The sequence below is a fragment of the Myotis daubentonii genome, chromosome 9 (assembly GCF_963259705.1).
Source record: "Myotis daubentonii chromosome 9, mMyoDau2.1, whole genome shotgun sequence".
NCBI lineage: Eukaryota > Metazoa > Chordata > Mammalia > Chiroptera > Vespertilionidae > Myotis > Myotis daubentonii.
This window is the reverse complement of record NC_081848.1, coordinates 61194506-61266594: the sequence shown is the minus strand read 5'-3', so window position 1 is coordinate 61266594 and position 72089 is coordinate 61194506. Positions and strand designations below refer to the sequence as shown.

Genomic DNA, 72089 nt, shown 5'->3' with positions numbered 1-72089 from the left:
AATGCAGAATGCAATTGTTCACATGGACAGCCATGTGAAAACGCGGATGTGTTACCAGGCATGTGGTTATACCAAGATTTCTTCTAATACAAGGCTATCCTTTTTTGGTGAGTGGAAAACAGACAGAGAAGGTAGATTCTGGCTTTCTGGCAAATAAATATCTACAGGCATGATGGAGAGCCCAGAGGCCAAATAGAAACAAGAAAAATTATTTACATGTATCCTATTTTGCTTATCTGGGTATTCTTTTTGGTACTTAACCTATTTGTAAACTGATGGATTAATCACTTGCTAAAATTACTTGCCAAGAACCAAAGGCAAAAACATATCTTAAAATGTCAACACATGCGGAAAAACCTTTGTAGCTTCAAAGCACACTTTCTTTACCCGGAGACCATATTTAATTTTTAAGGTACATTTTACAAAATAGCCAAGGGAGGTGTGAAGTACAGCGTAGGGGATACAGTCAATAATATTGTAATAACTGCGTATAGTGCCAGGTGGGTATTTAAAATATTGGGGGGACTACTCTGCAAAACATCTGATTGTCTAACCACTATGCGGCACAATTGAAATGAATACAAAACAGTTTTGAATGTGAACTGTAATTGAAAAATAAAATATTAAAAAATACATTTACAAATTGGTCCTGGCCTGTTAGTTCAGTTTTTGTAGACTATAATCATGCCCCCTCCATCCTCTCTCTTCTCTAAATCCACTCAGTTTTTAAGGCAATTTTTCATAAGATGTGATATCTAGATTCTGCACCTTTTCAGTCTATACATGTTTTTCAAAAATGGTTTACAAGATACCATAGATGAAATATTTCTAGTACAGAAAAACATGAAAACTAGTACTTTCTATGTAGGAAGAGTAAAGACTATCTAGAAGTTTTTATTTTTATTTTTTTTTACCTTTGAGTTTTAAAGAATAGTGGTAACTGCTTATGGGCAACTCGTTTGGTTCTAAAATAAGAATATTTGTTTTAATTATATTGATATTAAGGTTACAATAATAGTAGCAGTAGAAGTTTACTTTATTGAATGCCTTTTCATGCCACTCATTGTTCTAAGTGCTTCATGTATATTAACTCATGGGATCTTCACTACAACCCAATGAGAAATCTACTGCAATTACCCAAATAAGCAGCAAAAAAAGAGGTTAAGAGATATTAGCATATAGATAATAACAAAAGCCATCTTAAGCTCTTCAAGGGAGTAAGACTATTAAGAAAAATCTTGCTCATTTTTTTTTTATCATCCAAGTTCCATGTGTGCTGATCTATATTCTAAATTCAACTAATTTTCAGTCATTAATGGGTTTGAAAATGTTTTGGCTGGGAAGGATTTTTATAAAACTTAAAGTCAGATACATTGATTCTTAATGGATACATTGTTTGAAGGGTGCATTTTTCACCACAGTAAATGTTTTTCTTGTACTTAAAGATGGCACTGTGCCCATGTCCTAATTATTGTTGAAGTGATCACACCTACAGACATCTGTACCAACAACACTAATTATAACCCAAACTTCTACTTCAAGCTTTCTGTCTCTCTATTTCCTCCTCCTTTGTTTTTTCTCCTCTTCCTACCGAGCATGTTTGAAATGGAGAGAGAAAAGCACTTTTCCAGATATTAGGGGAACCTGAGACTCTTCCCCCAACCCACTTGACCAGTAGATATCCTTAGGAGGGTATTTCAAGAGAGGTTGCACCATCTGGACTTGGCTGATGGGAGGTTGCCTGAGGCACATGAGAGTGTGAAAGAACTGGAAAGACATGGGTGTTGCTGAAGTTAATTGTTTGAGTGTCTATGAAGGAGTTGGCGGGTCATTTCTACTCTTGATAATCCCTTTCTCAGCTCTAGGACAGATGTGCATGGCAATCCAAACCAAAGCACGGAGGAACGAACGGGAAACAGTTTCCCCCTTTAATGTTCCTTGGCTTATGTAAAGGTTTGTTGGGGCAAATGTGGTGAACATTAAAAAAGAAAAAAGTTAAGGATCACCAGTATTTGAAAGCAAATTATAAAAATTTATAAGCTGTATATGAGTGTAATATTTTTAAAACCTATTTTTCGATTTCATCCACTTGACTTGTTAAAAGCGAGCCTATTTGAAGCATCATGGACATTTACATATTTGATAAACTATTGTGTTTCTCTGGAGGAAAGAAGTAGAAAAAAGCACCCTAACTGGTTTGGCTCAGTGGATAGAGCATCAGCTTGCAGAATGAAGGGTCCCAGGTTTGATTCCGGTTAAGGGCACGTACCTCGGTTGCAGGCACATCCCCAGTAGGGGGTGTGCAGGAGGCAGCTGATTGATGTTTCTAACTATCTCTCCCCCTTCTTCTCTGTAAAAAAATCAATAAAATATATTATTAAAAAAGAAAATAGAAAAAAAGTAGATAACTCCATATATATATTTCTACTTACTCCATGATTATAATTTAATTTATGAAATATCACATTAGTTTTGGAGGGGAGGAAGTAGTTTTTCCTTGCCTGAGAATCAGAGCTTGGATTGGTGGAGATTCCTATCTGATGTGATAGAGTTCTTTTAATTTCTTGGTGTGTGTGTATGTGTGTGTGTGCAAAAATTTCTCCACTCCCCACTCCCTTACCCTATTTTTTCCCTTCAGAGTTATGGAAGTTTGCTTGAAACTCCTGTTTGGCACAACCAAGTTTGTTTTAGAGATTATCTTACTGCAGCAATGGGTGTGGTTTCTGTCTTTCTTTTTTTATCTTTTTAAAAATTTGATGAATTCACATTTTGTAAGCTGGTTTCTCCAGCACTTTTTGGAAAGTCAAGAAAGTGGCTCTGAAAATTATTTTATGCGTTGACATTAGAAATGAAATAAAAAATAAACTTAGAACTAGAACTCTCAAACCAGAGAGAAACAACCTGGGATATCACTGGGTTTGGTGCAAGGAAAAGGGAAGCTCAGAGATGTTGGGTGTGACTTGTCCGAGCCCGCACTGCTGGTTAGTGGAAGAGAGTGTCCCAAAACAGGTTGGCCAGCCCATTGTGCACAAATAAAGTGAGTATTTTCTAATTCTAATAAAAGAGAGTGCAAAAATTTTTTGAATGTGAATTACAACTAATTTGAATCATAGGTTTCAGATGGGATTCTCAGGAAGTTGATGTAGAAACTTCATAGTAACTATACATAAAATTAAAATTGAGGGAGACTAATAATATACACTTGAGGAGGCTGATTCATCTACTAGATTACTCATCACCCCAAATAAAAAGTAATTATTTCTTGACTGTTTTTTTTATTGGAAGACAAGTATAGAGTGAACTCATGTTACCAAATGTCAGTTAAGATTCATCTTCTCTTCCTTCGGTAAGTCAGCAGACCTGCTATTGTACTAGCAGGATCCCATGTATTTGACCTCCTGCTTCTACTAGTAGGTAGTAGGATCAGAAAACGATCAAAATACAAGAAACATGCATACTGTAGGGGTGTATGGGTATAAGGTGTATATATAAAACCATTTATTCAGCACTTACTATGTTCTGGCTACTCTGATAGTGCTTTCTATGTGTCAACCTTATTTAATCCTCCTGACACTCCTATGAAATCAGTACTATCACTTCCATTTTATATATAATCTCTTTTAAAAACGTGTTTTTACTGATTTCAGAGAGGAAGGGAGAGGGAGAGAGCGATAGAAACATCAATGATGAGAAGGAATCATTGATCGGCTATCCTCTGCATGTCCCACACTGGAGACTGAGCCTGCAATCCAGGCATATGCCCTGATCAGGAATCAAATAGTGACCTCCTAAGTCATAGGTCGACCCTCAACCATTCCAGTGGGCTATAGATGATCTTGAGCTTGGATAGGTGAAGTAGCTGACTTGAAAGCAGAGGAAATAGGAATTTTTGACCACTGCCTAGTACTATATCATGGAGAACCTATGGCTGAATAATTTTCCAGGCAATAAATTCAATTCACCAAAAATATACTGTTAAAATAGTAGCTAAAATCTCAATACGATTGGTTGTTAGTTGACCTCACCATGCTACATTTCATCCTTGGAGGGAGAAGACCAAAAGTTGTTTCCCAAATAATTGGATGCTCCCCCGACCCCCGCCACATTCCCAAACATTACATATTGCTCTTCCTTTATATTTCAACTTTTAATCATAAAACTCAATTAACTTCCACTTGGTAAGGTTGAGGTTGACCGGATTTTATTAGCAGTGTCTGAACTTTAATATCATTGGAATATATACACGCCCTAATCATTATACTTGCTGCATAAGGCCCTTCAACTTAGATATTATTTTATTTTTTAAAGTTGATTTAATAAGTGGCTGAGTTACTTAATAATTTATGAATATATGTTCAGCTGAATAACAAATTCTATAAAGCCATCAGAAGAACCAGTTCATTATCTTGACCAGGTTCACTATTCTGCTTGCTATTTTGTTTAAAGCCTTAAATTGTATGCACTCACTTGTTCCTAAATTATAAAAGGGGAAACTTTAGCTTTGCTCTGGTAGAATCGCCACATTCAGATTGGAACTCCAGTGACCAAGGCATCCCTTTACTGATGTAATGCAGAGTATTGATGCTACACTTAAGAAGATTTCTAAAGCTCTGAACCAGAACATACATTCATTATGAGAAATTTTATATTCCAATGAAATTGATGCAAAATACCTGTCATATCTCCTCCTGAGCTACATTTAGGGAGCAAAACACTTGAAAGGGTGCACAATATCCTTCCTAAAGACGCTTGGTACATCTAGCTTTTTGGGTTTAACAAAGGGCCAAGGTTTAATATGCAGTCACCTTTCTTTGGGTTGGTTTGTGAATTATTCAATGAGGAACATTCCCAACCAGAACACTCCTCCCCCACTCCCCCACCACCCAGTCTGCTTTTTAGACAGTCTTCTCTCTGTCCCCTCTGTATGCTTTCTGGATCAACTTAGGGATTGCAAAGTAAATTGACTGCTAGACTAAGCCAAACATAATTAGGAAAGAGAAGCTGCCAAGAAGTAATCAGATCCACTGCATTCCAAAATCAAGCCTATTCCAAATGCCTGTTGGACCATCCTCATTGCAGCCCACGTGGCCATGAGATCCATGCACCTGGATTTCCAATAGGATGCTCCCCCCGCCCCCGCACCCCGCCACAACGCATAGACCTGAATCCACAGACTCCTCAAAGAAAGGAAAGTTCAGCTCCATCATACCTGTTCTCAGATGTGCTTTAGACGCCAAACCATGCAAAATATACCAACGAAAGAAAATATCTCTTAAATGTCCTTTGAGGAGGGAGCCTCCTGGTGTCTGTCACCCCCAGATTGATCTGTCCCCAGTTTCCGATGTCTGATGTAGGGCTAATAGCTGGGAACCTTTCTCTCTGCTCCTGGCAGCTCCACCGCAGCCCTGCCCCCAGACACAACCAAGGTTTGCAAATGAGGAGCGATGTCTCAATCAGAAGGTGTAGCAACTCCTGAGAGGAGCTTGGAGATTTTAAAGAAGAAAAGAAAAGAAAAAAAAAAGAGCTTTTATGGCCTAGAGGGAAAGCAGTTAGAAAGAAAAGAATACTTTCACTATTGCAAGTGCCTGAAACCACAAAGCCCCAGGTTTCAATGAAAAGCATTACCTTAGTTCCGAACCTTCCCTGACAGAAGGAGGCGCAGGTCTCACCTGTCTTGTCTCCTGTCCCAGCGCCAGCAGCAGCAACAGCAGCAAGTGAAGGAGCTGTCACTCCTGTCCCACCTGTTCACAGTGACAGCTCTTTTATTGCAAAACTCGCTTGGAGAAAAGGCATTGAGATGCACATTGAACAGGGAGGAGCTACCAGCTCTCACCTGAGCAAGAGGTGAGGTGGTATCTACCCAGCCACCATAGAATATTCCATATGAATATTCTATGGGAGCTTGATCAGTTGTCCAGGGCTGGTATAAGGCGGGAATGGGTCCCCCTGAGCCCTATGCCCTGCTTTCTCTGCTGCTTTGGCTGGAATGAACAGTAGCTGCCAGAGAGGACTTTTCTGAAGGCACCTGGTTGCCCAGTGACTTGACTCATAACACACAGCCCTTAGGGCAACAAAAGGGAAAGGCCAGGATGGGCAGACGGCCAGGGACCCAGAGCCTGGCTGCTGGGCATTCAGATGGGAAGTGCTCAGTGCAGGGGGAGGGCTGGTGGACACGGCTAAACTCCTAGCTCCTAACAGGGTCCAGATTCCATTAAAAGAAAGTCTGCAGGTGGCAACAAATATCCAGGAAAGAGGGGACTGAGCCCTCTGCCTTCCTCTCACCACCATCAGAAGCAGCATCAGCCTGCTACTTGTTGCTTCTTGCCTGAAGGGCATTCACAGCTGGGAGACTCAGGAACAAAAGAGCTAGACATAGAGAAAGCCCAACTCTCCATGGCCTCCTCCATGGTTGGCTGCCCAGGACAACTCCCCTTCCAGGGCTGCAGCATCCCCTCCTCCCCTCCCTCAATGATGCCCTGACAGCTCCTTTCACAGCAACATTTAAATTGTGTCCCTTCCTGGGCTCCCCTCCTCCATCTTCTCCTTCCTTCCTCCAAATCCAGGTCAAGTTACTGACACCCAGTGCCCAGTGACAATACCAGCAGGTTTTGTTTCCCATGCAGGGCAGGACAGTGTGTGAATCTGGAATGCTCTTGTAAATACCCCGAGCCATTGAAACCCCTGGTAACTGAGTTTACGGCCAGTAGTAATCACTTAATTATCTTCTAAAATTTCTGATGATATAATAAAAATACACTCAACTATTTTTATTTCACACCTGGTGATTAGTAACAATTATTGGAATATATTTGGTAAATTCTGTTTAAGCTTTGAAAATGTTGCTGAAAAAAGGGTGTTGCATGTACATGGTTTCTAAAAGAGGAGTAAAACAAAAATAGCAAACAACAAACAAACCTGTCAATAGTTAAAGTTTAAAAACCTGCACAAATTGCCCTAGCGGGTTTTGCCCAGTGGCTAGAGAGTGGGCCAGTTGACTGAAGCGTCCTGGGTTCGATTCTGGCCAAGGGCATATACCTCAGTTGCAGGCTCAATCCCCAGCACTGGTCGGGGTATGTGTCAGAGGCAACCAATCAGATGTGTTCCCTTCACTTCGAGGTTTCTTTCTCTCTTTGTCTCTCTCCCCCTTCCTTTTCACTCTCTCTAAAAATCAATGAAAAAATATCCTTGAGTGAAGATGAACAACAACAAAAATTACCCCCCACATTGAAAACAAACAACAAAACAAACAACTCCTAACCTTGAGTGTGAGAAGCCCCTTTAAGATTTACAAAAAAAAAAAAAGGAGCATTTCCCTGAAGGTTCTCTCTCCCCTGTGCTAACCCTTTAGTCTCTAGCTTGCTTTCACATATGGCTTCTCAGTCTAATATCCTGGAAGTCACAAGCACTATTACCTTTCTGAAATCCAGATGGAGAAAATGAGACCATAGAGGTTCATGAACTACAAAAAGTGACAAAGGTGCATTGGTACCAGAGCAAGAAAGGTTGAAACTTTGCCCAGGCATTCTTCTTGTCTTCTTCTTTTTTTTCAGATTTAAGAAAAGTTTGTTCTTAAAATTAATTCCATGTTAAGGTCAGCTAATTGAACTACACTGTAGCCAATGCATTAGACATTAGAAACACGTTGAAACTCAGTGTTCATTTTAAACAGAAATATACCAATGCTCTCATTATTAGGAGCACAGATGAATGAAAGACACTCTGGATTGCTTGAAAGACTTCTTCAGTAATGTCCAAATAGCAGGGTTTTATGACATTGAGCAGGATCTCAGAGATTTTTATTATTATTATTATTATTTAATTCCTAGAGGCCCAGTGCATGAAATTCGTGCACGGGGGTGGGGAGGGGACGGTGTGGGAACTCAGCCCGGCCTACACCTTCTTGCAATCCGGGACCCTTCAGTGGATGTCTGATCACCAGTTTAGACCTGATCCCACAGGACTGCTGGCTCCTAACCACTTGCCTGCCTGCCTGCCTGCCTGGTCACCCCTAACCACTCTGCTTGCCTGCCTCATCGCTCTTAACCACTCTGCCTGCCCGATAACCCCTAACCACTTGCCTGCCTGCCTCATCTCTCCTAACTGCTTTCCTGCCTGCCTGATTGTCTCTAACCCCTCTGCCTGCCTGCCTGGTCATCCCTAACCACTCGCCTGCCTGCCTGATTTCCCCTAACCACCTCTGCTTTGGCCCCTGCCATGGCAGCTTCATCCAAAAGGACGTCTGGGATGACATCTGGAAGGCCATTCAGCTGTCCGGTCTAATTAGCACATTACGCTTTTATTATTATAGATGTGACATACAATATTATATTAGTTTCATGTATACAACATAGTGATCAAATATTTATATACCTCATGAAGTGATCACTATGATAAATCTAGTAACCATCAGTCACCACACATAGTTATGATTTTATTGACTATATTTTCTATGACGTACATTACTAATTTTATGACCGGCAGTTTGTACCTCTTAATCCCCTTCGCCTATTTTGCATACCCCTCCTGACCCCCTTGCCATTAGCAACCATTAATTTGTTGTCTGTATCTATGAGTTTATTTCTGTGTTGTTTTATTTCAGTTTTTAGATTTCACATGTAACTGAAATCATACGGAATTTATTCTTCTCTATCTGACTTATTTCACTGAGCAGGGTATCCTCTAGGTCTGTCCATTACTCAGAGATTTGATGGCAGGTGGTGTTTCTTGAGGATGTAGCCATGGGAGTCTGGTGACTCCAGTGGCAGCGGACTTGTATTATTTTTAGCATATGCCGGTGCTCAGGGAGCGGGAATAAGAAGATATTATAGATGGCAGGACTAATTAGCTTCAGCGAAATCTAGTACCTACAGAAAGATTCCGCAGCTCACACCATTTCCTATTTTGAAGAAGGAAAAATGGGATTTGCCAAGGATACTTCTCATACAAACAGTTGATAGCAGCATTCTTTTTATTTATTTATTAAATTGTGGTAATTGTCTAAAGCAGTGGTTCTCAACCTGTGGGTCGCGATCCCTTTGGCAGTCGAACGACCCTTTCACAGGGGTCGCCTAAGATCATCTTGCATATCAGATATTTACATTACGATTCATAACAGTAGCAACATTACAGTTATGAAGTAGCAACAGAAACAATTTTATGGTTGGGTCACAACATGAGGAACTGTATTTAAAGGGCCAGAAGGTTGAGAACCACTGGTAAAGGTTTAAAAAATTTCATATCATTTAAGCACAAAAATGCGTTTTAATGATACTAAAGACAATTTTATATATCCTATCTAATAATAGACAAACATGGTAATTGACCATACCTTTGCTATGCCTCCCATTGGCTAATCAGTGCAATATGCAAATTAACCACCAACAAAGATGGCGGCTAATTTGCATACTGTAGGCAGGGTGGGACAGCGCCATCCTGCCCGCCCTGCTGCCATTTGGGCCTGCTATCTGCAACCCAGGGCAGCGGGCATCCCGTGTTCGACCCTGCCCGGGGCGGCCAGGTGGAGCAGCGAAGACTTGAAGGCGGTTCTGGCCAGAGCGAAGGTCTGGTTCCCGGGTGCCGGAGGAAAACCAGTGCCGGCAGCCAGGGGAAGGGAAAGCCTTTTGCACAAATCTTTTCGTGCAACAGGCCTCTAGTATTAATATAAAAAGAAGAAAACCAAAATGGCCCATAATCCCACAGCCCTCATATTATTAAGAAAGATATTAAATGACATGTACTTCTCTTTTCTCCTTCTTTGAAATTCCTTTTCCTCAAAGGTAATTACTGTTAATAATTTTTTGGCATGTACTGAAGTATTTATTATGCATATGTGTAACACAGTGGTATGCTGGTAAATACTGAACAATCTGCTCTCTGTGCCCATGTGTTTTTAATTCCCAGGTAATAATGAAAGTGTTTTTATTACCCAGGCTGACAGGACCCATGAGCAAGGAGAGAGCCCAGTTCAGAATTTGCAAAAGGATTCAGCTGGGTATGCACTGAATAGGAAGCTGTCTTGAGTCTTTCCAATAACAAAAACTATTATGATAAATAAATGTTAGTACTCATTTTGCTAACTCAAATCAATAGCTAAGTTCTGAAGTTTTAGTTTCTAAGAACTTAGTAATTTTTGAGTAAATAATAAGCTGTCATGTTATTTTTCTTGGGCTGAAAAGAAGGGTGGTAATAAGCCAATTTAATCTTGAAAATAATTTATCTTAGGTATTTAAATATTTAATATTTAAACTGTTATACCTTCTTGTAGTAGAACACACCCTCCATGAAAGCTTCTGGACTTCCATATTTAGTCCCATTCTTAAAACAGGAAATGGAAGCCTCGACCCTGCTACCTGTGTTTTAGGGGCTCTACTCTGGCCCTCTTCCATTGGTACCACTCTCCATAGTGATATATCTATGGTACCAAGGGACCACCCAGCGCCTGCACCATCTCCCAACTCTAGATAATGCTCTGCCAGCCAGACCCTGAAATTTCTGACTTTCAAAGACTTGTGTCTACTTCCAGGGCCTGTGAATTTTCCCTTCCCTTCCTCCAGGTTGCTCTGCTCTGCTGGTCTGTACACGCTCATCCCAGGAGGTGGTTTAGGGGCAGCTCTCTATGTGTGTGCTGTATAGATAGATGTCGCTTAGTTGTATGTTCTGGAGTGCCCACATGATCTCCCTCCCACTGCAGGATAAAACTTGAAATGCGACGGGAAGTGGAGGTAGCTGTGGGCCATGGGCTGCAGGATTGGAGCTAGAGTCTAGGGACTGGTTCTTCCTTCTCTACCAAATTTTAATGTGGAACAACAAGGAATATGGGAATTCTAAATTCAAGCTTGATTTTCTAGGCTATGAAGGTATATTTTTTAAGGTTAGTTTATATAACACATTTTATTCAACAGGTTGTTACAAGCAGTGGTGTGTTGCTGGTAGCTGTTTAACAAGAGGCTCTCTGAGAAAACAATGAGTTAATTGCAGTGTTTGCCATTGTGATGGTGTAAATGATCCTGCCATGGTCAGTTTCAAGCTCCCAATGCAATGTTATTGAATGTGAATTTAGGAAAGGTGCATAGAGTTGGCTCTCCTGAGCCGATAACAGCTGGCACACCACTGTTTTAATTTTAAATACAGTCATGTGCCACTTAACAACTGGGGTATGTTCTGAGAAATTATTGTTAGGTGGTTGTGGGAGCATCATAGATTGCATTTTCACAAACCTAGATGACATAGCCTACTGCACACCTAGGCTACATGGTGTAGCATATTGCTCCTCTGCTACAAGACTATAAGGCATGTTATTGTACAAAACAACATGGAATTAAATAAAGCACAAGAGAGAATGATGCAATCAAGAGACAGTAAACAGGAGATGTATGAGGCTACTGCCGACATAACTGGCTTAGTTTTACAGCAAACTTTTTTAATAAGGAGAAATGGTACATTTTAAAATAACAATAAAGGTATAGTATACATAGTAAATACATAAGCCAGTACCACAGTCATTTATTATAATTATCAAGTATGTACTGTACACAATTGTATGTGCTATACTTTTATATGACTGGCAGTGCAGTAAGTTTGTTTACACTAGCATTGCCATTGCATTATGAGTAATACATTGCATTATGACATTAGGGCAGCTATGATGTCACTAGGAGAAATAGGAATTTTTCATTTCCATTATTATTTTACGGGACCACTGTGGTATATGCAGTCCATCACTGACTGAAACATTGTTATGTAGTGTGTGACTGACTATATTGAGGCATGGTATGGGAGCCTCAATTTGTACCCTCATCCTTGGACCCCCAAATGTTAATATTTCATTCTAGTGCATGGAAAAGTGCTGACATGTAATGGATCCTTAATAAATGCCTCTTGAATAAAAGGCCCTATTAGTTGTATGACTTTAGGTAAGCCATTCATCTATAAATTAATCTGCACTTTACAGAGTTATTGACCAAATGATACAGTTCATGTGAAAGCATCTAGCACAGTTCTTGGCACCTCATATACAATCAATAAATATTGAAACAATAATTTCCATTCAATCAATCTTATCTTTTTTATTATCATATTTGGGAAAATTCAAGTTTTTTAGTTTAAACTACTTTTAGGTGTTTTTAATTTTCTGCATTTGTCTCTAGGTCAAGACACACGCCCATAGCTTTTAGGGTTTTCCATGGAGAACCTTTTGTGATAGACATCTCATTTTCATACAGTTCCCAAGGGAACAGTGCTTACATAATGTTACTCATTTTAGAAAGTTTGGTAAAATTCCATTTGGCTGCAAGTCTGTTGTCTGAGCCTAGGGGAGGAAAGGCAGTGTTGTATGCTCTAATTTTGTTCTCACTTGTATTTTATATTCTGAGATGCTAGAGAGAAAAAATGGTTTTGAATTAATACTTAAAATTTTATCATTCCATATGTTACCCTGAGTGAGGAATGTATTAATTTTTTAAGACAAACTCATAAGAAATAGGAAATACAAATGATTCAACAGTGCACCCTTCCTTTCATTTGCTTGGCTAATTTAGTAAAGCTTGATGAGTGATAATTTCTACTTGGAATAGTTGTCACTCATGAACAAAATCCATTGGTTGGTGATTGATACACTTAATATAAACATTATTTTTTCTTCAGTAATTCCTAAAAGAAGATATTTTCCTTCTCATGGGAATGTTTTCTTTCTCCCAAAGTATTTCAGTGTTGCTACCATGAGCTCGATGAGCCATTGTTTTTCCTCCTCAATATTGCTCCTGCAGTTAGATAGACATTTTTTTTCTCTTTTCAGTGCCACAAATTGCTTTTAGTTTCTCCTATGAGTTCCTAAAAACAGTTGTTTGACTGAGCTCTGTTTGTATAAATTTAAAAACCTTAGGAAATAAATCTCTGGTAAACATAGTAGAGACTTTGGGAATCTTCCTTTATATTATAAAAAAATACTTCTTTCTCTAAAAGATCTCCTTAAAGGAGTATCCCCTATCAGATTACTCAAGTGTTGAAAACTCATCTGAACAGGATGCTGAATGAAAACACAGATTCATCAAAATGGAGATTAAGTTAAAGGCAGAGCTCAGGAAAATCATCAGCAAATATAGATATATAACTTACAGTTTGGAAGAAACTTAGATATCTTCTGATCCAACAATCTTATTCTATAGATAGTGAATCTGGAATACTTCCAATCTAAAGGAAAACCAAATATCAACAAGGGACACTCAGATTTTCATGTATATATTAGTGAGAATGGGCTGGTTATGTTATATAAATATATAACTGTAGAAGCTCAGCACCTTAAGACAACTAAGGGGTATTTCTCACACACAGGGCATGCCAATCACGTGTAGGCAGTGGGATCTGCTCCATGAGGTTGGGGATCAAGACTGATAAAGTCTCTGCTGCCTGGTCCACCACCAGATGCTGTGAAGAGGGAAAGTAAGTCCAGTGGTCACTTGTCCCTTCAAGGACGTAGGGAACTACAGTCCAACTATGTTATTGAAAGGGGGAAACCGGAATATTATTTTAACAGTCCCAATATCTGGAAATCCTTATGACTTCTCTTGTCATTGACAATTTTCAAATGTATGAACTAATAGATACAAATAGTAAATATGAAATATACTAAGACTTAATAAGACCTTAAAATAATGTTTTGAGAATGCGATTCTAGACAATTTATTCTAGAAAATTATTACAGTATTAAGCAGGTGAAAAGTTTCTTCCATCTCTCACCTGGCTGCATTAGTAAGACCCAAGCACTCGTAGGATAAATAATATTAACATATCTAAGGAAAGGATCAGTAGGAAAGTGAGGAAACATTGAAAAACAAGTGTTAGAATAGGAAATCATATGTCACCCCTCCAGCACCATCCAAGGATTTGGCAAAACAGATGGATGCATTAATGACTGATAGCATGTATTATGCAGTAACATCGGAGACCCAAAGATAGTTCTTGCTCACAGAGACATTTTTATGTCAATTTTGGCCTCCACAGATTTTTTTTTTCTTAGAGGGAGAAAATGGACTGCTCAGGCTAATAGGAATATTTGACATTTGAAAGCTGTATTCTTATTCTAATCCAACAAATTAGTCTTTGCATTATATGCTGAAGTTTGGACATTGTAAGGAAGTCTCACCAAGTGTTATCAACTCTGGAGACTGACATTTTCAGGGTCTGCACGGCCAATACTTGATTGTGATAAATTCATCCAAGAAATGCTACTAAATAAGGCCTTCTACTCATCGGTCAGGTAACCTTCTGGCAATATCTGAACTCTTGTTTCAACCATCTAACCCTCCAAAAGACAGTTCTTGCCTTTTCACATTGATAATATCTTCAAAGTGTGTTGTGAAGGGTGCTAGTTAACCTCCCTCCTTAATAGGGTCTATTCTCTGCCCAAAGAAAGTACACTAGTGGTAGGTGTCCCATTGATTGCAAGGCACAGCATCTCCTCATTAAGATTTAATCTTTTCCTGAGCTCTTTTTAAACACAAATGTCCTTTGAGAGAAGCACTACTTTGTCACTACTATTTACTGAGCACTTCTTATGGAGCAGATACTTTAATCAGTGTTTTATGCTTTATTTTGTTTACTCTTCACAAAACCCAGTGAGGTAGCTAGGATTATTTCCTACTTTACCAATGAGGAAACTGAAGCCCAGAGGTTTGGTTATGCCTTTGAGTTTACTAAGCTAGTAATTAGTAAGGCTGGGGTTCAAATGCAGTGCTGACTTCAAAACCCAAACTCCTTATCGCTGTGTAGCAATGATGAGACCAAACATGACTGCAGTATTCATTTATCCAACAAGCATGTTTAAGAGCCTACTATGAACTCTTCAAACAACAAGCAAATGAATGAATGAGATAATTTCAATGAGTGGTAAGTCCTGTAAAATATACTAAGCAGCGTAATAAGATCTAGAGAAATTTGAGCGAAAAGATAGTAATCATGCTGGTTTGGGGAAAGTTTAAAACACACACACACAATTTTATGGAGAAAATGCTCGGGCTGAGCCCTGAATGATGAGACAGAGCCAGTCTTTGGGAGAGGGTGGAAGACCTGCCAGGCAGAGAGAGCAGCAGGCTGGAGAGAGGATGAGGACATCCCAGGCAGGCAGAAGAGCACTGCAGAAATGCTTGAGTTGAGGGTCAGCCTGGTGCCCTTGAGGCCCAGACAGGTCACTGCAGATGCACCTAGTGATAAGGGGGAGGGCAGGAGGAGGTGACATGAGACAGATGGGCAGGAACCAAATCATTTAAAGCAGAACATGAAAAGAGCAACGTCTGCTCTAGCCATTTTGTCTCAGTGGATAGATCATCAGCTTGTGGACTGAAGGGTCCTGGGTTCGATTCCAGTCAAGGGCATGTACCTCGGTTACAGGCTCCAGGGTGAGTGCAGGAAGCAACCAATCGATGTTTCTCTCACATCCATATTTCTCTCTGTCTTTCCCTCTCTCTTCCACTCTCTCTAAAAATCAATGGAAAATACCCTCAGGTGAGGATTAAAAAATGTTGAAAAACAAACAGATAAATAATAAAATAATTTTTTTTTTTTTTAAAAAAAGGAGCAACATCTGCTCTTGGATAAAAGGTACAAGAGGGGAAAGTTTAGGAGTCTCAGAAGATAAGCATTTTTCTTAATATTTCTTTCTAGGATCAGCCATGCTCCCAGTCATTCTCAACTTTAACCCCCTACCTCAGACCTGGTAATATGTACTACAGATTTGGTTTTAGATATGCAAACCATTGCATTCCTTCAACCACCCTTTGAACACAAGACATGGGATTGTCTATAGCATTGACTTCAGTTAGGTCATGCACTCATTATTACAAAATTAGTGTTTAGAATTTTACATTTGGAAGGATGTGTAACAAAATGGTGGTGGCTGAAATGAGCTCCAACAGCTAGAAGTGGTACTAAATGAATGTTACCTGTGGATTTGAGGACATACATCGATAAACCGATGCTTTCCTAAGATTATCAAATAGTTCCCAAATCAAAACTGTAACATTTGTCAGAATCCCATAGGTCCACCTTGAAATTAAGAGGCTTCCTCCGAGTCTCATGGCAAAAATTCAAGTGATCTGGAAGATGGAATATGTCTTTTATTCTTTGGCTAAATTCTAGGAGACTCAGTGGGATCCCAGGGAGCTTTCCTTGCTATTTTCTTTTTTTCTTCTTCTATTTTTTTTAAAAGCTGAGATATAATTGACATATAACATTCGTTTCAGATGTACAACATAATGATTTGATATTTGTATATATTGTGCAGCAATCACCAAAGTAAGTCTAGTTAGCATCCATCACCACACATCGTTACAAATTTTCATTTTAGGACTTACTCTCTTAGCAGCTTTCAGATGTCCTTGCTGTTTTCTTGTGAGTGTACCTCCTGTGTGAATCCTGTCCACAAGTCAGCTCTGAAGTTATTTCAGCAAAGTAACACATACTTCTGTTTGCTGACTTTGTTCAACAAACAAAGTATTCTCCAGGCTGTTGGGACACCTCAACAAAGGACTTAAACAGATGCCTGGGCAAAGAGATTTAGGATTTGATAATATGCTGTGAAAGATGAATTTAGAATGTGTCTGGAAGAAAATATATGCTACACTGGAACCTCTTCACCAACATGGCCCAGTGTGTGTGATTCGTGGGCTAACCTGCCTTTGGGAATGTATGTTAATAGCTTTTGCTCACTTGAAACCAGACCCGAAGTCTCACATTCTTTTCCTTTTTAGGTGCGTTTACAATGCTTTTTATTTGTCCTCACTTTTATATGGTTCTATAGCATCCTTTGTTTTCCTTTCACGACCATTTTTTCCAATTAGCTCACAAGGCTCTGACTGCATTTTTGGCAGAAAGAAGTCAGTCGCTCCTCCCTCACTGCCTGTTTTGAGCAGTGGGTGAGGAGAGAGAGTTCACACACCCTTTACACAAAGCATTTGGAAAACAATGATTTGTGAGTTTATTATGTGTCTAGCCAAATCTGAATTCCTCAAAATACTCTATTTTTTTTCCTACTTAGGGAACTATGTCATCTTGAATATCAAAAGCCACTATTAAAGGCTTCACCCAGACATGTGTGCTTAATTTGCCAATGCAGGAGTGAATTTTAAAATGCTTTTAGATAGATAAGTTGAAGATATAAAAACATCTCAATGGAAAAGTTGTTTTACTCCTCTAATAAATTACTTGAAAGGGTTAGGCAGGCCCATTAATGGATTTAAACAAAAATTAATAAACACAGAGCTCTGAAGCTGAAAGTCTTCTAAAAGCAATACAAATGGGAATCTGGAACTCATTTGTGTTATAGTACATTAGCATGACTCTGTTACTTTCATGAGCCCAGTCACATGCATGTATAGCATGAGATTTTCCTTGTGTTTCATCCCTTTTAATTGATAAGAGGATTATCATTACTGACTGCCTTATCAATAAATGATGTTTAAAATATTTATGTATAACTTATAATATTTAATATATTATTAAGTTAAATAATATTAGTGATAAATGCCAGGCACATAAGAATTATGACACATCATGTAAATATACTAATTTATTTCTCAGTGAGATTATAAGAAATCATTAAGTGGAGATTATGGCTGCAGAATTCTGAGTAATGAAGTTTTTTTATATTTAGAGAAACAATTATATCTGTATCAGTCTCTTTTATTATAAAATCTTACATGATCATGAAATTTTAAACAATAGAGAACTATGTAAACTTCAGCATTAAAGTTCTCCTCTTACTCCTCTGTCCCCAAATTAATTTGTCAGGGAGAATCATGGTAATGGTTTGGAGAATATCTTTCAAGATTTTTAATGTTTATGTAGACTTACATAAAGGTATGTCTACAAACACACCCACATACATACATACATCTACATATATAAAACACATGTTTAAGCTCATATGTATATATAAGAAATGAGATTATATTTCTAATTGCTTTTTCACTTATATTGTGAAAACCTTTCTATGTGTGCATATATAGTAATACCTTATTATTTTCAACCGTTGATATTGAAACAATGATATTCTATTTTTTACTGGTTTGGTAAAATTGGAAAAGATTAAGGCTTGTTTTTAGGTGGGCATGGAGGAACTGGTCCTCTTATATCCTGTAGGTGGGGATGTAAATAGGCAGTATATGACAAAGTTTTAATAAAGATGGACCAGAAATGCTAATTCTAGTTTTCCAGCTTATAGAAATACTTTCTCAAATGAATAACGATTTGTGCAAAGAGATGTTCATTGCAGCTCTTTCTTCTTCTTTTTTTTTTTTTAAAATTGAGACTAAAAACAGTCATCCTGAGGGTTTTAGAGATTGCTTCTATTCCCTCCAATCTCACCCTGAAGCATTTTTTTTTTGTCTCTCTATCGTTTTTTTTTTATTCCCACCCCTCAACCCCTCTACTTTGGTAACCATCAGCTTATTCTCTCTATATGTGTGTTTCTATTTTATTTTATTTATTCATTTGCTTTCTGTGGTTTTCTTTTTTTAGATTTCACATATGAGTGAAATTAAGACATTTGCCTTTCTCTGTCTGATTTATTTCACTTAGCATGAGCACTCTCTGAGTTAAAAAAAACTTGAAAAGGTAAACAAACTAATGCTTATTAATATGGTGGACTGGCTGAATCAACTCAAATCTATTTATTTCTCACATTATGCCAGTTATGAGAAATAAATAGATTTGAATTAATTTAGCCAGTCCATTGTTCTAGACAGGGTTGCCTGCGGTTTGTGAGTTGGGTTCATTTCTGCTCCATGTGTCTTCCATTCTTTCTGGACCAGTGAAGCGGTCCACCCAAATTCACTCTTTCCACATATCTCAGCCTCCCTCAGTTCAGTGTGCTTATGTGACTTAGTTTCCGCTAATGCAATTTGAGTAGTCATTATCCCAAACCTCAGTGTGTTCTTCCATGTTCTCTCCCACACATAAAAATGAGGATTCAGAGGGTCATGGAGCCACAAGATGGAAAGAGTTTAGGCCACTGGATGACCACATAGGAGAGCCACTCCATTGACTCAAATGATGCTCCTGGGCCCCTATTGTGTTAAAACACTGGATGTTTGGAGGCTACTTGTCATATAAGTTTAATCAAGCTAATACATGATCAGGTAGACATAGGTTCAACTCTGATATTTATTTTTTTAAATATATTTTTTTAAATTGATTTCAGAGAGGAAGGAAGAGGGAGAGAGAGACAGAAGCATCAGTGTTGAGAATCATTGATTGGCTGCCTCCTGCACACTCCTACTGGGGATCAAGCCCCCAACCCAGACACATGCCATGACTGGAAATTTAACTATGACTCCTGGGTTCCTGGGTTGCCACTCAACCACTTGATTTTTTTTATTAGATAAGTATTATTGGGCTATTCACTTATCCTCTCTGTGATTGTTATTTTGTGTGTAATATGAATATAAAAATAGCTTCATCACATATTATAATTAGGTTTTTGGTTAGGTTTGTAAACCACCAAAGTTAAAACTATAAGATCATTTCCCCCACTTCTGTTTTGAACCCAGGAGCCCAGGGTTAGATTAATCAATCTTTAGTCATGAAGTACTCCCATCACTGGATCATGATTGGTTGTACTTGTTTCATTGTTTATAATTATTTAAAATTCTAGAGGCTTGGTGCTTGACATTCATGCACTGGGGCTGGGGGAGGGGGGTGGTCCCCACAGCCTGGCCTGTGCCCTTTAGCAGTCTGGGAGTCCTCGGGGGATGTCTGACTGACAGCTTAGGCCCTCTCCCTGTCAGCTGTCAGCCTAACTTATGGCTGAGCGGCACTCCCCCTGTGGGAGCACACTGACCACCAGGGGGCAGCTCCTGTGTTGAGCATCATAGTGACCGGATGTTCCCCAGTTTGGTCAATTTGCATATTACCCTTTTATTATATAGGATTTTAATAATACATCAAACTCTTGAGGAATCACCACTTAATATAAGAAATAGAATATTTCTTGAAATTTCCTTTTGCCCACCATATTATGGGGTAGGTCACAGTTATCTAGCATAGCTAGATATCAAACGATAGAAAACCCTTGCTCTTTGGTTACAGGGCTTTTCATCTGTCTGGTGAAGGATGCTCAAGCTCCTCTGCCTGTGTGATTAGAGTCCAGAGTAAAATATCAACATAACATAGCAGAACTTTTAGTCCAGCCTTATTCTGCTAGTTAAGTCTTCTTGGAGAGTAGCACCAACTTCTCCCTTGCAGTAAGGAGAAGGTCAGGTTCCCAATCTCACAGCTGTGTGATGATGTGAGTGAGTGGCAGAATTTGCTACATGACATGCATCACATGTTTGTGGAAGCACCATTCCATCTTGGGGCATAATCAGGGGACTGGGGTCTAAGCCTCTTGGCTAACTACGTAGTTTGATGGCCTTAAGTATTTGACCAAGACTGGTTTCCATGGAGCTTTGCAGCTCCTTTTCTTAGAGGTAAGCTTGCAGTGGCTTGGCCTGGGAAAATTAATCTTTATTTCTCAATCCTGTTCATTTGAATTCTTTCCCACACTTGGTATTGACAAACAGCAGTAGTATCATTTTTATTACTTTGCCAGTCTAAAAGAGTATCTTATGTTGTAATTTGTATTCTTCAGATAACTGCTCAAACTAAATCTTATTGTTTCACATGTGTTTTCTTTACCTGAAGTGCTGGCTCATTCCTCTGACCATTTGTTATTGCTTTACTAATCCTTTCCCTATGATTTTAAAAAAGTTCTTTAGATATTATTAATCTTTTATTGATTATGCATGTTGAAAATATCTTCTTCCAGTTCATAACAGGTGTTTTCATTTGCTTTAATATTTCTTCTGATTAGCATGTGGTCTTAATTTTAACATAGTTAAATTCATTCATGTTTTTTTTTAAATAAATTTTATCTCTTAAAGTATTACAAAGAGTATTACATATGTCTCCTTTATTTCCCCTCATTGACATTCCCCCAGCCCCTACCCCCCCCCCGCCCCCCGCTGGTGTCTTGTGTCCATTGGTTAATCTTATATGCATGAATATAAGTCCTTCTGTTGATCTCTTAATCCCCCCCCGCCGCAGGCTTCCCACTGTAGTTTGACAGTCTGTTCAATGTTGCTCTGCCTCTGCATCTATCCCTGTTCATCAGTCTATACTAGTCCCCATTATCTGTCCCAACCTCACTGGAGCAGTCCCAACCTCACCAGGGCCGTCCCTACCTCAGCGGGGCCGTTTCAATCTCACCGGGGCCGTCCCTACCTCAGTGGGGCTGTTTCAATCTCACCGGGGCCGTCCTGACCTCACCGGGGCTGTTTCAGCCTCACCGGGGCCGTCCCAACCTCACTGAGGCCATTTCAACCTCATCGGGGCTGTCCTGACCTCACTGGGGCCGTCCCAACCTCACCGGGGCCGTCCCGACCTCACCGGGGCCATCCCGACCTCACCGGGGCAGTCTTGACCTCACCAGGGCCATCTCGATCTTTCTGGGGCATCCCAACCTCACCGGGGCCGTCCCAGCCTCACCGGGGAAACACGAAGTTTGGCCCTCTGTCCCCTGCCGAGTGGCTCCCTGCCAGACAAAATCTCCAGATGTTCCTGGTGGCTGAACATCCAGCACACCTGCTCGGACCACGCCCTCCACCAAGTGCACAGACTGCCCGTCTGCTGTCCCCCAGCGCCCCACGCGAGACTGGAACCAGTGGGCATGTTTGTGCACCTGCTGGTACAGCGGTTCCACAATGCCGGCCCAGCCGGGCCCAGCCCCAGCCTGCCTCGAACCCGACTCCGCCCCCCGATTGCGTCCCTCCCCGATGCAAGGAGCTGAAATCTGCAGCCTGCTGGGTTGGGCTCTGTACTTGGTGCCTCTGCACATCCTACTCAGTCTCAATGCTCTTCTTTCTATGCGAGGAGCTGAAATCTGCAGTTTGTTGGGCTGGGCTCTGTACTTGGTGTCTCCACACATCCTACTCAGTCTCAGTGCTCTTCTTTCTATGCGAGGAGTTGAAATCTGCAGTTTGTTGGGTTGGGCTCTGTACTTGGTGTCTCTGCACATCCTACTCAGTCTCAATGTTCTTTCTTTCCTTCCAGTTGTAGAGCTTCCACTGGGCCAGCTTTCCCATGGTTCCGTATGATCGCTGTTTGTCCTATAGTTGGTAGTTTCGATGTTGTTGTGTGAGGCAGCACGCACCGGTCTCTTCCTTATGCCGCCATCTTGGTTCTCCTGGGTCTACTTCTTGAGTGTGTCTCCCATGGCTGCGAGCAGTTGAAGTCTGCAATTTGTTGGGTTAGGCTGAAAAAGCACAAGTGGGTCTTTTTGTGCACCTGGCACAGCTTGGATGGGGATGTAAATTGATTAGGGCTGGGTCTCAGGGAGTCGCCGTGGCAGAGCAAATAGCACTGGCTGCACCTCCGTGACCCCTCGCCTCTCCGGGACACCGGGGTTTCGCGTCCCCCAGTGCTGGTGAGCAGCCGCGTGTCAGAGCTTCCCTCGCTTTCTGACCGCTGCAAGGCAGTGCTGTGGGATCTGGGGCCTCAGAGACCCGCCCTAACCAGCTCAGTGGATTTGAGAGTTTGTAAAAGCACAGACATTTCCTCTTGTGTCTCTGGCACAGCCCGGATGGGGATGTAAATTGAGTAGGGCGGGGTCTCAGAGAGTCGCCAGCTTGGAGGAAATAGCAATGGCAGCGTCTCCGTGCCCCTCGCCTCCCTGGGACACCAGGACTTCACGTCCCTCAGTGCCGATGAGCAGCCTCCCGTCAGAGCTTTTTTTGGCGCCTCCGTAGCTCCCACTCAGTCTCACTGCGCTTCTTTCTTTTCTTCCAGTTGTAGATCTCCCACTGGGCCAACTTCCCCATGGTTCTGAGTGGTGGTTGTTTGCCTCATAGTTGGTAGTTTCAATGATGCTGTGAGAGAGCAGCATGCACAGGTCCACTCCCTACGCCACCATCTTGGTTTCTCCTCATTCATGTTTTAATTTACGTTGGCATATTTTGTGTTTTAGCAAATCCTTCTCTACCTGAAGTTCAGACAGAAATTCACCAACATTTTTCACTAAAATATTTACTTTTGCCATTTAGGTCTTTAATCCATCTGGAATTGATTTTTGTAGGGCAGGCAGAAATCCAATTTTATTTTTTCCTGTATGGATAAACAATTTATGATGGTTTTTCTATTACATCATTTGTATTTTCTGGGATTGAATTGGACATTCTACCTTGGTTAAAATCATGCACAGTACATAATGGGCCACATTTCTTAGAGTCTTTCCATCATTACTCTAACTGAGGGGGATAGGAGAGAGGTTTTCTCTTCACCAATATGCTTTTTTTTTTTTTGAAGCTGTAAGCTTTGTTTCTTACATTTTCTTAGTGACATAATTATTTGATTTACTTTGCTCTTGATAATTTCTCAGAGAGGTTCTTCCAGGGTAATTTAGACTGGGCTATATATTATTGGCCCCCGAGCCTCCTTCCCTCGTCACTATCAATGACTGGCGAAATGTGTGACTTGAGTGTTTCATCTTCCTCAGTGGAGGTTCCATCCAGATCACTCAAGGGTCACTTTTAAGAAAGTTTAGATTTGAATGTTCTATACATTTGGGGAAGGACACACTGGATCAGGAGCTGCTGAGATGGTATTGTCTGCACAGCATATGTGTACCCAGAACAAGTCTGGGGTGGTGTGTAGCAAGCACTGTGGCCTCATTGAGGAAATCCAGATCTCTGTGGCTAGCAAGAGCTAGTGGCTTCCAATTATGGTTCTCCAGGAAGAGAGGTTTATTCTCAGGGTCAAGGAGAAATACTACTTGACAAAGTTAGCATATATTATTTTTTTTGGTAAACTTTTGAGCCATCTACTAGTAAATACTGGCCACTTAAAAAAAAAACCCCAGCCTATTCTTATTATTTTAAAACTAGAGGCCGATGCACGAAGATTCGTGCAAGAATAGGCCTTCCTTCCCCTTGCTGCTGGCACTGGCTTCCCTCTGGCACTCAGGACCCAGGCCTTCACTCTGGCTGCCACCTTCCACCTTCACTCTGGCCCTGCTGCCCTCCTGTAGCTCCCTCCATCCCCCACCCCCCTCTCATAGCAGGCGTCCTGCCCTGCCCCGGCTGCTCTGCACCTGTGCGTGCATGCTACCCAGAGGCCTGGAGCGGCCGGGGCCAGGTGGAATGCCTGCATCATTGCCACGGTGACAACACAAGAGTTCTGGCCTGGCCACCTTCATCTTTGTCACGTCAATTTGCATATTCCCTCCTTATTGGCTGTGGGTGCCGCCATCTTTGTTGTGGAGTGACAGTCAATTTGCATAGCCCATCTTTATTAGATAGGATGTTATCTTATTAAATAAATTGCGTGAGAAGAGTTCCCAGGAACACAACAGCAATATCTCATTTTTATTTAACAAGGGTTTCGCACAGTTGACACATGGAATGGATCTAATGCTAAAGAAGGGAGGTATTATAGAAACCTAGTAACACAGAGAGAAAACATTGTTTTCCCTGAACTTCAGAAGGAAAACCCAACCCAGCTATTATCTGCAATTCTTATCCAGCATACATTCCTTCCTCTGATTCTGCAAACCGATGTTGCTGTTGAGTCAGTCTGTGGTTAAACCAGAGGCCCACACGATACTGCTGTCCATTACAACCACCTCACAATGACACACCATGTACAAACATAGGCAATTGCTTTGAAAAAACATTTCTCTTGCAAACTCTTGACAGAACTCCTCGTAACATAGTGAGACACATAATTTGTCTAAGAAGTGTTTAAATAAGGAGTTGCTGAAATCTTATCTGTCAAGATTCCAGAATGTAATCTTGTGAACACAATTTTCTGAATGGCGATGAAATAGTCTAGTTTTATAGTTGCTATGGGTCTGAGAAAAGCCTGCTTAATTCATTTCAATTCAATTCCATTCAATTATAGTTGCTGAATATCTAACACACAATAGGTCCATTATACAGACTTTACTGAGTATCTATTATATACAAAATACTGTGCTGGGGAGAGGTGATGAAAAGCCATTTTTACTGCTTTCATGAGGAGACTAAAAACATCTTGGCAGCAAACAATAAGAATTCCTCTGGCAACTTGAAACAAATGGATTTAGTGGAAATATTTCAGGGGATCTTAGAATTCTAGAATTATGTTGTTCTGTCATTTACAACACCCATACAAGCAAATAGCCATATCAGCAACATTTATAGCACCAGTAATGATTTAAATGTATACTTGTCATTGTACATTTGTCCTTATTGCCATATATTGAGTTTTTGTAAGATGCATGACAAAATAAACATTACAAGCGTATGAAAACAGTTCTGACTAGATGCATCCTTGTTTATGCCTTTTAGAAGCTAGTTAAAAAAATTGAGGAAACATGGATAAAGGTGGATAAATGTTATAATCCTTGAAATACCTTAAGAAATATTGTTGAAGAATTAATGAATATGTTATAGAAATTACTCTTTTATTGTTTTCATCTGTGAAGAATATGTTGAAATTTACCATATATTAAGCATTTACATTTGGTTTGTCATCTAACTAATGAGATAGCTAGATATGGACAACTGAATGATGTTGAAATATTCAATATGCCATACTTGTAGTTTTAATGAATCCCATAGTTAGCAATGAAGTTGTGTTGGAGAAATTTGATTTCTACTGCAAAAGGACTACCCAGACAAGGCTTCAAATTTGACATTTATTAAAAATGTCCTCAATTGCAATAAAAGCATTATAACATAAAAACAAAGATAGTTGGGAGAGAAGGCTTAGGAATAATAGAAACTAATATGTAATATTTAATAACATAATATTTAATAATGTATTTAACAAGGTAATATATTACAATTATATGTAATAAATTATTGCATAATATAATATGTAATAATTTAATACATAATGTGTTATATAGTATAGACTTTATTACATATATATAATGATTCTATTAATCCACATATATTAGTTCAGGGGCCCAAAAAGCAGGAAGCTTGGACCATTTGGCAAATATCTCTAGCAGGAACTAACATTCTGTATGTTGGTGGTAAGAAGGACTCCTCCTCAAAGTCCCAAAAGCATCTGATTGCTTGAGATTTGGTCACAGACCTACCTTGGCTAAACCAGAGTCTGATCCATAATTGGAGGTAGACATGTGCAAGCCAGGAATTTCCCTTTCCCAAATTTCCAATACAATGAGGGAAAGGTAATTCTCACCCCCCTTAAATTGGAGACTACTGAGAAGAGGAATAATGCTGGAAACTGTTTACTGCAGGCAAGGTGGGCATTGTTCTGCTACATAGAGATGAAGGAGAATGAGGGCCAGGTAGGGCACCCTGAATTCGAAGATGAATTAAAAGGCCATTATGTTGATGATAGGTAGAGTAACAAGAAATACCTCTGAGAACACATCAAGTGAAAGAACACAAACGGTACAGTAAGGTGACCACATAAAAGTTAAACTATCAAATGAACACTTTAGGTTTGATTGGCCAGAGATAGGCAAAATTACATAAAAGAGACAGAGTGCAGTTCAGGAAGTAAGACAGAACCGAAACCTGATGAAAGGCATTGCCTTATCAAAAGAAAGAATGTGTCATTCAGAAGGGATGTTGGCCAGCAAAGGTGAAACAGAGAAACACAAGCCAGAGAAGGGAGTGCCCTTATTAGATGGTATAAACATCTGTTTCTCACAGGCAGATGCATCATTAACCTGGAAGCAAGCTCACTGGAGTCATTAAACATCCACTCACCAGAGTTGACTCCAAAAGCCATTTTTTTTTGCTTACCAAGGTACTTAGTGATAAATTGGCTTTTATACAGGGAGAGAAAGTGCAACAGAAAGGGATTGCCCAACAGTTCTATCTCTCTGGTTTATATATCTTGGTTTATCTATAAAAATCTGCATGCATTTTCATCCCAAATATAATCAACTCTGAAAAACTGCTAAGGCCAATTACGAATAATATGATTTTTGAGCTATAAGTCCCAATGAAGAGAGTAACTGAAGCCAGATGGCAGGGGGTTTAAGCATGAAAGTGTCTTAATAATAACACTCCTTTATTCGTGTGTAATGTCTTACGATTTTCAGAGCACTTTTACTTACATTATCTCATTTGACTATTATGTGAAGGAAAGCAAGAAATTGAAAACCCTCTTGAAAGTAGGGATACTAGCCTGTGATTTACAGGTGAAAAGTGGCAGAGAGAGCATTTCTTCTGCCATTCTAGTGTTTGCCATTGATCTACACTTTCTATAATTTCCTCAGCGTTGTGCTGATCGCCATTGGATTGCAAATGGGGAGTGGGGCACTATTCTGGCCCTACAAGAGCAGGATTGCTGCAAAGCTGTACACTTACGTAATTTATCCAGTATTTAAGCTGTAAGAGAGATCAATTCAGTCATTCACTAATCCAATATAAGCACTATAAAACCAACATTTATAAAATACATGAAAGCACAAGAAAGAAAGTAGTATTATTTAATTCTACTACAAACCCCATGTATATTTTACACATACATCAAAACTGATATCTGCTCCATTATTTCCCAATTGTTTTCATTTTTATTATTTTCTCTTTCTCATCTTCCTTTTATTTTCTTCATTTTTTGGCTTTAAAGAAAGGTCTTGGCTGCTTACGCACCAAATCACTCATAGCCTTGGAACAAACAACTTGTCTTCAGCACTCCAGCTCTGGGAGTCACTCAACTCTAGCTCTCTTCTGCTTTCCTTTCTCTCAGCAAGATCTTCCCATGTTTCTCTCTTGCCTCCTTTAAGAACACTTTCTGGTTTTCCCTCTGTGTACAGACATTTCAAATGAACTCTGTGCTTAGGAAACACAAAACACTCTTTTAAAAGTTGTCCTCACATTTTGAAAGAGGTATTTCTTCAAATTGAGGATGACTTTCCCTTTAATGCTGATTTTCTAGCAGAGGGATAGGACAGATTCCACATCTTATTTTTCTTGATCAATTTTTGTAAAATTAATTCTCTTATTATTCAGGGGATTCCTTGCCTACTTAATTAATTAGTAGTTGTGGTCTCAGAAAGTTGCTCTAAAATATTTTGAAACAAATTCTATTCTCTGACACCAAGGAAAGTTTAAAGTGATGATGTCACTTTTAAGAGAATGGTTAATTGAATAGTAACTAGAAAGAAAATAGTCCCTTACTTACTTTCCTCCTGTACATAACATGTAAAGATTTGTTTAAAATAAAAAAGTATTTTCTTCCCTGAATTCCACTCACCAGATATAATACCCTTAATACAAACTGTTATAAAAAGATATACTCCTCAGTTATTTCAATTATACTTACAACTATCCATCTATTCATTTTTTTAAAAAAACTTCTTTATTGATTAAGGTATTACATATGTGTCCTTATCCCCCCATCTATTCATTTTATCCACAAATATTTATTGGGCATTCTGTTCTGTGTCAGGCAATGTTCTAGGCTCAGGGGTCACAGTAGGAAACAATACAGACAAGGTCCCTGCTCTGAGTCTTTCTCCTATTGGGTGAGACCGACAGCAGGAAACTAAGTAAAATAATTTTAGGTACTGATAAGAGTTATAAAGAAAATGAAACAGGGGTAATGTGATAGAAAAAGAATATAGTGGCAATCTACCTTAGGTATTATGTGTTTTTGCTATCCATTACTGAAAAATAAATGACCTCCATACTTGGTGGCTTAAAAAAATAGCAACTTAGATTTCTCACAGTTCTTTGGTTGGCTGGGCTCAGCTGGGTGGTTTTTCTGTTTCATGTTGTGAGGTAAGGTCACTCATGGGGCTGCATTCAACTGGGAGCTTGGTTAGCCCTAACATGTCAAATGTGGCTTCTCACCTTCTTGGTCTCTCTCCACATGGTTTCCTTCATTTAGTAGTCTAGTCCATATTCTTTAGTCCTTGGTTGCTAGAAAGAGTGGAAGCTGTTAAGTCTTACGAAGTTTGGGCCCAGAACTGGCAGTGTAACTTCCATCATAGTTTATTGGTCAAAGCAAGTCACAAGGCCATCAGATGCAAGGGAAGGGAAGTAAATGCCACCTCCTGATGAATGAATCAGCAGAGATTTTGTGGCTGTCATTCATTCACCAAATTGTAGACAATTATTTGATTGCTGACATTTTTTTCACTGTACTTTAAGCTCTAAAAAGGCAGGGATAACTATTGTTGCTCACTCTTGTTAACACTAGTGTCTAGTACTGGTACCAAAAATAAAAACAATGTCCATAAATTCCAGGAAAGGCTCAGGAAAATAAATACTTGATTCATCTATTACCTCCTCCCCATCTTGTAATCACAGAAGGCATTGCTAATGGATCATAGAACTCTTTCTCCTTATACTCTGATAAGAACTCAATATTCTGCTTGACACAGTGATCCAGATAGTAGTTAACAAAGTTGTAATACATTATTATATTACACGTTAACAGGAGCTCCAGAGAAGGCTTTAGGGAGGTAGAATGAGCTGGAATTGGAAAGTTACATAACATTTTGGGGGGAAAAAAAGGAAAACAGGGATAGGGTGTCTACTAGCCTATATTGCTTCTTTCGATGAATCTTAACAAAATGGCAGGTGAATAAAAAAAAATAAATAAACATTCTCCTTTTGTATGAATGCTTCTCCTTGGGTTTGTGAACAGATTGTAACTTGTGTTTGAAGACTAAGGAGCCCCTTTCTCCAGGCAGATAGAATCCTGGTCCAGTGAATGTGGCTTCATCTATTGCTTTGATGGATTGCACAGACTTCCCAGGAGTAAAAGTTACTTTGAGAGGGTTTTGGATATGAACAATTGCAGTGAAGCATAAATTAAGGTTATTCTTGAGGTTTTTTTTTCTTTTTGAATTTTTCATTTTTAACTTAAGAGCTCCTTTTCCTTATGAGCAATGGTCTTTCAGGTTGAAGATTCATACCTACAATTTTTTATTTTAGGACCAGTTTTTCTACCCTGAAATCAGCTGGATTTACAATGAGGACTAGCACGCATCCAACAATGATTATGTTTCCTTCATGTCAAACCACCATACGATAAAATGAAAGCACCAATCAACCAAATGTTTTGTCTACATTATGCTAAACTATTAGTTAGACTAAACCAACACTTCTCATCCCCTTTAATTGTCTTGCCAGAGTGTAAGGGAATCCCTAATCAATGGAAAGACCAGAACTCCAACTATTTGCCTGTCAAAGCCAAGGAGATAAATTTAGTCTGTTGACAGATGCTTTCACTTTTCAATCAGATGTTGGAGCATTATAACCATAATAATATATAAAAATATATGAGTTTGTATCAGGATGCCTCAACTCTTTAGTATCTGTATAATCTTACAGGTTAGACAAAATTTCATAATGTCAATCTTCCTGAAGTTCTATTTTTTTATGCATTGAATGCTATATTACACCCATTACCTTTGAGAGGAATCTAAGCCTAATATTCAAGTTCTCCAACCAAATTATCATCTCCCTCTTATCCAACTACTTTATGTTTTTAATATTCTAGACCAGGGTTTATCAACCTAGGCACTGTTGACATTGTGGGTCAGATAATTCTTTGTTATGAGGCCTGCCCTCTGCACTATAGGATGCTTAAGCACAAAGCTGGATTATCTCATTTAGTGCTCCTCAAAGTCCTATGAAATAAGGTCCATTATATTCATTTTACAGAGAAGAAAACTGAGGAAGTGTCATTCATTTATCACAGATAACCAAGATAACAAAGGGAGAAGCCATGATTCAGTGCCAGGCAGTTGTGTCCAAGGGTTTTAATACCATTTCAAAGTGTTAAATGATTTAGGAGACATTATCCTTGAGGTGGTTTGCTTTGGTTTCATCTTCCTGTTATTAAAAGATGGATCATCTGAGAGAAAAAGCCAATTGAATTCCCATTTATCCATGTATTTCTATTCCAGGGCTTTCATTTGCCTTTAATGACTTTCTCAGGCCTTCCTCTTGAGAGTGAGGCCTTCCAGGGCTGAGCTCAGTTCAAACATGAAACTTTCGGGAAAGCGTTAGGAAAGTCTGTTCAGCTGTTTTTGTAAAGGGAGAAAAAAAATAGACATAAAGTACCTCTTCTCCTCTTCCCCAAAATAACTTAGTGTTTAGACTTTCAAATTAGCATGTTGTCAGACTTTTATGAGAAAGTCCAGAATTGATTACAAAAAACTTGAAGACTCTTCCTCCTCTTCCTTTGCTGAGCAGAGCTGTGAGCATGAAGCAAACTTTCTTCAGATGGTTGGTGAACTTGTGATGGGAAGGGCTGCACAGAAAGCTGGTCAGCCATGGAAGCTTTTGGTTCTCATTTGGGCCTTTCCTATTCATTCTTCCTTTGACCCTCTCCCCAACAGAATCTTCTCCAGGATTGCTAATAGATTGATAAGTCTCGTTAGTGCTGAGTCTAGCACTCAACCAGGGGTTCATTCATTCATCCATTCAAATATATTTGTTGAATTCCCACACAATGCTAGACGTGATACTTGAAATTTTATGTACATTATTTTACTCATTTACCTCAATAAGCCTATGAGTGTATGTCATCATCACCAATTTACATAAAAGGAATCCAAGGTATGGTCAGAATATGTTGACCTTAGACATTAATATTGTTAAGTGTAGAACTGAAATTTAGCCCACAGATTTTTCTGTTTGCAAAGCCCATTCTTTTAACCACCGCAAATCATTGCTTCCTGGTAGTCAAGTACAGCTGGGAGATCTTGCTTATTGTTTATGTTACAGAAGAAAGGGTTGGAGGAATTGGGGATATTGAGTGTGGCCAAAGAAGCTGTCAGGTCTTCAATTAACTTGAAGTAGACAATGGATACATGGGGACTGTGGTCCCTCAATAGTGGAAGCCACATTATGAGAGATTTCAGTTCAAATTATGGAAGGGTGTGCTAAGAGTTAGAACCCCCCCCAACAAATGAATTCACTCACTGAGAGTGAAGGGAGAACCCTGTAATTTGAGGAGCATGTGTGGCCTATCACTTGGTAGGACTGTGATGTTATAGACAAGGTTCAGGCAGGTGTTGAACAGGTGACTAAGATGAGCTTGGCCCTTTAGGTTGCGATTCTGTGACTCCCTGGCCTTAATACCATGAATTAATATGACCCAGAATAAATTACTTCACCTATTTAGACCTCAGATTCACCATTTTTGAAGGTTATTTCTAGCCCTACTGTTCTCAGACTCTGTAGCTCTCAGATCCAAACTATATATAGGGATGTAACTTAAAGTACAATTTTATTACTATTTCAGCCTGAGAGAGGTTAACATAATGTTGATATCTTAGGTTTCATTATCAGGTTGGCTAGCTCAATCCTGGAAACTTGAGCCTGGAATCAAGGTCTTCTTTTGTTAATTCTCTCTTGTTGTTTTTCTTCCTTCAGTTAAATCTGAAGTTTTCTTTATTTAGCTCCCTGGGTCACTGTTGAATAACTCTCTCCAAAATGTTCCCGAACTCTTGATTTATAGACTTCCTGGTCCTTTCAGAATTAGGGTCCCATTAGAGGGTGGGATGGGCCATATCAAGAGAGAGTGGTAGCCAGAGATGGGACTGTGGCAAGGCTGGAGATGAAGGAGATGGTAATAGAGGACTGGCATAGCTACCAGGTGGCATTCCAGAAAGGTAGGCGAACAGTTTACAAGTAACCCTTATGAAGGTTTGTTGCCAGGATTAGTTGTGTTAAATAGATATGACATTCTTATAATAGTGTGATAACAACATAATTAGTATAAAAATATTGTCAATTATATTATTATTATTACTATTATTATTATTATCCTATGAGTCTACTACAGTGATTGCACATAATAAGTACTCAATACATGTTGAATGAACAGAAAAATCAGTGAATAGCTCCTTTGAAAATTTTTTTTAACAATAATTAAAAGGTAAAGTGGTGGCTGCATGTTTGGGTAATGGTAAGATTTTTACAGAGGAAATGGGAAAACCCTGTAAATGCTGACATCCTGTTAATATTATGTTGTTATTTTAACTGTCGGTCCAGATATTTCACTGCTATTCTTTTTTATGATGAAACTCTTGGAAATTTAGAGGGTCTGTGGAAAATGTGATTATGGGATAAGTATTTATCATTAGCATGGCCTTTGCCAACTTCTAAGCCTGAATGAGTTTTTGTTTGAGCCAAACAGTTAGAAATTGTTTTCTATTTCTGAAGTTTCCCAAGTGACCAAAATGCCTCTAATTAGAAAAGAAATACTGCTTATTCATTCCGTATGTTTATTGCTAAGTATATGCACATATTAGTGTTCACTGGGCCAAATTGTCTGCTTTTCTATTGAAGGGGGTGGAGAGCCAACTCTTTTCTGGGCATGTGTTTGTAGGGGTCACCATGCCCTATCCTGAATCCTTGTTCAACCGACCGAAGGCCTCTTTCCTTGCAGCTCATGTTAAGGCTGCATGGGAGAAATGGGCAAGCAGAGAATTACCTAACTGTTTCTCACTTTGGGAAGTCTGCCAAGCTCCACACCAATATCTGCAGGTATTCTCATGAGGCCCAACAACATCGAAGCTGAGACTGAGCTGGGATCAGTCCAGTCTACCAGTCCTGGCAAGCTCATGACCAGGAGAGGATTTCCAGGCAGTTAGGGTTGGCAGATCACACAGTGAGAGTCTGAGGTTAGATAAAGAAGGGGCTCATGCTGTTACCCTAATGCTTTCCATATTGAGATCACCACAAATGGGTCTAGCCTTCAGTCTTTTAGCCCTAAAAACTAGACTTTTCCAGGCTTCTCAGGACCAAATAGTATTTAGTGCTCAATAAATATCAGAAATTAATATTCCTATTTTCTCTCACTTGATAGCCTGGTTGCCAAGTTTTGAAAGCTCTCTCGATGTAGCTACTTAGGTACTAAAATTCCTGCATTCTGTCATGTGCATCATCTCCATGCTCAAGGAAATAAAGGGTAAGCAACTTTGCTAACTGTTATTTCCTGCTGCAGCATCCATTCTCTTGGTCCAAGTAGGGAGGCTTGTTGCAGTGTAAATACACACATAGGAGTTGCTCTGTTATGAATGGGAACAAATGTTTTTTTGGTTTCTGAGGGGTCTGTCTAGAATGGGGAGATCAACACTAGTTCATAGACATACATAGAATGTCTCAGGCTAATTTTAAACCTATCCATTCATTTCAACCTAAGAACACACAAGGTATCCCTTCTTAGAAGGAGATCTTTAATGCTTGGTTTTATAGTAACTCTTTTCCATACATTGGCTTATCAGATCCTCACAAAATCCATGTATACTATGCCACAATTCCCGCTGTACAGTGGAGGAAACTGAGACTCTAAAACAGTGGTTCTCAACCTTCCTAATGCCTCGACCCTTTAGTACAGTTCCTCATATTGTGGTGACCCCCAATTTCATTGTTACAAATTGAACATAATCAAGGTATAGTGATTAATCACAAAAACAATATGTAATTATATATGCGTTTTCCGATGGTCTTAGGTGACCCCTGTGAAAGGGTCCTTCGACCCCCAAAGAGGTTGTGACCCACAGGTTGAGAACTGCTGCTCTAAGAGGTAGCACAATTTGCTTAGGTTCTGCAGCTCATTAATTGTAGAGGCATGATGAGAATCCGAATCCTGCCTCTACTTCCCATGCTCCTAACAGCGAGAGAAGAGAGAGAGAGAGAGAGAGAGAGAGAGAGAGAGAGAGAGACAGGAAAGAGGAGAAAAAGAGCTTGGCTAAGGTGTGAGGGAGGGGACAACCAGGACAGGAATTAACTGACACTTGAAGGGTAGGAAAAAATATACCTCAGAGCAAAGTGAACCCACTAGGTTTGCTGCTCTTTATAATTTAATCCATAGTAGAATCATGTGGAAAATGTTAGTGGTTGACTCAGTGGAACTGCCAGCAAAGCATACATTTAAAAAGTTGAAGGGAGCACCCGTGTTTGTTTCGTCTTGGAATGAGAGCTGGGCAAGGATCAAAGCAAGAAAAGACGTTCAGGAAACACATTTCTTTGACTGCATGCAGGAGGAAACTTTTCACAACTGGAAAACGCGAGCCATCACTGCCAGTCCCAGAGCACAGAGGTTTTACCTCATTAATCATAGCTGTCAGGTTCCTTTCTGTAAACAGCAGGCTGTTGACATAAAAATATCTTCTGTTTTTCATGGAAACACAAAACAGGGAGATGGTGAAATGTACAAGTCATCGGTGTAAAATGCTTGTTAGTGTCAAGATAGGATGCTCTTTGACCTTACAGAATACAAGGCCATACAGACTTCTGAAGTCATTGGAAAGCCTCAAGAGAAAAGGTTGATATTTAGATATAGCTTACCCACTTAAAACTCCTATGACGCAAAATGAAGAATAAGTAGAGATGCAATGATGATGCCAGAGATCATTAATAAAGGGAAGATGTCTACACCTTAGTGTAGTCACAGTGACTTCTGTGTACTAGTCAATCATGTGTTGCATTCCTGTGGTTTAGTGCAAATCTCTTCCTTCACAGGTCTGTCCTTTTCAGCCCATTAAGTAGGGTACACAAGCCTTGGGCTGGTGGGTTTGACGTGGGACTTCTAAGTCAGAGAGCTTAACTGTTGTCCATATATTGCCTAGTGTGTCAGCAGAGCAGCCAAATGCCATTCATGCATATCCAGGTACCTTGGCAGGGGAGGGGAAAGTGGTTAGAAGTCTGAGGGAGGCACTACTAAGCTCAAATCCAAAGGGGGAGGTAGAGAAGAAATGGAGCCAAGAGTTGGGGAATTGGATCAATGCACAAGGTTGGGAAGAATGACACATTATTCTGGGACAACAGCAATAATGGGACACATTAATAAGGATCAAGGTCAGTTCCTGTTGTCTTCACTACTAGCTACCACCTTAAACCAAGCCTCTGTCCTCTCTCATCAGCATGACCTACTAGCTACTTAGCCAAGTGGCCTTCTGCTTCCACTCTTGCTGCCTCACTCCCAGAGTGTATTAATCAGATCACATCACTCCTCTCCGTACCTCTCCAGTGCATTGAACTTGGACTATTATTCAAATGAAAGTTAGATAATTATTATTTGAATAATATCCAATATATTAATTAATATCCAAATACATGCCCTTCTTAGATCTCCAATACATAGAAATTAGATTAACATTCTAATTTCTCATGATGGGCCATCTAGTTCCTACATTACCTGGCCCCAGTTCTCTCTGACTTCAAGCTCTTAAATTCCTTCTCTGATTTACTGTGCAATAGTCACACTAGCTTCCCCCTTCCTTGCTTGCTCCCCTCCATCATCTTAGCAAGCATATAAACTTGTCTCTGGTTGGAGGATTTTTTTTTTTTTTTTTTGCTGTTCTTTTACCAAGAACACTCTTTTCTCGAATCTTAAGGTTTTTGGCCTTGTACTCAAGATTTGAGGCTCAGTTCCAATATCTCGTACTTACTCGAGGGTTCTTCCTTAACCATTTTATCTAAAATAGCACCTATCACTGCCTATCATTTTTTATATATAGTTTAGTTTATTTGTTGTCACTTTTTCCATTGGAGGAGTCCTAATGAATTCATTAAATATTCACATTCAAATGTAAGATCAAGGAGGGCATGGATTTTTTTCCTTTTCTGACTGCTGTATCCTGATACACAGTAGGCAGACAAACATGTTTTGTTTGTTTTTGAATAACGAATATATGCATGACGGGCAGACCTGCAAGGAAAGTGGTGCCTGGACAAGGAATCTTTATATCTGGGTTCAGTCCTGACTAACTTCTCTGGCTGTGAATGTTGGCTGTCATTTCCAGGTGGTGAATACGACGAACTGTCCTGACAGTTCAGTGTCTGTAAACATGTATTATGACCACATGTGCTAATACATGTGAAAGTGCTTGAAAAATACACAATTGAGCAAGAAGCCAGTTGCTTTTGGGCAAAGAATCAGCCTAATGCATGCAGGTTTAAGAAAATTATACTTCACCCCAAATAAAATAAAGTGGGAAAAAAAGTCTTTGAGGGAAATTGGCTTTGAATTTTTCCAATTAAGAAGATTATATAAGGAAAATGTTCATTTCACAGGCTATTTATCATAGATCCTAGAACAGGAAGGGACTTAAATACGTCTGGTCTTCTGCCTTCAGAAAGGAAAAGCGTCATTAGTGGTTACAAGGGCCATACAGCAGTCACACTACCTGCCTTTGACTCCATTCCTGTCTAGCTGTGAGACTTCGGGTAAGTCATTTAACCTCTTTGTGCCTCAGTTTCCCTCATTCAAAAAGTTCAGAAAATATGACATCTATTTGAAACATAACCCTGGGAGGTTTATATAAAATAAAGAGAAACACTTTGAGCAGTGCCCGTTTGATAAATATTAGCTATTATTATCTTCATTTTGCAACAAAGTGACTGAGTTTTGGAACATTTAAGGAACTTTCTCAAAATTGTACAGCTAATACATGAAGGGGCAAGCCCTAGAACCCAGAACTGCTGCCTCTTAAAGTGCTGTGGCTAGATTTAAGCATTTAAAAAAGATTTAAGCAATTAAGCAAAGTTAAAACCTAAAATAGACATTGGCTCCAAAGCAATGTGTTACTGTAATAGTTTTTCTAAAGAAAAAATACATACATAGATCTGTACAAAAAGTACTGAAAGAATGTACACCAAAATGCCAATAGCTTTTAGTTTGTGTATAGGAGGCGAGTTTGAAACTTCAAACAATGTTCTTTTCTTTGTGTTTCGCCGTTTGCCATGTTATTAGAATTCAGCAGGTATGGGTTAGATAATCAGAAAATATGTTTAAAAGGCAACGCAACTACAATAATAACATCAGCAATGACACTGCTATATCATGTAAATGTGTCTATATAAATCTTTATATTGTTTATGATGCTTTTACATTTTCCAGATAATTCTGGTTTAGACTCTCAGTGAGTTCCCACAAAACCTTGTCCACTGGCCAAAACCCCATGCTGCCACACACTAATTCTGTGTTTAAATGTCAGTTTCCACGTCTACATACTGTTTCTATCCTGGGTACCTGATATGGGCGCACTTTGAAAATGTTTGATGGATGACAGAGCCATTGGGATTCTGACTCATGAAACAGGATTCCTAAGGACCACCTTAATTCCAAAATTACTAATATAAGTCACAGGATCTCATTCTCTATACTTAGTGAATTGTTATGCATTTCTGTATTTTATTTCTAACCAAGACTTATGTTGTTTGTTTCTTTTACATGAAAACATGTATAAACCACATTTAGCATTTATATTTCATATTCAAGTATTCTGTGTCAAGATTTTTATAATCATCCTCTGAAAAATGCCCTAAGGAAATTCGACCATACTACCCTTTTGGTTGATTTCATATCTTTAAGTGATTTTCATGGGCATTTTTGTTATTTGTTAAAATAGTTTATCATCTAAGTTTTAGATTTTTCTCAAAGAGTTTTGAGCCAGTTTCCTTAGTAGAGTTGTAAAGGAGAGTTTAAAAGGCATTGAAAAGTATGTGAACCATGGATTAGTCTTTTGGTGCTAACGTTTTTAACACACCTACACCTGCCGGCTTCTGCTGGCTTCTATGAGCATGGCTGTGGGTGCTGCAGAGGCTAAGGTGGCCTGGTGTTCTTCATCCACAGACTGTAGATGGACAGATCTCTATCTTCAAAGTAGAAATGCTTCAAAGTAGGCATGGGGAAGTTTCACATGGTCAGACTGGGAGCGTAGAGATTAGTGGTATTAAACAATGAATCATATAGAGAAAGTATCGAGGAATTCTGTAAACAGAGGAGCCACTCAGCTTCTGACTGACAGCAGTCAGACATCTAAACTGCAGGAGGAGATAGGCTGACTGGCCTATAGGGGACCATGCTTGGAGTGGACAGCTGGCAGCCTCACTGGACCCCTACCCTTTTCATTCTTCTTTTGTTTGATTATCTATCTCACTAGATAATTATTTGCTTAAAATGTGAAAACATAGTAACATATATATGACAGCACACAGTTTAACCTTGGGAATATTACCTAGAATATCTGGGCCTAAGTTATAAAAATAATGATAATGATAATGGCAGTACTAACAAGTAGCAATTATAGAGGATTCAGTCTGTCAGATACTATTCTAAGCATTTGGCATGTACCAATTCCTTTTATAAAATGCTCCCCTCACACTGTTTGTTGTCAGGACTGAGGGCAATAACTCAAGTAAAGTTCTTAGCATGGGGCCTGATCAAAAATATGAGTTTCCAAAAGGTTAGCTATTTCATTGTTATTTAAAAAATAATAAATGCATCTTTCTCCAAATAAAACTCTAAGAGGCTTTAAAAGTTTTTGGTTAGATGAAGTCCCAAGGCTTTGTCATATCCCACAATTACCCACAGCCTAACTCAGTGCCTGACAAATATTAAGTCATTGACAAATAAGTATAAAAACAACACATATCCCAAATTGCATGGATGTGTTTGTAAGTAGATATCTCAGGAAAGAAAGCAGTATATAGTTTTCATCAGATTCTCAAAATATTTCACGGTCTAAGAACTAATGAACCACTACTTTGAACAAAGAATTTGTCACCGTGTGAGTATTAAAGTCCTAATAAAAATAACTGGGAAGCAGGGAGGAAAAAAATCTGTGGTGCTGTCTCCCCGCCATCAGAGGATTTGGAAAAGCCTTGTGATGCTCGCCTCTGGGTTCGCCATCCAGGATGGCTCCCTCTCCCCACCTGGAAATTCCCATTTGGCCTCTGGGGCCATTTACATAAGACTGTGGGATTGCTGGCTGTTCCTCTAGCTTTGAATGGATGATTCAATGTCAGATCATTTCATTCTGGTTTTGTAGAAATCATAGAATGTTAGTACTGGAAAGAGCCTCATCCCTGATCTATTTCAGGGTTTTTAAATTTGTAGCAGATGTGCCACCCCACCCCACCCTGCACTCAGGGAGGACATCGCTGATGGGGGATAGCACTCTTTACATCTGTGTCTTTTAAATTGTTCTCAACATATACTGAACACAATCATTACCAATTGATTCAAATTAGCATGTGTGAGAAAACCAGTTTTCGATCCATGTCACGTCTCTAATGTCCTTCTATTACAGTTGGGAAAATCGAGGAGATGACATTTAATATGCCCATGAATTAGACTTGAGCACTGTGGAGTGAGTGATATGAAAGCTTTGAAATAGCTTGTGACTACAAACTACAATCATCTCACTACAAATATAATTTCCTTTGCCTCTGCTGTTATTTTCCTCATCATTCATAGGATAAAGAATAATGCTTTTAAATGATCATTTACCTTCTTACTACACACCAGTCTAGAGGCAGCTAAAAACAGGCTTCTGGATGAGGAAATTACAAATGATTAGTTTAAATAGTATTCCATGTGTTTTTTATTTTAAACAATAAAATAATTATCCAAAGCCTCAGGCCTTATGCCACTCCTCTCATCTCTCAGCATCCTTGAAAAGAGCATGATGGGAAAGTCCTATACTAAAATGTAAGACACCTGGAACCGTTACAACTAGCTGAGGATCAATCATTTTCTGAGCCTCGGTTCCCCCTACTTAGTAGGAGGATATTTGACACTTCATAGGAATAGAAAAACTGGATTCCTTGTGCATTAAGAGAAAAAAAATGGATCACTGTTGAAGAGTAGATTATGAACATTTATTTATTTCCCTCTGTGTGTATGTGTGAAAAGAAAGCAAATTTAAGTAAGGATGAGAACTGGCCAGGGAAAGACATGAAATAAAGTGCATTTCCATCCTTTTAAAGTATGAATTAAAAAACATATACGTGGCTTCAATATGACTAAACACCATTGCAGTTCCTATAAGTTTGAATGGAACACTCCCTCTGCATTCTGAGGGCATATAAGGTATGAGCCCTGGCCTAAAGTTTTCCAGTTGATTATTTGGGAAAAACTGGAGAACACTAGAGTTTTTAGCAGACCAGCAGACAGAGATCAAGTTCTGACATGGCCTAGATTTTTTTTCCTCTTGAGGATTATAAGGGTGGCCAGGGAAGGAAGGAGTGCCAGATACGTAGCTATCCCTCTGCCTTTCATGTACACTCTAAGTAAACTGGCTTACGTCCCATCCTTCTCTTTCCTTTTGCTTTGGCCCCTCTTGGCAATGTGAAAGTTACAGATAGAAATTAGAAAATAAGCCAGCATTACACAAGAACATATTTATTGTCTGAATAATAAAACTTGGTTAAGGAGTTATTAGAATTCCCCCTACCTGAAGTACAAGCCTCCAATAAGCAAACAGAAGCAAGACCCCTAAGTGAGAAAGAATATATTGATAACCTCACTCATAAGGCATTTGGGGGTGTGTTCAAGCAAACAAGCTACTTCTTCCTAATGGACCGGAGCACTGATGACACAGACATACAGTGAGAGACATAGCAAATCAACATATCGACGTGAGTGCCCAACCACCACCAGCCTTAGACTTCTTAAAGGTGGTCGCTTTGATTTACACACACAGAGGCACTCGGACATCTCCCTGCAAAGGATGATTTGCATATAGTTTCTAGCCAATACTCTTACCAAAACAAACAAAACAAAACAAAACAAAACAAACAAACAAACCTTAAAACAAAACCTTAGAGACAATGGTAATAAATAAGAGAGAAAAAGTGAAGAGGAAACAGGCAGCTTCCATCCTGCGGGGAGGCATGCAGAGCAGTGCTTGGGCCTCCTCGGAAACACAGGCAGCACTGACAGCTTCCAGCGCCCAGGAGAGAAGGCTGTGAGGGGGAAGGAGCCAGCACTCTGCCGTCTGGGTATTTGCAGCAAATCTCTACTATGGGGAAACTCAACACTGTGTAAAGGCTGTCCTTTTCGAGGTGGCTGGAACAGGTGTCTCTGCAGTTACCCAGCCTCTGAGGAAAGGTGGGAGGCATGGCTTAGCACGGTCTTTGCAGGTGGCAAATCAATGACAGTCTCATAAATAATGTACAGAAACCAAACCCACTTCTTTCCTTTTCAAACATGACTTCAGATCGCTCCCCAAGTGCAAATCTGGATAGAAAAACGAACTTTATGGGGAATGTTAGCCCTGTCTTCTGTCCCCCTCCCTCCACGGCAGGGCAGACACGGTCCCCTCTGCTTGCAGGACGCCCCATCACCTACACCTTAAGATAATCGTTTTTCAGCCGGCCCAGCCGGGTCCCGTGGCTCCGGATGGTGAGGGCCAGCAGCTCGTATCGGTCCCGGAGCCCCGCGGAAATGTCCAGCGTTTCCTTCAGCAGGGACTTGGTGTGGACCAGCATCCCCAGGAAGTCCTCGTTGAGCCTGCTCTCCTGCCGGCTGTCCTGCTCCTGGCCCTGCTTGAACTTGCTCTCCAGCTCCGTGAGGGACTTGTCCGAGTTGGAGTAGGCATCCCCGATCTGGTGGGACTCCCGGCGCAGGTACTTGCCGTAGCTCTCCTCCCCGTCCAGGTCGTAGGAGATGCTCTTGCTGATGCCCTCCAGCACCCGCCCCGCGTCCTCCACCTGGCGGCCCAGCACCGTGAACTGCTCCCGCAGGGTGAGGCTCAGCAGCCGGCTGGCCTGGCTGCCCTCCCCCTGGGAGCAGCGCCTGTGGTCACTCACCCTGAAGAGCAGCTGGCACTTCTCGGGGTCATCGTTCTCCTCGTAGTCCCCGTCGGGCACGAAGTAGTGGTGCAGCGTCCCATTGGACATCTCCGGGTAGAGGGGGCCGTCGAAGTAGCCCTGACACAGGTGGCAGAAGAGGCCCAGCCAGAGCAGCTTCAGGAAGGCCATCTTGTGGCTGCAGTGGCTGCAGGAGGACAGGGGGCCCCTGGACAAGACTTTTCGCCGGGACACGAGGAAGGGGGTCCCCTTGGGAGTCAGGGCCGCCTCCCCGAGACAGCGTCAGCCTCAGGCCCCGCTGGCTTGCTGCTCCCTGGTGCCCCCTCTCCAGCAGGCTTCATGGGGCTGTGGCCCCAGCGCCTGGGTAGCAGGGACAGCAGCGCAGGATGCACAGGGCTCTGTGTTCCCGCGCTACGTGCTGCTGGGCGGCTGCAACTCAGCAGGCTCTTCCCCCTGCGGGTCTCAGGGCTTGGCAGGACTGGCTCTGCGGCTCCGAGCTCTCTCCCAGAGTTTCCCCTGCTGCTGGGAGCTGGAGCCTGGAGCTGGAGAGAAAGGCTGGCTCTGGCCCTCTGGTGCTATTTCAACTCCTGGGCTGGGTGGGAATGCCGAGCTTTTCCTTTGGCTAATGATATCCTGAGGATCTCTCTGCTCTCAAATTACAGCTGGTTTCGTCACTTGGAAGCCAGGGAACAAGTTTGGAAAGAAACCTCTCACCAGGTCTCTGTTATTAAAGGTACAGGGTCTCTTTTTCAAGACTGGAAGGGAGACCCTAAAAAAACCAGACTTTCGCTTAAAGGAGAACCTGGAGACAGGATGACTGGAATTCCCACTGCAGAAAGACTGGTTTGCTATTAATATGTGGGGAGGACGAAGGATGGTTACCTTGGAGAAATGACATTTCACATTTTTCATAAGGATCAGTTAGAGTGGATTTGACGAGTATGTCTATCATTAAAAAGGTTGTGACTATGAAGGCAGATTTGAAGTATAGAAAGTGGCAGTTTGACTTGAAAATGGTTAGTTAAAATTTATAATAACAATACGTTGGATGACACAGGACATAGAAAACTGATGAATTCATGTTTATAAGTATACATAAGAATAAAAGCTGAAATGGAGTTTTACTGGTTTAATAAGTAAATGGACAACTGAGATAATTGTTTAATTTTATGAAAAACCATCCATGCTAAGCTCCTGCAGTGTATCTTTAACTTGACACCTTTATAGCTATTATCTCTTTGAGGATACTTAAAAGTTTTTGAAGAATAAAGGGCTGGCACTGTTTCCCCATTTTCCAGAGGGAGAAACAAAGGGGCATTATGTTAAGCAAATTGATTATAGTCATGAAGCTATATTGTAGTTAAGATTGTAGTTGAGACAGCACTCACTAAGTCACAGGGTCTTTTAACTTAATTCAGGGGGAAACATGGTATTTTTTAAAACCCAGCCATTATAGTTTCTGATTTATTAATTGATTAGCAAATGACCATCCTTCAGGACATCTCATTTGTTCAACCAATGTTTACTGAGCATCCTATATAATAAAAGGCTAATATGCAAATTGACCGAAAGGCAGAATGACCGATTGCTATGACGTGCACTGACCACCAGGAGGCAGACGCTCAATGCAGGAGCTGCTCCCTGGTGGTTAGTGCACTCCCACAGGGAAGCGCCGCTCAGCCAGAAGTGGGGCTCATGGCTGGCAGGTGCAACAGTGGTGGTAGGAGCCCCTCCTGCCTCAGTGGCAGTGCTAAGGATGTCCGACTGACAGCTCCTGGACATCTGTCAGTTGGACGTCCCCCAAGGGATCCCAGACGGTGAGAGGATGCAGGATCAGCTGAAGAAACCCCCGTGAATGTATGATTTTTGTGCATCGGGCCTCTAGTTTACTATATACCATAGTCTATTAAGGTATTGTGATTAGAGCAATGAACAGAAGTAGAGACAAATCCTTGCCCTCCTGGAGCTTATGTTCTGGGAAATGGAGAAAGGATTAGGTTAATACAAATAAGACATATTGTATGTTGGGTAGCAATGAAGTTGCAGAGGAAAGACAAGAAAGGGATGGGAAAGCAAGAGGCAGCATTCCTAACATGGTTGTTTCCTCTTTCAACTTAAAATATAACAAACACTCACATGATTTGCCTGTGTTTATACTTATCTCCCTCTCCAAGTCATAGGTGGCTGGTATCATTCAGAGCCACAGTCTATACAGCTTTGGGACTGTCACATTTATTGCTATCACTTTCACTGACATGGGGCCAGACTCCTGGATAGACATGAGAAGTCTGCTTAAGTAATTGGATATTTTGTTAATGTGGTGTCACATGCATAGATTTTTGCGGTATATTAACTGCATATTTTTTTCAGTGTTAACCAATTTATTTCCCAACAACCTATAATATGTTTTAAATATATTTTTATATGTATTTTACATATATTATCCCCATTTTACAGATGAATAAACAGATAGGTTAAATAGATACTTTCAGACCCAGGTAATTTGACTCCAGACAGCATATTAAAAAATATGTAATGTTTCATGAATTTGCACAGGGGCCAAACTAATCTTCTCTGTATTGTTCCAATTTTAATATATGTGCTGCTGAAGTGAGCACTTGACTGCACACTTTAATTGTTATCCACATATTTGGCATCATGAAAACATAGACCAAAGGAGTCTTCTTAGTGTTGATGCTCACTAAAAGGCTATGGCTTATTTGCACTGTGCAGGTTTGCCCCACTATCTGAAAGTACAGTGTTCCTATGAAACCTTTTGTTATCCAAAATGGCATAAAGCAATTACCATTAATTTATACAGGAAAAACTGGAGAACATTCCCACACCCAAATAATAATCAAACCAATCATACCAAATAATACATGACACTTAAAATAACATCAACATGGAGTAGGAGCAGGAATGATATGCTATACAGCCTATATAAACTAGAAATAATGCATGTATGGTATAGTTACAAGTGCACACTGCCCCTCTGACTGGTTTGCTGCAAAACAAACACTGAACACTATTTTTACTTTTTGCCTTTTTTTAAAGCAAAAATATTCTTCATATTTATTAATTATTATTATTGTTATTATTATTTTTTGGTTAGTAAAAGTAAGTACCAATGTAGGTAGATCTTTTGTAAAAAGCGAAGTGGTGCAAGGTGACCTTTGGAAAAGCAGGGCATACCTATAGTCCAGCAGAAAACTACAACCTCCTCTGGGTGAGAAACTGAATTTTTGGACTCAGAACCACATGGCTTCCTTCCTTTTGCCTGGGGCATTCACAGATGATGACAGATGGATTCAAATCAGCTGCTTGGCAAAGGGAAGAGGGCTTGACTCCGATTCACTCCATTTCCTACACAATCTCCCTTGGAATTACTAGCCAATTCTATTAAGCACATGTCTAGTAAGCACTTACTACTGCTTGTCCTCCACTACCTACAGGGTGCAGTGTTAAGTGAGCTACAGATACAAAAAGGGGCAATAAAAAATGTCGGTCTACAGAGAGCTTGCTGTCTGGTTGGATATATGTGTATACACACACACACACACACACACACACACACACGATCAGGATAAGAGTATTTACTTTTTCCTGCATTTTCCCTCTGTTACGTATCACCATTTTTGGTTCTACTTCCTCAGCTTATATTCATTCTTGGGCATCTCTTTCATTTGTGTTTCCAAGATAGCTGCCAGTGTCCTTGGGACTACAGACAACCTGGCTCATGTCTACCAGGAATGACAGATTAGATCCCTGGTAGCTCAAATGCAGGTACTCCAAATCAGCATTGGTGGTCACAGTTGGCCTGATGTCAATCATTAATCCACCATCTAGATATATTCCCTTTCTGGGAATCAAACCCACAACCTTTTGGTGTACAGGGTGACACTCCAACCAACTGAACCACCCAACAAGGGCTAAACAACTTAATTTTTAATATTGGCTATGTTAAACAACTGACTTGCAAAATTCCTGAAAACTTAACTGGCTTTCATGAGCAGGTGCTAGTAGGCAACAGCATACCTTTTGCACTAAACACTTCATCTTGTCCACTTTTAAAAGGTATTTATTTGTAGGCTCTTCATATGTGCACACTTTCTCCTTGGGATGGTCTACTGGAGTCAGAATTAAGGTGGGTCTCTGAGGATCAGCCTAAAATAAATAGAGCTGGAGGAAATGTCCAAGCACAGACATCAGAGGACTTTGAAGGATAAGTAGAGGAAGCATCATGGCTGATAGAAACCACACCTGAGTCTAGGGCTGAAAACTAGAGACAGAGTCAAAGGGTTGGAACTGGGCAAATTTCAAGATAAAGGAGGACCTCAGGAGCCGGAGCCAGAGTCGTGTAAATAAGTAGGGAAGCTCCGTCGCCCAATACAGCTCTTCATTTGCAGTTCTTGCCATGCAATGTCAGTAGGGTTGGCTAGCTCAAGACTTACTTATCTTTTATCCTTTTCAGTGCACTTTAAAATTGTGTTCCTTTGGTCCAGTTACCACTTCAGAGAGGGAAGCAGGAATTCAGGCACCATGAGCCTAAAGACCTGTAAGATTTCTTAAGCTCTCTGATTTTCTCTTGACAAAGGTTTTTGTGATCCCCTGGCTGTTTCTGATTATGGTAATAATATAAGTTTTCTAGAAAAGGGGCTTGCATGCACTAGGTATAAAGGAGGGTTGGAGAAATGGGGTCCCACTATACAGTCTAGAAACCAAAAGGGGCCTCAGAGAAGTGGAAGCCCTACTCCCAACATCCACCTAAAACTGTCAGACTGAATCCCTGGACCACACCAAAGGAGAAAAAAGAACAAAGAGAATTAGCCTGGACCAGATTAGAGGTCTCGGTGGGAGAAGAGAGGAAAAGAAGAGAAGGGGGAAGATGAAAAGAAGGACAGTGTTTAGCACATCTTAGGGGGTTATTTTAATCAAATAACAGGTAATCAGTAGTTATTGAGCAGCCATTGTTTAAAGAGGGTGGGAAGAAGAGCGGAAGAGAAATGGATGAGAAAGAAAGGAAAGAGAGAAGTAGGGAAGTAAGCAAGGTAACAAGCAAGCAAGCAAGGAATAAAAGATAGAAGACAAAGAAGGGAGAGAGTGGAATAAGTTTTGATTATCTAGTCTGTTAATTGTTTATTGTTGCTTATTATTGACACTATTACAGATATCCTCCATTTATCCCCCTTTGCCCACCTCCACCCAGCCCCTGCTCCCCCCTCCCCTGGCCTTCACCACTTTGTTGTCTGTCCATGGGCTATGCATATATGTTCTTCATCTTCTTTTATCCAATAGCCCCCATCCCCTTCCCTCTGACATTAGTATCCATGACTCTGGTTCTATTTTGTTTGTCAGTTTATTTTGTTTATTAGATTCCACAATCTTAGTGATATCATGTCTAGTCTGCTAATTATTTGTTTCATTAGCTCAGTGAGGTTGTTATTATTTGCTATAAGAATATTGGATAGGGGCAGAGGAGAATTGATTAACAAGAGCAATTAAAAATATCAGTTATATACAGGCAATAAAACACACCCATGAAAACATAATTAGAATGTTTAGAAGGAAATAAGTATAATATGGGAAGCGTCTGGTCAGTTCTCCAAATCTTTCTCTATTAGTCAGAATAAGCTATGATACACCATGATAACAAACATCACTAAAATGCTAACACCAAATTCAAGTCTCCTGCAAGCCAAGGTGATTCAGTAACTCTCCTCTATGACTTAATTGTAATGTCATTTCCTCTCATGTCTTAACTTTAATGTCATTTTCCCCCCTAAAAACCCCTCCTTGATTTCTGGATTTTAATTAGTTATCCCTATCATTCTACCTATTAGTTCACCCTATTGTACCACCTTGTTCTTTTCCTCACGGTACTTTTCACTATTTGTAATTGTACTTTAGGTATTTATTTGTCCTAGGTGTGTCTCTACAGCTTGACTTACTAGTGCACTGCATAGAAATAGAAGCTGTGTTCACTTCTATCTCCCCACTGCCTGGATCAAAGGAGATACTTAATGAATACATGTCAGCACCCTTGCTTAAGTTGGTCACTTCCTATTTAGTGTTTTGACACCTGCTTTTGTAAGTAGTGGTACATTTTCTTAATTTTTTAATAATGTGTATTGCATTTTATTGGGTTATCTATTAACCTGGTATATTCCTCCCCCCCCTACTTGACTGTGAGTTCAAGTGTAGGGGTGTGTTTTAGTTACCTTTATATCCTTTGTAATTAGCACAGAGCCAAGCAGATAGCTAAATATTTGTTAGTTGTTGTGATATCCAAAATGTAGAATTTATTTAGTGATGGCCAGATAATCTGAGCACATGTTTTGTCCGGCCAAGTCAGCCAGTGATATCTCACACTTAATCTGGATGATCCTGGCAGAAGAGAAGGGACAGAGCCCTGTGAATTCCATTATTCAGAACATCCAGAAGGGAGTATTTCTCAGAAGGCTGACTTCTGACCCATCCTGAGTAAACTGTGCAGCAGTCTGTACAGGCAGTCCTAGGATATTCTGGGCTGTGAACCACAGAAGCATCAGACCACCCTGCAGGACAATTTGCTGTTTGCCTGGTAAAAATTTTTACTTCTCTGCTATTGGAAGTGCCCACCCTGGTTTATGATCTAGCTAGGTTGGAGAAAAATCAGACCTTATTTCTTTCCCCCTTTGATTAGTCTTCTATTCTGTCTCATTATTTTAATGATCAGGTCTAATAGAATTGAAAGAGCTGAGAAAAGGCAGAGAAACAGAATATAAGAGAACAGAACAGTCTCACTTCAATTCTGCAAGCACTTTGTTCAGCAACCACATGGGAAAACAAATCATAAACAAATCATAGCAGCAGCTCTACAATCTGTTGAGGTTGTGGGGGCCATGTGGTACAAATGGTCTGCAAATGGAAATATATAGTGGGGGTCGGAGAGGGACCTACAAAACCTATGATGATTTGAGGGAAGGAAGCTCAAATCTAAATGGAAACAGAAACAAGTGTCATGGATAGTTTAGGTCAAGAGCCACTGACAAAGGTTACTGGGGAACCATGGGGCTGAGTCGTTCCTTTATTAAGGCACTCTGGTGTTTCTGGTATTAATAAAACTTATAAAGGAGTCCACAAGATGGCCAAGCAGAAGCCCCTCAGACATCAGTTAGGGTGGGGAGTGGAGAGATGTGGCGGGCTACTAATAGCATTTCTTTTTCTTTTTTGTTGTCAGAAAACAGGAATATCTTCCACACTTGTGTTTCTTAATTCTTGGCTGCTCCCCCCCCACCCCCCGTCCCCGCCCCAAGATCTTGGAGATTTAAAAATTGTCCTGCAGTGAACAAGTCCTTGATTATGTTTAGAATCCAAATCCAAATCCAACTTCTATTTCTACAGAAATGCAGTTGGAAGAGGATAATAAGGGCTATTTTGAAGATGAGTCAAAATGGGCTTGCCATTATTGCCTTTGGGAGAAGTCTGAATTAGTGTCAGAAAGCTTGTTTCCAGATCCAAGTTCCAGGGTGGATCCAATTGTCTCCACTTCTTATTTTGCAGCTTTGTTTATGCCACCTACTGGGCACCCACACTTTACTTCTCACTTCCTCTACCTACTCCTCATTTGGCCCTTGTTGCTGATGATCTTGATGAAACTAAATGTCAAACAGGTAGAGGTAGAAGGACAAGCTTATCTAGATGTTTGCCATAAAACATTTCACTTAAATATGCTTTTCAGATATTGCCCAAGTGCCCATCAGTAGATGAGAGAAATAAAAAGGGGTGGCACATTTACACAATGGAATACTACGTGGCTGTAAAAAGGAAGGAAATCTTACCCTTTGAGACAGCATGGATGGACCTGGAGGGAATTATGCTAAGTGAAATAAGCCAATCAGAGAAAGACAAGTACCATATAATTTCACTCATATGTGGATTCAAATGAACAAAGGAAACTAACAAAATAGAATCAGACTCATAGATAGAGAACAGACTGACAACTGTCAGAGGGGAGGGAAGTTTCAGGGCCGGGCAAAAAGGTGAAGGGACTAAGCAAAAATCAACTCATAGACAGAGATAACAGTAGGGTGATTACCAGAGGGAAAGAGGGCCTTGGGGAGGTAGAAGAGGGTACAGAGGGGATAAGTGGTGATGGAATAAGACTTGACTTGGGGTAGTAAACACACAATGCAATATACAGGTGACATATAGAATTGTACACCTGAATCCTATATAATTTTATTAATCAATGTTACCCCAATACATTCAATAAAAACCCCCAGATATCAAATCTTAATTTAGACATGCTCTTGTTCAAAATTGGGATACTCTTTATTCTGACCAAGTTCAGCATAGGTGCTCAACAAATGTTTGTTGATAGAAGTATGAAGCAAATGGTTATAAGTGAAGATATCAATTTAATATTGACCATCTATTTTGAACCATAGAAATGAGATGACTAATGGTATAGACTTAGTGTGGTTAAAACTTTTCAACAGTGGTTATATACTGTGTAACTAAAGATTATTTAGAAAGTAAAAACCTATTTATTGGTGAATTCTACCTGCAAAGTTTTCTTCATGACCAACAACTCGATTTGTTGGGAGTGAATCACAGCCTTCCACACCTTTAGCATGCTATTGCAGCTCTGTAAAGACTGAACAGCAAATAAAACAATGTAAGCAGCTATAAAGGGAAAATAAGATAGATTTTTTTCATTAAAAAGTATATGTGAAAATCATTATAGTCACCTTAAGTGATTTGGGACATTTGCAACACATTTTGGTAAGGAATGTTTAATATTCTTTGTGTGTATTGTGTTCATAGAGCTTAAGAAGAAAAAAATCACTAGAACCCCAGAAGATAAGTGAGTAAGTGACATGAATAGGCAGTTTTCAGTAGAGAAAATGACATACTAACTTAACATATAAAGTATGTTACCTTGCAAGTAATGAAAAGCCAAAAATAAAAATAACAATGAGATAATGTTTGTCCTAATGTCATAATATGAAATAATTATATTTCTTAATGCTATAATGACACAGAAAAACAAGCATTCTCATATATTGAAGGTAGGGGTATTAATGGATAGAGATTTCTGCAAAGCAATCTAGTTATTTGCATTGGCACGTTTAAATTTAAAGATATTTTAATAAAATGGCAAATGAATACTATACAATACCATATGAAAAAAAATGGTTAATAAAATAACAGTAACAACCTAAGCAGCAATACAAAGGCCAGACGGTAATATGACAAAAGGTACCTGCTTATTTCTATGGTGGGATTATAGTAGTTCCCCCTTATCTATAGGAAATGTGTTCCATGACCCGCAGGAAATACCTTAACCCACAGATAATACTGAAGCCTATATATCTTATGTTTTTTTTTCTGTACATATATACCTATGATCAAATTTAATTTATAAATTAGGCAAACTAAGAGATTAACAACAACTACTAATAAAATGGAACAATTATTACAATGTACTGTAGTAAAGGTTATGTGAATGTATTCTCTCTCTCAAAATAACTATTGTACTATACTCACCCTTCTTTTTGTGATGATGTGAGATGATACAATGCCCAAGTGATGAGATGATGTGAGATGAATGGCACAGGCTTTCTGACATGGTATTAAAACGCTTCAAGGGTTACTTGAACCCAGACACTGCTACACCATGGTAGTCAATCTCATCACCTAGATGGCTAGTAAATGACATGAATATGCTGGACAAAGGCATGATTCATATCCTGGGCCAGATGGAATGAGACAGCGCAGGATTTTATCATGTTACTCAGGACAATGTTCAATTTAAAACATATGAGTTGTTTATTTCTGTAATTTTCCATTTAATATTTTTGAGAGCACAGTTTGACTGTGAGTAATGGAAAGTAAAGTCATGGACCAGGAGTGGATTACTGTATAGGTAATAGCTATGTTCTTCTTTAATTTGGTTTGCATTCTCCACAGTGCCCACCATAATCCTATGGTTAATATACTATAAATTTTAGGAGGAAAAAGAAAAACAAAGAAAGGGAAGTAGTTCAAAGGGGTAGAACTACTGGGGCCACGTTCTGGAAGCCCTCAGCTCATGAAACTTGACTTCATGTGCTTTTGGCTGTGCTTCCCTGACATCCTAATTCTGGGTGTGCAGACGGCAGAGTTTCACCTGACTTAGTTTCTTAAACCACTTGGCTCTGAAGCCAGATACCTGAGCCTTTGGATTCAAGAGCCGCTGATGGACTTCTTCCATGGTTGAAATAAAATCAGCATGTTTGATTCTTATAGACATTGAGGTTAAATTTCTAGATTTTCATGGACTGGAATTTTTATGGCCAGTGTTATGGGTTAGGTTGGAGGCATAGTGAGGGGAGATGCAATCCTCATGGATTGTTGAGTTATTTTGTAACAAAGATTCTCTGAACTAGGCTAGGTAGTGAGCTTCTAACCAGAAACCCTAAAATCTAGGAATTATAGTCAAGCTAAATAATCCAAGACACATGAGTTTTAATCTTATTTACTTTCTCACTTGCAGGTGCCTTATATATTTATTAAGACTGCTGCTTTCCAGATGTTGTGTCACACCATCACCTAAATGGAAAGGATTTCTATTATGTAGCTTCACAAGCTCATTTATATCGTATCATGTGCACCAGAAAAAATTCACATTATTAGATACTTAGCATATTTTTTCAATTTTATCTCTTTTAATAGAAATGAAGGTTTCCTTCAGGGATATTTAAACCAGTTTGAAGATGTGTGTTGCCCACAAATGTTATTGTAAAGAAAATGGGGGAGAAAGTTATAATTTGTTATTCCCAAAGATGACACATAATGAGGGCAGGTTTTTAATAAAGTTAATGACAAAATTTGTCTTGGTCTTAAAACTAATCATGGAAAATATCCTCTGAAGTATTTTTTGCAAAGCTGTGAAGAATAAAAGTGAAGCTTGGATTTTAACAGAGTTTAAAAATAGGCCATGTGCTACCAGGGAGGTCTGTGAAGCAACCAAGTAACTGATGGTGTTTAGAGACTCTTAACAGTATATAAAGTTAGAAAATCATTTTTTTTAAATCCCAAAGCAGGCCAGTGTCTGGTACAAACTGGCAGCAACTTACAATATGTAAATAGTGGGGAAAACGTGACTAATAACATTGCTGTTATGATAGTACAGAAATTTAATAGGATTGAAGATGTTTTGATACAGAGAGAACACAAAACAAGAATGTTCTCTGTCTTTTCTTAGAGATTTTAGTTAGCATTAGGGACACTGAGATGAGCATGAGGCTTTCTGCCTAGGATAAGCCATCTTCCTTTTTTCTCCTTCCAAATGCTTTATTGATAATGGCTTTATCTCAAAAGCAGGAGGAGCCAAATGGAAAAAGACAAAATGATCCCCGGAGGAAAAAATATTCTTGTCAGGCATAATATAAATAAGTTTAAAAATAACTAAATGTGATTTGTCATTAAATATTAGCTTTCCATGCATAGAATGATTTTTGCCATCCCCAATGAATGAGAAGTCTTTCTTATTTTTAAAATCCTGGGCCCTCCTTGGCTCAGGTACGGCTGCATTCCAAAGCTGCTTGAAGAGAAGAAAGGATTAGCTCTGGAATGGTGGAGTCACTGTGGTTTGCACTGTGGAATTCACTGTGGATGCTGAGCTCCAGCAGCAGACAGGAAAGAGAAAATGCTAACATTCAGATGCTAGGTCTATACGAAACCAAACATCAGGCTACTTGGATGCATCTAGATTTTAGATGTTTGGCAATGTGTAGGCAAGCTGTTTCTATGTTTTGTTCTGACTCTAGATATGTTAATATTTTTGGGATCCTAGCCTTAGAATCTTCAACATGGAGAAGTTTATAGGTATTTTTGTTTGAGGAAGAAAGACTCTTGATTGGAAAATGCCATCCCAAATAACTAAAAGCAGAATATCATCAAAACATATGAACTCAGGTATTACAGGAACACACACACACACACACACACACACACACACACACACACACATTACATTGATTTGTGCTTCTGGCCAAGGTGGAGTAACAAGTTTGAATGTTCCCTCCAACCTGAGATAACTGAAACATTGGACATAGGACATTAAACAAGAGTTTTTAAGACTGGGCATCAAGCAAAGGAGGACAGTGACCCCTGAGAGATGGGAAAACAGACATGTGTCGGGAATGGGAACCCAGTGGAGCCTGAGTTGAGAAAATGGGGCCAGAGGTCCAGGGAGGCCAGGTGGCTGGAGTTCATAGAGCAGAGGAGTGGAGAGGTACAGCTGCACAGAGAAGGACCCCATACACCTGCAGAGGGTCTCCCTCAGGTATTCAGAGGAGCATTGACCAGTACATGCATGTAAGGAAACTCCCAGAAGTAGAGAAAGAGCCACCCAAAAGGGAATAGAGGGAACAATTGTTAGAACTTACTTAGGGCTGAAAAGGGCTCCAGTTCCAACCAGGCAGAGTAGAAAGCTTCACTACATGTTGGGTAGATTACTAAAAAATATTTTGTTCCAGTGGTGGGGAAGTATTAACTATATTCTAAATGCTGCTCTGATCAAGGCTCTAAAATATTTTTTTAAAAAATTTATCTTTATTGTTGAAAGTATTACAGATGTCCTCTTGTCCCCCGTTGACCTCCTCTCCACTCCCCTACCTGCCCACCCAGGCCTTCACTGCACTATTGTCTGTGTCCATGGATTATGCATATATGCTTGTAAGTTCCTTGGTTCATATCTTTTTGTTCCCCCCTTCCCTCTGAGATTCCTCAGTCTGTTCCATGTCTCTGGATCTGTTTTGTCCATCAGTTTATTTTATTTATTAGATTCCACATATAAGTGAGATCATGTGATATGTGTTTTCCTCTGACTGACTTATTTTGCTTAGCAAAATACCTTCCAGGTCCTTCCATGGTGTCTCAAAGGGTAAGAGATCCTTATTTTTTACTGATGCATAGTATTCCTTGGTATAAATGTACCACAGCTTTCTTATCCACTCATCTGCTGATGGGCACTTGGGTTGTTCCCAGATCTTAGTTCTTATAAATTGCACTGCTATGTACATAGAGATACATATATTCATTCTGATTGGTGTTTCAGGATTCTTAGGATATATTCAAAGAAGTGAGATCACTGGGTAAAATGGCAGTTTCATATTTAATTTTTTGAGGAAACTCCATACTGTTTTCCATCGTGGCTGTACCAGTCTGCATTCCCAACAGCAGTGTACTAGGGTTACCTTTTCTCCACATCCTCACTGGCACTTTGTCATTTGTTCATTTGTTGATGGTAGCCATTCTGGCAGATGTGAGGTGATACCTCATTGTTGCTTTAATTTGCATCCCTCTGATGATTAGTGACTTTGAGCATTTTTAAAAATATTTCTTTTGGTCATCTGTATGTTCTCTTTGCAGAAGTATCTATTTAGGTCTTTTGCCATTTTTAAATTTGATTGTTTATCTTCCTTTTGTTGTATGAGTTCTTTAAATATTTATCAGATGTATCATTGACAAATATGTTCTCTCACACAGTGGGATCCGTTTTCATTTTGTTGGTCATTTCTTTTGCTGTGCAGAAGATTTTATTTTGATGCAGCCCATTTGTTTATTTTCTCCTTAAATTCCCTTGCCCTCTGAGATGTATCGGTAAGCATATTGATACAAGAGATGTCTGAGATTTTGCTGCCTATGATTTCTTCTAACATTTTTATGGTTTCACGACTTACATTTAAGTCTTTTATCCATTTTGAGTTTATTATTTGTATGCTGTAAGTTGGTGGTCTAGTTCATTTTTTGCAGGTACTGTCCAATTTTCCCAACACCATTTATTGAAGAGACTGCCTTTATTCCATTGTATGCTCTTGCCTACTTTGTCAAATATTGAGAGTATGGCTTAGGTTGATTTCTGGGGTCTCTGTTTTGTCCCATTGATCTACCTGTTCTTGTGCCAGTACTAGGCTGTTTTGGGTACAGTGGCTTTGTAGTATAAGGTGATACATGGTATTGTGATTCCTTCAAATCTGTTCTTTCTCAAAATTGCTGTGGCTATTCAGGGTCATTTTTGACTCCATATAAATTTTTGGAATGTTTATTCTAGATTTGTGAAATATGCCATTGATATTTTAATAGGGATTGTGTTGAATCTATATATTGCTTTTGTATTATGAACATTTTAATGATGTTAGTTCTTCCAATCTATGAACACAGCACATCCTTCCACTTGTTTATATCTTCCTCTATTTTTTTTCAATGTCCTGTCATTTTCTGAGTACAGGTCTTTTATCTTCTCGGTTAAGTTTATTCCTATGTATTTTAATTTCTTTTTGTTACAGTGGTAAATGGGATTGTTTTTTTAGTTTCTCTTTCTGAGAGTTTATTATTTGTGTATAAAAATGCCATCGATTTCTGGATGTTAATTTTGTATCCTGCCAAATTCATTATTAAATCTAGTAGTTTTTGTGTGGAGTATTTAGGGTTTTCTATGTACAATATCATGTCATTTACAAATAATGCCAGTTTCACTTTCTCCTTTCCAGTCTGGATGCCTTTTTCCCCCCTTTTGTCTGATCAGTGTTGCTAGAACTTCCAGTACTATCCTATATAATAAAAGCATAATATACAAATTGACCAAACAGCAGAGCCACTAGTTGGTGGGGGATGGAGCTGGTGAGCAGGTGGTGCCAGGCCAGCCAAGGCATGTGCCAGTGGGCAGAGGGAGGGAATAGCAATGGGAGCTGGGGGTGGCGGGACAGCGACTAATGGCGGTGGAGGGATAATGGGGGGGCGGGGCTGGCATCGTCTTCTGATAGCCTGCCTGGCTGCCTCCCACAGAGGGAGGCTGGTGACAGCTGCTGCGGGTGATGGGGGCGGCACCATCCCCTGGTCGCCAGCCCAGTCACCTCCTGCAGAGTGAGGCCAGACTGCAGAGAGTGGGCCTAAGCTGTCAGAAGGACATAGATGCAGAATAAGTATTATAAAAAGCTCTCAGCAAAGTGAGAATAGGGGCCATAATAAAGGCCATATGTTACAAACCTACAGCCAACATCATACTCAATGGCCAAGTTCCACCATTTCTTACTTCTTTTCACTTGGGTCAAGTTTCTAAACTTTCTAAACCTCTGTTTTCCGGCTAATGAAAAGAAAATAGGATTCTACCAAGTCTCCTATCTACCTACTTTAGGACTTCTGTGAGAATCAAATGAGATGAGGCATGTGAAAACGCTTCACAAACATTTGGTTAAATTGTAAAATGTTTGCACCTGGCTATAAAGCAAGTTGGGTTCCTGGGCTGAAGAAACTCCAAGGAGGCTAGTCGCTAGGGAGAGGAAGCCGGTTGTTGCTACGTGATGGTGATGTTATTACCCGATGCCCACAGCGACCATTTCCAGGCTGGGCTGGGCTGTGGGCTGCATTTTGCGCCATGAGGTCTTGGCAGTGTTAGCTGTGATTTGGTGGGGTGTCGCTCCGGGATAGTGGCAGGGCCTGTGTCCCACTTGGGGGAAGATGAGTATTGGTTTGTCAGCACCAGGTCCATGGTGGCATTTATTTTTAAATGGCCAGTGTGCATCATGGCAGCTCCTGTGTTGAGCATCTTCCCCCTGGTGGTCAGTGTGTGTCATAGCTACCAGTCAGGTGGACGGACACTTAGCCTTTTATATATATATAAATAGACTGTGACAGCTATGGCATCATTAACAAATCGATCATAACATGGCCTCTATCTTAGCCTTATGTCTTTCTCAACAAAGCCTCAGACAATTACTACCAGTAAATCCATTCATTCATCATGTTTATAACTGAGTGAGTGTTTACTGAACACCTGGTAAGTGCCAGATGTTGTTTTAGGCATTGGATATAAACTGGAAATTATAAAAATACTGGATTTGAACTTCAAAGATAAAATAATATATAATGCATATAAATACCCTTTGTGAACTCTAAAGTTCTATTTAAAGAGAAAGATTAGAAAGTAGTTTCCATATCCCTCAATATCAAATTTGCTCTTTTAGTAACATTATTTTTGTAAAGTATGGTACCTAATTTCTCATTGATATTTTACTTTTCAGTTAACCAGAGGCAGAAAGTTGTACAGGCTCAGAAATATAGCAGATTTGTTTTAAAAACAGATATACCCTCTAATAGTTACATGACTGTGGCCAAGTTATTTGACTTCTTTGGGCTACTGGTTTCTTATTGTAGAGGTAATAATACAGCAGGGGTACATACGGATTCTTGAGAGGATAAAATAAGAACATATTTCTAAAACATTTTGCATTGCCATTTAGCACATAATAATATTGGCTATTTTTATCACCCAAGAGTCTAATAACACACATTTCCCCCTATGAAATTTAGTCAAGTTATGGGAATTTGGGGAAAAACGTAACTTATAAACAATTTTATTTTCCTTAAATTATCCCTTGTACAAAAATGTTGCTCACCAAATGATTAAGCATTGGCATCACCTTGGAATTTTTACAAACACAGAATTTCAGAATCATCCCTAGATTCACTCAATCAAGGCCCCCAGGTAACTGAGATGCACATTAACTTTGGAGAAGTTGAAATGGGTGGAGAGATACGTAGTAGGTGCTCATGGCTGATCAGATTTATTTTCATTCCTACTTATTCTTCAGGTTTTGGCATATTATGGATTTTCTATAACATTTAACTCTTCAGTTTTCCTTAATTAATGTCTAGAAAAAACAAAAAAGGGCAAAACCAAAGACAGTATCAGCATCTAGAGTGGGCTTTAAGTTGTATCCATTTCATTTAGTGTCAAGTTCCAACCATGTACCAGACATGTGTGTGCTTTATCTTGTTAAATCTATTTAGTCCACATAACAAGTATTTAAGGTTGGCATTATCGTCTTCATATTACAAGAAATGAAACTGAGTCTCAGTGAGATTCCAAATGTTTTAAAAGGACATGAAGCCAACAGGCAAGAAAAGTAGATTTGAACTCAGGTTTGTTTCTTTCCAAATTATGTTTTTCCCACCAATACACTAGTGTGTCATGATCTTGGTTGCATTACATTTCTTCTTTGTAGGTGATTAATCAAAAGGATGGCATTTTCTCTTTCACAACAGATTGGAAACACAGTGTCTCCATCTGTCCAAAAGTATTTATCCTGCTACACCAGTTCCCCCCTCCTTTTTTTTATTGGGTCTTAAAATGGCACACATTTTGCTATTGAGAATTATTGAACCAACATATGGTTTCAATTGAACAATTCTAATATGTCATTGTGAAAAAAAGGAAAGAAAAAGAAAACACAATCTAACCTTTGTACTTTTGGTATGAAGTAAAAATGTGTTTTAATAAAAAACTGAACTGGAAGGTCTAGAGTTAAGTAGACACATTTATATTTGTTTATTTTTACCTCAACTGTTGGTCATGAGTAACAGCCAGAGGGCTTTAAACACAGCTTTCATTCAGCTGCTTTTATGATTTCCCTGAAGCACCATTTACCAGAGTTACAGACTATAGCTCACTGTGTCTACCTATGGTCTGTAGTGGCTCAGGAGTTGCCAGCTTGAGTTAGATCTTTGTTCCAGAAAGATCGTAAGGATTTAACACACCACTCCTATATTACTGAAAGAGAGATTCACATCCCTGGGTTGGTACTGCCTCTGAAATGTTTGAGCTGGGAAATCATTGAATTTCAATTAGATTGTGGTATCCACACCCAAACCAGTTTGGTAAAACCTGATGTGGTAAATTAGAGGCAATGGTTGAGGTAGGTTATGGGAGAATTCCAACTCTTCAAAAAGAATTGGCAAAGGAGAGGAACTTCTGCATGTGACTACAATGATCATTAATGTCATAATTTGTGCAGGAATCACAGTACTTTCGTATGCACTATTGCATTTTATCTTCATAATGAATCTTTTAAGATAAGTGTTATCACTATATTATTATACAGGTGTGGGAAATTCAGTCCAGGGAAGTTGTGACTTGCCATAGTAATAGTTGATAACTGATGTTACAGAGCATGACTTTGATTGGATTTTGTAACATCAAAGTTTCCTGGTTTTCTTCTAGCTGTAAGTCTCAATGGCCTTCCCATATTCATTTTCCTCTTGTTGATTGGGCTTCTATACATTGAGGTATCTTGGGCCATGCACAGAAGGTAATTTTCAAAGCTGTTCAGTATTTGGTCAGAGTGGTTGGAATAGCTCATTTTGTTAAAAAAAATTCTAATCTTGGATGTGAGCTCCACAAAATAGCAACAAAATTTAATCAGTGCTGAGTCATTGAATTGCTTTTAGTAGGGAAAGTCAGGGCTTTCAGGGGCAAGTCACAACTTCAATGCACAGAACTGATAGTGATTGAGTCCATGGGAGGAAAGGAAGCTCCATTGACTATACTGGTTTAATATCACATAATAACTAAGATTTTTCTGCTAAGTATCTGCTGATGAATAATGCAACGAATAACTACAGGCCATAAAAATTGTGCTTATGGGTTTGGCAAATTTGTTCAAATTGTGTCTCTTTCTTCTCCATCCATATTTTTATCATTCTTAGTTGTAATGCATCTGTGCAGATTCCACTTCGTGTTATATTAAATTATGTCTTCTCAATTTTGACATAATTTCTTTTTTTTTAAAGCTTTTTTAAAAAAATATATTTTATTGATTTTTTACAGAGAGGAAGGGAGAGAGATAGAGAGTTAGAAACATCGGTGAGAGAGAAACATCGATCAGCTGCCTCCTGCACATCTCCCACTGGGGATGTGCCCACAACCCAGGTACATGCCCTTGACCGGAATCGAACCTGGGACCTTTCAGTCCGCAGGCTGACGCTCTATCCACCGAGCCAAACCGGTTTCGGCTTGACATAATTTCTGATTGTAATTATTCCATATATATCAATTCTTCAGTCTTCAGCAGGCTAATTCTTTAGTCACTTCAAACTTGGTATTAACTCTTTGAAAAAACAATTACTGAGTGGTATGGGTAACATCTGTTGACTCAGTAAGTGCCATGAAAACCACTTTAAATGAATTGTTTTGTTTTTAATTGACTATTGATGTCACTCCCAATGTTCTCAACTCTTTTTAACAATGGTTTTTACTGAAGGGCTAATGGTCTTAAGAAAGTTTTCTTTGGACACATTTCGTTGGCTGCTGCAATCAAACATGATTTAATTAACTCACCATCAATAACTTGCTTGTTTGGCTGGCTAACAAATAAGCCACTTGGAAATTTTCTTTGGTTGTAACTTTACTTTTATTTGTGTGAAGAAATTCTGCTGTAATGAAATGTTTAGTTTTAAACTTTCTAATTTTTGGACCATTGCTCCCCTGTGAATTGTGAATATTGTTCTAACTGCTTAATCTGGATATGTCATTGCATATTGTATTCTATAGCTATATTTCTTTGCATAAGAAACACAGTGACTTGCTCTCCAGTTTGATAATGAAATAATCTGCACACCACTGCGTGTTAAAGGCATGACATCCAAAGTCTACTTTTCTCTTTGCTTTAATTGACATGAGCGGTATGCACTGGTAATAAAAATTACATAAAATATCAACTTATGACAATATGTGTGACATTTGAAATGCTGTTGAGTAGTAACTCTGCCACTGTGATTTATAGTGCACCAAAGAGCAGTGTGAAGGGATTAATGCCACATATGGTTTCTGTCATAAATGCTCAACCCTGTCATTTTAGAGCAAACGCAACCACAGGAAATGTGTGAGTGAATAAGTGCTGCTGTGTTCCAATAAGCTTTATTATTAACACTGAAATTTAAATTTTACATAATTTCCACATTCTCTTTTTTCTTATTTTAAGCCATTTATAGATGTAAAAATCATCTTTAGCTTACAAGCCAAACAAAAACAGGAGGCCAGCTGGATTTGGCCCGAAGTCCATAGTTCAGTAACTTCTGATCTTGACTCATACAATGTCCATAACTGAATTATTGTTTGTACTTTCCAAACATGTTATTCTCCAGTCCTTTCCACCACTATGAGTAGCCAACCTGTTTTTTTTTTTTGTGTGTGTGTGTGTGTGTCATCAATTTTACTTAAATGTTGGACATCCTGTGTAGGAAAACAGTACAGCCGAGGTAAATAATATTTACACCTGAAAATGGACATAACTCTTTGTCAGGCTGCTCATGTGAGGGATTGAGAAATTTGGTTAGAGGTTGATCTCAGTTTGGATTTTGCTGTTGCTAGAATCATCTTCAATGCACAAGGTACTTCAATTTGTTCCAGTAGTGGGCTCTTGTTATTTTATGGTTTGGATGACTAAAGGGTTTTTCTCAATTTACTGTTCCACTTTTGGAACAGTACTGTTTCAGAAGTCCCCACATGTGTATTACAGTGGGAATCTCCTTCCATGCTCTCTCACCCATCCCCTAGCCCATGGTCAGCAAACTGCGGCTCGTGAGCCACATGCAGCTCTTTGGCCCCTTGAGTGTGGCTCTTCCTAAGCCTTAGGAATACCCTAATTAAGTTAATAACAATGTACCTACCTATATAGTTTAAGTTTAAAAAATTTGGCTCTCAAAAGAAATTTCAATCGTTGTACTGTTGATATTTGGCTCTGTTGACTAATGAGTTTGCCAACCACTGCATAGACTTCTGTTTTTTTATTTGGTTCTGGACTTGTTGGTGGGATGGAATTTTCTCAGTTCTATTAGTCCTACCCCAATCTTAACAGAATTTGGGATCTGGGTCTCAGGATTGTGGCTTTCTCAGAAATTTTGCCCCTTGATTCATGGAGTCTAAAATGTGCCTCTTTCTATAAGGACTCAAGGTGGGAGGAAATTTTCCTGATGGTTTTTCAGTGGTAACTGATCTGTACTTTGCAATGTCTGCATTCTAAACAGAGATGAAACCAATATATATTTTTACTGAAAATTCATATTTGCAATACAAATTTAATATATAGGAAAACCATGGAATGATGAACATAAGATTCATGATGATGATTACCTTTTTTGGGGGAAGTAGGCAATGGCTGAGAATGGAAATAAATGGTTAGACACAGGTTATGTAAGAGTTTTAGTGTTGGAATTGTGGATTATTAAAATACCTAACCAACCACATAAACAAACAAACAAACAAACAAAAAAACAAATAAGTGGGCTGCACATGGACTGATAAGTGGGTATTATCAACCAAGGGTATGTTTAATTCAATCTAGTGCAAGTGAGTTTTAAAAAATGTGATAAAGGATAGATATCTATGGAAACACCTAAATATCTGTTTATGGATAAAGAAAATGTGATAAATATGTCACAGATATAATATTTTGTATATTGTACATAAAATATATAACATATACAATATACAAAATATTAGTTGGACTTAAAAAAGAAGGAAATCCTGTAATTTGCAACAACATGGATGAACCTGGAGGATATTATGGTAAGTAACATAATCCAGACACAGAAAGACAAATGCTACATGATCTCACATATATGTAGAATCTAAAATAATCAGACTCATAGACTCAGACTGTAGGATAGTGATGACCAGAAAATGATATTGGTCAAAGGGTAGAAAGTTTCTATTATGCAAGATCAATGAGTTCTTGAGATCTAATGTACAACCTGGTTACTATAGTTAACAATAGTGTATTGTATACATGGTATTTGTTAAAAGACTAGAACTTAAGTGTTGAGAGAGTGCCGGGGTCCAACCCCAGCGGGTCCAGGGGTCCCCAAAGGTGCGGACGGAGTCGGCGAAAAAGGAACGACACGGAGACAGCGTTCAGTTGATCAGCAGCCTAGCCAGGATCTCTAGCCCGGATCTCCAGCCAAGTTCTGGTCTGGATCTCCAGAGAGGTTCTGCTCAGGATCTCCAGCCAGGTACTGTAGCCATGTTCCCTCACTAGGTTCTCCAGCCAGGTTGTGTCCAGGCTCTCCAGTCAGGTTCAGTGTCCAGGTTCCAGTCAGGTTCTCCTGCCAATCTCTGTAGTCAGGTTCAGTCCAGGATCCCTTGCCATGTTCTCCCGCTAGGCTCTGTCTCTAGGCTCCGAGGCCAGTCCCTCTCCAGGATCCTCCGGCATGCTCTCTCCAGCGAAGTTCTTCGGTCTCTAAGCTCCGTGTAGGTTCTGTCTTCTTGATTCTGTTCTAAGTTCTGAGTGTTTCTGTCTTGTTACAACTGTATTTATACCAGTTGATTCAATCCTATCAATCTCTATTACAAAGGTTAGGGCGTTTCTTATCTCCATTCCAGGGAGAAAAGATTATATAGTTTAAGCATGATTGTTTGTAGTTAAAGGGATTAATTACCCGCCTGGCACTTAGTTGAGGGGTTTTATTCCCTCCCTAACTTCAGGGGAAAATTTCTACCTGGGGATTCAACCTTTCTCAGAGAGGTGACCTTGGTTAAAACACAGCACCAAGAAGGTGGGCAAACATATTAAGAACCGTATGCCATATATGCCAGGTCCCTTGAAACAGCAAGGATGGACCGGCTCCCGGCAAATTCCCCCTTTTTTATTTTTTAAAAGCAGGCATTAAAAAGAAAAACCTCAAATGCTCTCTTATATCCATTTTAAGAGTAGGATTGGCGCTTTCCGCTATTACCTGAGTCCTGATCTATCATCCCAGGGAGAGCTTGCCAATCCTGCACTTTCCCGGGGTGGAAAGGCTGCAGTGGGGTTAAGGATAAGGCTCCTTGGGCCTACCTTCTCCCATGCCATTACATTTACCTTTCCTTCCTCAGAAAAGCATGGACATACTTCTTGTATAAAACGTTCTGTCTGACTGGGAGTAACCTTAATTCCTCTGCTAGCAAGCACATATGTTAAAAGATCAATACAGAGTCTTTTTTCTTTAGACTCAGTATGGCACATCTTCTTAATCTAAAGATCAATACAGAGTCTTCTTTCTTTGGACTCAGTATGGCACATCTTCTCAATCTAAGTTCTGTACTATCCACCTTCTTACCCTACTTATCCTCTATAGGGGGGTCTGTAGCACCCTGGTGGAGTCCTATCCGTCCCGAGTGTGGGGGTTCTCAATGGGGGGGGGCTTACCTAGGGGAATCCTGTTCCAGGGGTTCCCAAAGGTGTGGACGGAGTTGGCGAAGACTATCCACCTTCTTCCTACGGTGGAGTCCGATCCGTCCCGAGTGTGGGGCGCTTACCTAGGGGTCCCTGTTCGGGCGCCAGATGCCGGGGTCCAACCCAAGCGGGTCCAGGGGTCCCCAAAGGTGTGGACGGAGTCGGCGAAGAAGGAATGACACGGAGACAGCGTTCAGTTTATCAGCATTCTAGCCAGGTTCTAGCTAGGCTCTCCTGCCAATCTCCGCAGTCAGGTTCAGTCCAGGATCCCTGCCATGCTCTCTCGCCAGGCTCTGCCTCCAGGCTCCGAGGCCAGTCCCTGTCCAGGATCCTCCGGCATGCTCTCGCCAGGGAAGTTCTTCTGTCTCTAGAGAACGTTCTTTGTAGGTTCTGTGTTCTTGGCTCTCTTCTGAGTTCTGTCTTCCAAGCCCTGTGTCCTTAGTTCTGTGTTCTGTGTGTTTCTGTCTTGTTACAACTGTATTTATACCAGTTGATTCAATTCTATCAATCTCTATTACAAAGGTTAGGGCGTTTCTTATCTCCATTCCAGGGAGAAAAGATTATGTAGTTTAAGCATGATTGTTTGTAGTTAAAGGGATTAATTACCCGCCTGGCACTTAGTTGAGGGGTTTTATTCCCTCCCTAACTTCAGGGGAAAATCCCTACCTGGGGATTCAACCTTTCTCAGAGAGGTGACCTTGGTTAAAACACAGCACCAAGAAGGTGAGCAAACATATTAAGAACCGTATGCCATATATGCCAGGTCCCTTGAAACAGCAAGGATGGACTGGCTCCCGGCAAGAGAGAGAGAGAGAGAGAGAGAGAGAGAGAGAGAGAGAGAGAGAGAGAGAGAGAGAGAGAGAGAAAGGGGGAAATAAATAAAATGGTAACTATGTGAGGTGGTGGACATGTTAATTAGCTTGATTGTGGTGATCACTTCACACTGTATATCAAGACATCAAGTTGTATACCTTAAATATATACAATTTCTATTTGTCAATTATACCTCAATGAAGCTGAAAAAAGATAGATATTAATTGTAGGGGTTATTTCTCTTCATATCATAAAAGAGGACAAGCACTAATCTTATTGTAGTGATAATGAAATGATCTGTTGTATTTTAATATTAGTCTTGAATGTAAATAGTAATATAAGTCTACTTTCACTACTCTCTCCAGAGATGCATGCATATTCCAGAACTAATAGACTACTGTAGCTGCTCAGTCAGTCCACATTGTTCCACCAAGAGTTGGTGTAGATTCATGTTTAGATACAAATGTTCTGAAATTGATAAAATCTCATCCTGGATGTTGACTTGGTCCTCTGTAAGTGTAAAACTTTTAGATTCATTCCTAAAATGTTGATTAGAATTTCTAATTCAAGGCTTGTTTGAAATGTCCTAAGTATGGTACTAAGTACAATCACATATTAAATATACATCATTACTATTATTATTATTATTATTATTATTATTATTATTACTTCACTCTGTCTTATCAAGTGCTATTCCCTTTCACCTGAAGGTTTCTTTTTAACGACCTGGTGACAACTTTTTCTGTGCCAGATAGAACTGTGATGCTTTTATTACACTGAGAATAAAATTTCAGGTTTTCAAAATAAGCAAAAGAGTTTCACACATTCTTCATTTCCTTAGTAAGTACAACAATCAGACATGATTAAATACTGCCCTGATTGCTTTTAGTCTTCTGAAGGTGGGAGATTTTACCCTCTTTTTACTTTGTTCCAGAATAAGTATGTACTTAGGGTGAATGAACCCAGGGACATTTCTGGACTTTATGATGGAGATTCTGCAGGTGTCTGGTCTGTTCTCCAGCACCTGTCTCTTCATAACTCTTTGGAGTGGGCGGAGTTTGTTACCTCACAGCCAGTTGACAATGAACATTTTATAAACAATTGTGTTAGACCTTAACAAAGAAATAAGCTTCTTTCCAATGCATTTGGCAGGACGAGCAAGCAAGGCCAACAGAGTTATAAGCTTATAAATAATAGGTATTTTTTCTCAGTGCAAATATTCAGTCATTCTACAAGAAAATGTCTAGCTCATTTTGGCACTTCTTGTTTAACAACAATGATCAATGATATTAATATTTTATAATATCACAAAAAGGAAAAATTATACATAGGATTCATGCCAGAAAAATTTCATAGGGTTATTTTTTTTCCTGTTACTCTAATATACCTACAGTTTTCTATTGTTTATCTACACAATCAGTATGCCATAATTAGTCTGTTTTCTCTATTATTATATAATTTTAACCATTTTGGAAGATTAAATAATTCTTTATTAGTTCCTTAAATGTACCATTTTTATATGTGTATGCAAATGCACATTTCATCTCTGTGATCTTAGTATATAGCCACATGTTGGCATATAGTTTGCAAATACCTATCTGTTCAGAGACTGCATCTGCCAGAATCTGAGGCTTCTGAGCAGTTCAACTCTTCCACCTGTGCAAAGCTGTTTGTACATATCAGAGCCCTGGCTATGGTGCTTTTCTAGTCTGCATAGACTTGAGCTGAATGCCCAGGGTGACCTTCTCACCAGCCATTGAATCCTTCCCAGGGAGTTCAGGAAGTCTGGCACTGCTGTTGATGACACATCAATGACGTGATGTCTGGTTTCTATTAAAAATTGAAAAGCAAAATATTTGATGCCAAAAACCAAAGTATAGACACTGTCATATACAAACATTAACATATTGCCTAATATACTAAGTAACAAGCCTTGAGGGATTCCAGTGTGTCCTGGACCAAAGTGGCCAATGGTATAAAAGGCCTCGGCACCGGGATCTATACCAGGTACCATAGGCAAATGCCACACACCATCACAGTCTTCTTCCATTGTGGTCTTTTTGGATTTACTACTGAATAGTCCCAGTTAATTTAGCTACAAAATATGCACACTACCCAGTTACAGGCAAAGTAGTTTTCAAGCCGGGGTCATGAATCTCTTGAGTTGAGTTTTAAAGTAAAGTGGACCCAATTGCACACAAATGTGGTGCATCCAAATTTGCTACATGTAAAAGATATGGCTCTGTCTCAAGTAGACTCAGGACTCAGCTATATTTGTGCTATGATTTGAACTAGGTCCCAAGGATTCTTCTATCTAAAAATGTAAATAAGTTTATTATCTAGCAAACCTACTGTACACCAAGCTCTCTATGAGGTTCTGGAAAGACATAAATAAGATTAGTGCTTTGTTCTCAAGGAGCACACAGTATAGGGGAGAGATAGACGTATAACTTGCAAACACAATTCAGTGTAAGAAGAGCTATGATGGGGAATGTACAAAGACAGGACATCTAACAAACTGGGGAAAGGGTCACAGGTTCCTCCAGGAGGAGATGATAGTAGTGATCCAGATGCTCACCATGAGTTATTCATTGTTTCATGGCCCAGGAATTGGAGATATTCAAAATGAAATATATTGTGTGGGCAGGCGTTATGGACTGAATATTTGTGTTCCCCCTCAAATTCATATGTTGAAATTCTATCCCCCCATTGTGATGGTTTTAGGAGGTAAGTAAGCCATGTGGGTGGAACCCTCTTGAGTGGGACTAATGCCCTTAGAGGCCTCCTTGTCCCTTCTGCCATGGGAGGACACAGTGAGAAAACACTAGGCTATGTGCCAGGAAGGGGTCTCTCTTCAGACATGAAAACTTCCAGCATTTTGATCTTAGACTTCTCAGTCTCCTGAGTAGGAGAAATAAATATTTGTAGTTTAATATTTAATATGCAAATTGCCACCTTGGGCAGTTGTTTGACAGGGAGACCGGGAGTTTGACCACTCTTTATGATGTGTGCTGACCACTGTGGGTGGTGCGGAACATGGCTGGTATCAGTGATGCACTGCTACCTCTCGCCGGCTACCTGGGTGTGGGGGTGATGGTGACGGAGGTGCGGTGAGAATGCAGGGTGTCTGCTGAGCTCGCTCTCACTCCCCATGCTACCCTCTCCCAGGACACCAGGGCTCACACCTTCACAGCCTCTTCCTGGTGAGCCAGGCTGCAGCTACTGGGATTTCAGGGGCCGGTCTGGCTCCCCATGTGTTTGCACAGGAGCCGATCTCTGAGGCTGGCCAGGAGAGAGCATGCTGCCCATCTGGCTTTAGTACAGTGTTGCTGGGCAGCCCAGAGGCCCATGCTGCACCCTGGTCCGTGGCATCTGGCCGTGCTCACCACATCTTTACATGGGGACTCAGGCAAAGGGGGGCGTGCGAGGGCCCAGGGCCCCAGGTGCTGCCCAGGGCCCAGAGGTCAGCTGGGGACCTGCCCTTCCATACCAGATGCTCCAGATGCTCATGCTTTGATCACTGGCCAGGCCTATGGACCTCACCCATGCATGAATTTTGTGCACCAGCTTCTAAAATATATATATATATATATATATATATATATATATATATATATAGAGAGAGAGAGAGAGAGAGAGAGAGAGAGAGAGAGAGAGAGAGATCAATTGTTTTTCCTCCCTTGTGCACACTGACTGGGATTGAACCCACAACCTAGGTATGTGTCCTGACCGCGAATTGAACTGCAACCTTTTGGTATATGGGATGATGCTCAAATCAACTGAGCCACCTGGCCAGGGCTATGGTATTCTTTTATAGCAGCTGGAATTAAAGGTAACTACTGATATCACAATAGAGAGCAAAAATGCCACAAGGTTTCACAGGTAGGAGAATTTTGTTTCTGTTAAGAGGAGGAAGGAATAGTAATATTTACGTTAATATCTAACATACAGTCTTATTATGTGCTAGGACTTTAGTATACCTATCATTTCATTTAATCCTCTAACAGTCCTATCAGCTAAGTATTATTTTGAGAATGAGAACCTTATGGAGAGAGAAAAGTTGTAGACCAGGAAGACAGGGCAAAGGATAAAAACTGAGTGGAAAAAGCCTCTAAGGGAGTGTCCCACCCAGAGAACATAGTTCTTGGACTAGACTCTGAACAAGCATAAAGTTAACCAGCATCTTAAGAGGACTAGTTGGAAGGGATGGTGGCCACAGGAGAGTAATTTCATTTTTCTGGCAGTTTATTTCAAAATTTGGTCCTTAATAGTGTTTGATAAGTCATCTATTCTCAGAATTTTACTTCTGAGAATAGGAAGTAAAATAAGCTATTTACTTTATCAGTTTCCATCCATTTGAGAGAAAGAAATAACCTTATCTTTCTCTCAAATGGATGGAAACTGATAAAAAATAGTATCAGTTATTAATTTTTTAGAGGGTTTACTATGTGCTAGGAACTATTTCAAGCACTTAGCATACATTATTTCATTTAACTCAAGTAACAACTCTGTGAGGAATGAGCTATAATCACTTTCATTTTATAGATAAAAGAGCTGAGATTTAGAGAGGCTGAGTAATTGATCCAAGGTTCACATATCTTAGTGGGTGTTTGAGCCAACATAAAAATCTCCAGCAGTCTCCTTCCAGAGCTTACACTTTGAATCCCAAACCAAGGAAAGCATTAGACTATAACTCAAGAGAAAACACTTGGGCTATGGTGGAAAAATCAGAGAAATAAATTATAGCAGGATGTGTCCTTTCAAAATTAAAATAGGGTTTAAGTATTTAAAGGTTCTTTTTGCTGTGAGGCATTACAGACCACTGATAAATGTGTGCTGTCTCAGGCAAAGGTTGGAAGCCATGCAGTGGTAGCTTTTACCATCACCCTGGGGTTTCCTGCAGCTGTGATTTTGCACGGATGAAGTTTTGGGCCATCTTGTCACTTGTTTCTTGGTGCCTGAGCCTTCAGAATGCAGAAGTCCCTCTCCATTTTTTTTCTTTATTTCCTTCAGACTGGACTCTACCTACATCACCTAACTCATTACCAGTATGGTGCTCTTTGTTGTACGAACATCTTTTTCCTTATTTCAATCACCTCTGTCTTCTCTGAAGTTATTTTCATCCTTAGGGGAAAGAACAAAATGGTCTGTCTTTTGACAAATTTTTTTCCCCCTTGGAAGGAACCTGCAAAAATGCTTTTCATATGATCTCTCTCATATGTGGAATCTAATGACCAAAATAAACTGATGAACAAAATAGACCCAGAGACATAAAAGCATGCAACAGACTGCTGCATCTCAGAGAGAAGGCTGGGGTAGGTGGGAGGAGATCAACTAAAGAACGTGTATGTATGTATGCATAACCTATGGATACAGACAATAGGGTGGTGAAGGCCTGGGGTAGGGGTGGGGGCGGGCTAGAAGAGGTCAATGGAGGGGAAAAGGGGACATAGGTAATACTTTCAACAATAAAGATTAAAAAAAGAGAATGGAATAGAATAGAACTAAAAAAAATGCTTTTTAAAACATTTGAAATGACAGCACACAGCCTGGAGGTGATTAAATACAATGGAAAAATACAGGATTCATGAAAAAAGGATTTTCAGGGAATTTGCACAGAAAATAAATTCAAGCTCTTTAAAATGCAGCTTTGTCTGTCAGAGTGACCTGTTTGGTACCTTCACACATGACTCTC

At 39.7% G+C, this 72089-nt stretch overlaps 2 protein-coding genes and 1 pseudogene across 5 annotated transcripts in view; all 3 read right to left on the bottom strand.

The window, feature by feature from the left end:
* The window catches only part of BBOX1 (gamma-butyrobetaine hydroxylase 1), a 57375-nt gene extending 51394 nt beyond the window's left edge, over nt 1-5981 (bottom strand). For 2 of the 4 annotated variants that reach the window (XM_059709167.1, XM_059709164.1), the window contains exon 1: nt 5626-5981. The gene's annotated coding sequence lies outside the window, so the exon portion shown is untranslated. Of the gene's footprint in view, nt 1-5209; nt 5483-5625 lie in introns of all 4 variants that reach the window. The other 2 variants (XM_059709163.1, XM_059709165.1) reach the window with 2 other exon arrangements.
* Nucleotides 5982-41132: 35151 nt separating this feature from the next.
* On the bottom strand, nt 41133-43200 carry FIBIN (fin bud initiation factor homolog). Its single transcript, XM_059709161.1, has one exon. It carries the CDS (start codon nt 42726-42728, stop codon nt 42093-42095), a length of 636 nt encoding a protein of 211 aa, XP_059565144.1. The 5' UTR covers nt 42729-43200; the 3' UTR covers nt 41133-42092.
* Nucleotides 43201-45081: 1881 nt separating this feature from the next.
* Nucleotides 45082-45175, bottom strand: LOC132242376 (U6 spliceosomal RNA; annotated as a pseudogene).
* Nucleotides 45176-72089: the final 26914 nt, after the last annotated feature.

Bases quoted from the DNA above. Each gene is read 5' to 3' on its own strand.
- FIBIN (XM_059709161.1), bottom strand. From the start codon at position 42,728: ATGGCCTTCCTGAAGCTGCTCTGGCTGGGCCTCTTCTGCCACCTGTGT.